General features: G+C 38.0%; 2 protein-coding genes across 5 annotated transcripts; one reads left to right on the top strand and one right to left on the bottom strand.

The window, feature by feature from the left end:
• Positions 1 to 25,279: 25,279 nt before the first annotated feature.
• On the bottom strand, positions 25,280 to 34,425 carry LOC115625574 (fructose-bisphosphate aldolase). Of its 4 annotated transcripts, XM_030520675.1 has the most exons (5): positions 34,246 to 34,425; positions 28,918 to 29,736; positions 28,652 to 28,851; positions 27,763 to 27,837; positions 25,280 to 26,504 (listed from the first exon to the last, which is right to left on the bottom strand). In XM_030520675.1, the coding sequence occupies exons 2-5, from the start codon at positions 29,714 to 29,716 to the stop codon at positions 26,415 to 26,417; spliced, it is 1,164 nt and encodes a 387-aa protein (XP_030376535.1). In that variant the 5' UTR covers positions 29,717 to 29,736; positions 34,246 to 34,425; the 3' UTR covers positions 25,280 to 26,414. The 4 variants fall into 4 exon arrangements, with proteins under 4 accessions (XP_030376535.1, XP_030376534.1, XP_030376532.1 ...); XM_030520674.1 differs by lacking the exon at positions 27,763 to 27,837 and having other exon boundaries at positions 34,246 to 34,422; XM_030520672.1 differs by lacking the exon at positions 25,280 to 26,504 and having other exon boundaries at positions 27,363 to 27,837; positions 34,246 to 34,422.
• Positions 34,426 to 37,748: 3,323 nt separating this feature from the next.
• Positions 37,749 to 63,941, top strand: LOC115625332 (dipeptidase 1). The gene is made up of 9 exons (XM_030520356.1): positions 37,749 to 37,984; positions 48,815 to 49,506; positions 50,869 to 50,938; positions 51,007 to 51,183; positions 51,251 to 51,335; positions 51,442 to 51,517; positions 51,797 to 51,935; positions 60,536 to 60,794; positions 63,690 to 63,941. Exons 2-8 carry the CDS (start codon positions 48,893 to 48,895, stop codon positions 60,641 to 60,643), a joined length of 1,269 nt encoding a protein of 422 aa, XP_030376216.1. The 5' UTR covers positions 37,749 to 37,984; positions 48,815 to 48,892; the 3' UTR covers positions 60,644 to 60,794; positions 63,690 to 63,941.
• The last annotated feature ends 8,148 nt before the right edge of the window (positions 63,942 to 72,089 follow it).

The raw sequence follows: 72,089 nt of genomic DNA, 5'->3' as shown, positions 1-72,089 counted from the left end.
TTAGACCAGTTGTGTCTGCCCTCCCATTAATGTCACGGTTCGCAGTGTACGGTTGGTATTGGGATAGGACGAGCGCACACGCCTGCAAGAAACCCTAGACTCTCGACTATAAATAAAGCAGTGGCAGTGTCGATAAAAATATTTCGATTTGATGTGAGAGTGAACGACGAAGTGTGTCTGTTTATTTATGAGCTGGTGCAGGCGGCGACGTCGACGTTGACGGCAATTAAAAATGAAAATGCAAAATTGTCACGTCATTGAAAAATATTTCAGACACGCTCGCAAAAACTTGACGGCGCTCGTCCAGACCTGAGGGTAGGGTAATAGAGAGGGCCAGGCAGCGGACAGACTGGGCTAAGTAATTGGCATTGCATAATTTTGAGCGAAAGAAAGATAATGAATTAATATGGCAAAGTGAAGGGCAGAGCTCTGGAAGTGAGAGAAATGAGCTACCAAGAGCGGGCAACTAAAAACGGAGATGCGGAGCGAGCGAGACATACTAGAGATTAGAATTCCAAGGGTCTGTCTGCTAAAGTAGAGAAGAGTAGTAAACAGAAAAATAATTGACCTTAGGGGCAAGCAATATGAATTGGCTGTACATTTCAATAAAGTGTCAGCGGACTGTCGGCTAATTATTGAATGCTTATCAAAAGCGAGGCAAGTACGTGTGCTTGTATATTTATTCTGGGAAGTATACATATACTTGTATATTTTGGTATAAATAAAGAAGAATAAACGAAACAATCGATTTATCTTTTTCCTACATAGTATGCAAATTTGTTATTATATTTTTTACTTACTCGTGTGTGCCTATTAAATGTATAATTTACTTTCATAAAACCAAAGTACAATCGACTGTCTGACTGAGCTAGCTGAAAAGCTATACCACAAATTCCACTGATAGGCTATTATTAAAAAATTCCACAGTCAACAAAAATACATATTTATATTCTGTTTGCTGCGGAAAAGTACAATAAAGATTTGCCATATATTCACACTAAAAATCAATAATAACATGTACCCATGGCGACAGTAATTTTATTGATATTTCAGATAGGACAATTAACAGGGCTGTAATGGACCACCAACAGCCCAGAGATAAATAAACGTGACCAGTGAATAGTGGCCACAACTATTTATCTGTATCTGAAAGAAAAATAATACATTTTATGGAAAATCATAAAAGTATGAGCATTGATCACAAAGTCGAGAAAAGCCGACTAAGTGCTTAAGTCACTAAGCGCAGTATACTTGTAAATGCAAGGATTACGAAAAAGGAAGACGGGCAAGTAATTAAAAATGAATGCTCCATAGAAAGGAGCACTTTTTAATTCCCTTCGCATGATTCCATTAAGTTTACCACTTAAAGTACTCGTAAAGGTCGAATTAAAAGACTTTTAATCAAGTATATGCTGACTGCGACTTCTAGGAAGCGTTTGATTTGCATGGAATATGGTTGACAAAAGTTAAATAATATGTTTTTTTTTTTTTGTTAAATTATCCTCCTGATTTATTGATGTTTTTTAAAATAGCAAAAGTTTTCTTTAAATTGAATCCAACTTGGCTAAGTTCACAAAAAAAACATCGTATTAATTCGCCAAAAAAGTCTGAGGCGTAGCGCTTTTCCTTGCTTGTGTTGTGCGTGCGCAACCAAAAAATAAAAGGAAAACTCTGTTGATAAACAAATTCTATTCCACGAGCTGAAACAATTTCCGCATGGCTAAGAACAACAGCGAGGGAAAACCGCGTGAAAAGTTGCCAGTTCTGGCAGGCAGTGAAAGTTAGCGAAAGCTTCCGAGTTTGGCATTGAAAGTCGGCGCCAAGCGATTTGTGCTAGATTTCATCAGATTAAGAAAAAGAATAGGGAGGGGAGGGCCGCGGGGATGGAGATGGGGCTACTGGATAACAGGTAGCAGGCAATTGTGTCAGTTAGTGTAGAATAGAAGTCAATATGACAATGGAATGCCAATCGATGTTGCAGCAGCGACAGCGACAGCAGCATGCCTTTGCTATTTATAGCAATCTTTTGAAATGGGAAATGCATTATAACTAATACTATACGAGTACTCGTACAACCAATGGGAGGAGGCGATAGAAGGCGAATAAGAAAGGAAGGTATGTGGCTAGCAAACAACAAGCACCGAGATTGAAAAACGAGATTTCTATACGACTGCATTGTGGTTTCCAGTTGGTGGTTGTCGGGGTGCTCGGGGGCTCTCCAATAACATCGTGACTATGTCAAACGCGCGACTTTCTTGCATATATTAGTCTGTCACGATTTAAGCGACAGCTTGGAATTTAATAAGAAGAACAAATTTATGCGTCGCGCTCGTCTGATTGATTTCAATTCAATTGCATATGTTGTCAAGCGCTTTAATTGTAGGCTTGCGCCGCCTGAACTTGAAGTTCTCGACTGCTTCCACAGCGGCAAGTGACATCCATTCGAATTATATATTCAGACAAGACTTATCAATTTTCCAAAATGTATTCTTTTGATCAATTCGCAAATTCGATGCTTAATAGTTCATTATCAATGGACATTCAAAATCTTCACTCTTAAAATTATTACTTTAGAAAAATATGTGAAATGTGCCATCGTTTTTAAACGAAAAATTCATCCGTTTTGTATTCTGGCAATAACCATTTAAAAATATACTTTCCAGTATTTTTACCCTTTCTTTACCCATGCTCGACTGATAGGAATAGATGAAGTAACGTTAGTTATAAGTTTGAAAAGCAACCATATGTTGACAACTATTAGCTATAATATCGATTTATCTATGCGTAAGATTAAAATCAAATCAAACGCTTCAATTTGATTATATAACATTTAATTTAATAAAAAAAAGTAACCCTGAATATTCGTACTAAACATACTAATTAATTAGTTAATTAATTTTCTTCTAGCATTAAACAATTTTATTTATAACAGTGATATTAATTACATTATTATAGTAAAAGATTAAATTTGTTTCGTATTACATTTTGTTAGCTGGAGAGAACATGCAGGGCTTGATGATTCGAGCCACGCCTACTTCTGCTTCTACTCCTTCACCGTGTTTGTAAAACAATAGAAACAACAGAAATGGAAATGAAGTATAAAACTGTAATCGCATATAAAGACTTTCATCGCCAACTATTGATACTACCAATTGAAAAAACGATGTAATTTTAAAACATGTATTTTTTTTATAATGGTATACAATTTATTTTTTTTAGTGCACGATAGCTTTCAATTAATTCTCATACTAATGCTGAATATATGCAAAACGTTTTAAGAGCAAAAAAATATAAATCAGCACACATCAATCAAAATTAAATGTCAGCCAAGCAGGCAGCCCAGTCAGACATTCAGTCACTCAGTCAGGGAGACACTCATTCACTCACTCACTCACAAACTTACACATTCCGTCTGTCTGTCTGTCTGCTAGCAACGACAAAGGTTCACAGCTTTGATTGAAGGCAAGTACAGTGAATAGTAAAGGTTTGTCAGTGTGTGAATGCATTTTTGAGATTACATTGACAATGACAATGAAAAACTGTCTAGCAGAGTACAATTCGCCGGCATATGTAACGGAAATGACGCACTGCTTGTATTTGTTGTTGTCATCGCTTTCACGTGTCACGCAAGTGATTTTGTAATGGCATTTTTTAGACGCACTCTGCGCCCAGAAAGTGCAGCTAGTCTCGCGCAATTACGCAAATGCTTTTCAATTAAATTCAATTGAAATGCTTTTTTGTTCTTAGCACTAGTTCCAGTTGCAAAGAGTGCGGTAATATGCTTTATTAACCGCAAATAATATCTGATCAAAACAATGCAAGATTAGCCCCACTTTTTTCTAGGTCATCTGATTATACAAGTATATGAGAACTTGAATGATCAATTTGTATAATGGGTAAAAGGATTTGTGCGAATGTATGTTACACACAGAAGGAGGCATGTCCGACCCCACAATTTATCCTACTCACTATGACAAGGCGAGTCAATGTAGCAGTCCGTCTGTCCATATGAAAGCAAGGATTTTAGAAAGATCTAACTTGGTACCCAGATTATCAGATTCTCCCGCTATTCGTGATTTTTCAGAGCTCCCATAATTCTAGAGATTTTTAATTCAAATTCACAATTACAAGCCGTTAGTGCTTATGTGCCCTAAGCTTAATTTTTGTCATGAGAGGTCAAATGTAAATGAAGTTATAGCCATAAGTGCAATCTCTGACCACGCTCTGCCTGCAGCTGTTGTTGTTGTTGCAGCTCTGACTGAGCTCTTTACTGCACACATACACGAACACATATTCATGCATAGACCTAATATTGATGTAAATGTATTCTATTAAAACTCGACCTATGTACGAGTTATATATTATTTTCAACTAATTTTATTTAATAAATTAAATATTGAAATATTATCAAAAATGTGTTTTTGTGGGAGTGGGTGAACCCTTCATTTAAGAGTTAAGACTCTAGTATTCCATTCATGTTTTATAACTAAAAGTACGACTGCGTTGTTCAAACTAAATTTTAGATTTAAGCAAAAGCCAAATAAAATGATTCATTAAATAAATCAGCAATTATTACACAAACTTAAAACTAAAAGAACTATCATTGTTTTGTTAATTATTATCAAATATTATCAGTTCTGAACTCTTTATCGTAGAGTCCAAAGAAACATTAGAAATACGACTTTCATAAATAAATAATTAAATAATTAATTAATAAACTAACATATTTGAAAACAAGAAAGGAATGCTAAAGTCGAGCAGGCTCAACTCTTAAATCGGGAAAAATGAACAAACTCGTCCTTTCTCGGGCTCAGGAGAATCTGTATACTAAGTTTAGTTATTCTAGCTCTTATACTTTCTGAGATCCTTGCGTTCATACAGACAGACAGACGGAAAGACGGACACTCGGTTCGTCATGCTGATCAAGAATATATATACTTTGTGGGGTCTGCCACGCCTCCTTCTGTGTGTTACATGTACACTCGCACAAAAGTAATATACCCTTGTACCCTTTGGGTACAGGGTATAAAAATATAAATGTATATATGTAAGATGGTGAGGGATAGAAGCAGCATCGTCATCAGTACTTGGTACTCATTTTGGTTTAAAGTAGTCAGTAGAAAATGTACTTAGTAGTTCGTTGTCAGCCGCCCTTTGAACGCAGTAGTCAGCTGTAAATTGAGAAGCAGGACTCAGCAGTCAATCGCAAAAGCAGAGAGATGCCGTTAGAGAAGTCAGCCGTCGAAGCAGAGTACATCAGCTGCATGAGCTTATATTCGCCGTCTACACAATTCTTTACATTCATTGATTATATTCCTAATTAAAACTATACTATATATCTTGGTATCGTTATCTTTAATAAACACTGTATGATACACAAGATCACATATACATATATACATATATTTTACACTGCAAAGAAATGTTAAAAATACGCCTTTAATAAATAAATAATTCAGCTAGTTAATTGAAAAAATATATATATATAGCAAAAGGCACACCTGCAGTCACAAAATAATAATGCTCTATCCTTAAAATCGGTGTAAAGTTTGAAGTAAGGGCAAGTGTTGGATAAGAATATTCACTGCACTGTTTTTATATAGAAAAAGTATTGGAAAAAGTCTTTAGTAGTTCAGCCTGATTGCCGCTGTTCATCTGTTTTCTAAATCACCTTGTTATCTACTTACGCTTATACGAAATATATCATTCCTTGACAGTGTGTAAGTTTTTTTCATGATTTATTTACGATGGTGGCCTAAATGGAGAGGGGCTGAGTAATGATTCTGTTTCCATATTCAACCAAAGAAATGATTGTAGCCGACTTAAAGAAAATAAGTGAAGGCAACCCATATTTATTTCCTGCCTGTGGAAAAAGCACGGAGCTTCAGCAATTTACATCGTTCTTGTATATATATATCTCTTCAATAATGCTGCTTGGTTGTCTGGATAGTTAACTGCAATTCCCTGAATTTCTTCTTATTTTAAACGAATCCCTTTCCTACAAATAAAATTAAGCAAGCCAGGCGCCTCATGAATGAATTGATGTGGAACAGCAGCTACTTTTAAACATTAGTTAAGAGGTTTTTTTCCTGTGCTGTTAAGTCTTAAACAGACTTGGCCGGTAGGATTAATTTCAGACGAGGTCATAAATGTGGGTTGGTAAGTATAATATAGTTGTACATAAGGCGATAGCAAGTAAGTAACCCTAGACAACAAGTAGTATGACGGCTAGAAGATATACTAAGCTACGAAACAGCGAAGGAAACAATAATGAGGTGATTGGAGGCGCAGGTATCAAGTTCTGCGAAATAATGAGAGGCGGCAAAAAAGTGCAATACGAAGAAATGACGGGCGGCATTTGTGTCATGCGACGAGATTTCGCTGCGAAGGAGAGACTATCCATCCACGATGTTAACACGAGCCAACGAAGTATAATGATATTCAAATAATATCTTCTTCTTTTGAGAAACTCCAAATATTTGTATTGTATTATACAATGCAACAACAACTTAACAACAAAACCTCACAGAAACAGTTCCATGCATCATTTGTGTTATGCTTTAAATTATTTTCCCATCACCCTATTTCTTTTGGTTATTTTAAATGTTATTGGATGGCTTATTCACTCATTAAAGCAAGGCAACAACATTGTCCGTTCAAGCTTCAAGTTTTTTCCTTCCTAAGCTAAAAGCTAACCAGCTGGAAACTTTTCAGTGGTATTTCAATGGCAGTGGCCCAAGACTAAAGCTGAGCCAAAGCAGATTTGCGAAACCCAAATCATCGTCATCAGCATCAAAAGGACTTAAGCTCCAAACTCATTTCGTTTTGTCAGCTTTGGGAGCAGTGCTTTCAAAACTGCGCATTTAATTGACGTCAACTAGCTCGGGCGCGTTCAGCTTCAGCATTTTAGCCTTCAGATTGCAATTCCATTCGTGGCTTGGGCCTCGGCTTTAGACCAAGCGACAAACAATTTCAATTAATTTCAAAAATCGTCTGAGCGCGAACCACATTCCCCTGACACCCACACACACAGACACACAAATACATACATACTCGTACTCGTACATATATACAAGTACTTACACAGACATAGTCAAAATAACTCGCTGGCAGTTCGCAGCTATAAATGCAATTGCATGGAGACGAAAGCGGGAGGAGAACCCAACACTTTTGTTGCCATTGTATCTGTAATGGAAAATCTAAATGGTGCAAATCTCTCATAATAACGCGCGGGTGCCTTTGTCCTCTGTGCTCACCAAACTTTAATTGCAAAGTTGCGACAGAAGCGACAGAGCCGGGAAGGTAAAGAGAGGCGAAGAGGCTTTGCCTGCTCTGTGTGGCTGATAATTATGCCGAATTATTTTGTCAGCTTCATGTGGAATAGCGCAGTTGAAATTTCGCAGAGGCCTTTAAGGGATGTTGTAGCTGCGGCAGTTACTCTGGGCTTTTGCACCGCCAATGAAAATGTCAAATCACTGCATGCTGGCCCCCACTTATTCCTGGAGGCTCTATAATGTGCTGAATATTTTGTTTTTCCTTTTACTTCTGTATGCCGTGCTTCATGGCTTTGTTATTGGGCCTAAAAAATGTTTATAACTTGGCATCCACATGCTATTTTAACGATGCGCTATAAAAATAAAGAACAACGTATGGGCAATGTGTCAATATTACGTATACGCCATGTAGGTCAATAAATGTATTGCTTGCTGTTTTTATTTGCGGCATTTACACTGAAGTAATGTCTTAGCATAGCAATCCATCGACCAAAAAGAACAAGCTATTGCCTAATGCGCCAAAAATTTAAAAACAAAAATAACAGTGTGCCGTAAATGTTAAGTCTTTAACTGTAATTCAGTTACATATTTTCCGCTTAGCGGGAACTGTTATATAGAAATATATATCTGTCACATTTCATCCATCTTCATAAAAATGTTGTTAAAAAGTGTCGAGCTTTGGTTTTGCAGTGCTTCCGAAGGAGTGCCCACATTTTCTAATTGTAATACTACACAATAAAACATGTCATATATTGTGGATCAGAAATGTCGCGTTTTTGTGATCTATTAACTGGACTATCCTAATTCTTAAGGAAAAAGAATTGATTATATTTTTTTAGTACTTGTCTCTCCCGCAGAAATCGCAACTACATAGTCCGAAATTTGCTCATGGAGGCTGTATTAAATGTTCTGCAATAGTTTCCAAAAAAGACTTTTCTAAAAGAAAATGGATTGTTTAGAACAGAATAGAACAAATTTGTTTGCAATTTAATGAAATTATTACAATTAATTTAAGTTTGTTTTTTGCGACAATTATGTTATGTTTTGCTTAAATTGATATTCTACAAAAAGGAAATTTATGTTTTTGTATAATAAGTATAATAATAATAAGTTTGCAAATGTTAATTTGTTGCTGTTTATTGTTCTACGTAAGCCTAAAGCTGTGTAAGCGTCAAGAAGAACACAATGGAAATACTTGAAAGTTTTCTGGAATTGTTCATCACATACCTTCCCTCGGATTCCAGTTAAAATTCTATTGCAAGCTTAATGTGTTGGTTTTTTGTATCAAGCCAGCTCTCACCTCTTTAAATCTCATTACAACTTGCAAGTGCAAAACGTTTTTCTAGGGGCGGCTGGTGCGAAAGTAAATGGCATTCATTGCATAGCTCATTAGAAATTATTTGTGCATATAATTAACGCGCACACACAACTACTTGTAAATATACAAACTCAGAGAGAGCTGTCACATACCCCCAAGGCGATTGCGGCAACACTCTGGCCTATTAAACCATCTGAGCAGCTGTAGAAACTAACGCGATTGCAACGCTTTAACGCTTCTCGTGCACGAGTATGCTTGTGTTTTTGTTTCTTATGGCATTCCAGCAACTGCACAGATTTCTCTCGTCGCGACTCGGTCTTACACCAACGGCTCCACTCCCTCACTCAACACTCTCTACTCACAGCTCACATCACGCACTCAGATACAGATTGTATTTCAAAGGCATTTTAATTGCACGACAGAAGCAGCAGCAGCTGGGGCTTGAATTGCAGGCGAATGCAGCTGGGAATGCCTGAAAGGCTGGTGCATGAGTGCTGTGTGTTGAGATGAATGGAGAAATGTCAAGGAATTAAGAATGTTCTGAGGAAGGCCCACGGGCGCTTTTGTAGAGTGAAAGTCGCATAATAATTATGCACACTCATTGGAAGTTTGAAGTAATTCGCCGGGTTCGTTCAACTGCGCTCGCTCTTCATACTACAAGTAGTTTTCGTCTGATGAATAGCTCGCGCGACCTTAGCCCCAACGTTAAGCGAACAATGCACACAATTCTCAAAGATAATAAAATGTTAAAAGTTTGTTAGTTGAATTGGTTCCCCAAATTGGGAAAATGAACTTATCCGAGTGCCTTGAAATGGCAGAAGAGCCAAGAAGCTGCTGTAAAGCTAATTCTGTTTCTTGTTTAATACAGCTACATACAGTTGTATTTATATATTTAGTTAAGCTGTCTCTCAGCTATCGAACTGTTTTAGCTCCCAAAGTAGGGGGCTTAAAAAATCATTTTGTTCCATAAACAAAAACAACGAGACGTGCTCAGAATGCTATATCAAATCAGATTAGACGGTACGATACCGAATTTTATTTTTGTACTCTTAAGTATTCAAGGTACGCACTTCAGGCTTATCCTGTTTACTGATCTCGTTCACGATTCTTACAGTTTCGGTATGCCTATGTATTTTAATTTTGAATATAAGCGATCGGAAAGATCAATGGATACCAGCAAGCGCAGAGGCTTACAACTAGCATTAGGTCTGTGACACTGGGGAAAAGTAAATTTGAGTTAATTTTATAGACTTTCTCCTACATTTTCAACTGCCAAAGTCAATTTGGAAAACCCAACCCATTTATTAAGTAATTGTACAATATTCATTGCACACGAAAGCCTGGGTTCTTCTACATTTCTTTTAATATGGTGGTTGTTTTTTTTTTATACTATCCTGGGTTCTTATACATTTGTTGTGATATGGTAAAAGTTTTCTTTATACTATTCGTTCTTTTTCAAACTCTATACATATTGGGCTAAGTTCAGCTTTACATCTGTCTTCTCTTATCCAAATTGCAAACTACCATACTGTATACAATATTTAACAAAATACAATAATATAGCCAGATATGTATACAATCCCAAGAGGGGGAGCACATATCCTGATTGGCTAACAGCATCTACCATATAAAGTTTGGTAAATTCAAATAACTTCGTTTTTTTCCCTCCACAAGAACCAATATTATAAATAATGTACGACACAATCTTGGCTGTTCTGAACGGCATTTCTTTATTCATGCTATTCGCCTGTGGGATGAAATTATAACTACTGCTTAAAAATAACTAACTAACTATATAAAATGTTTGAAGTAATAAAAAATATATTAAATGCAACCCTCAATTTTATAAAATTGGTTAAGTAGGTTATTCAAATCGTCTTAAATGTTTTTCTATGAAAATTTGTTTGTTTTTGTGATAAATAATAAATAAATAAATAAAAATATAACAATGCTTACCAATTGTTAAGGTAACATTGCAACCTTAACAAAACACAAATTATATTAATATTAAAAAAAGGCATTCCATAATTTAAGCCCATTACTAAAGATGATATGTTGTCTTTATGGTTTAAAGACTACATGCCTCCTCTGTCCTAAAATGTGAGTGTTTGTTCGTGTTTGTGGGTGAAACCTTCCTTACCTGATTGTGGTAAACCTTTCTTCAATTTATATGCTTGTTTATATGTTGAAAATATCCTATGTTCCTTACCCTGTGTCTCTAGATAGGTTTATTTGTGTGCACATTAATGATGTCTATACCCTTTTCCTCTTTTTATTTTTTAAGATCATTAGAAACGATAGGATTGCTTAATTAATATAGTTGTTGGTCGCTTGATGAATATATTTGCTCACAACCTTAAAACCGTGGTAATTCGCTACAGTCTTAATCACTTAATTCGATAATATTTTGAGTTGTTATTAAAGTGCTTGCCGTTTTTATAAATTACAATTATGTGTTGTTTTCTTGTTGCTTCTCCCACGAGTTCAATTCGGCGGCGTGTTTTATAAATAATGCCAATCCGTATGCCATTTATTTGCCCAGCCAATTATGGCAGTAAATGTGTACAAATAAGATAAATGAATTTGTCAAATTTGTATTTTGACGCTCGTTTAAAAAGCCGCCCGCTAATCGCATGACTTGGCATGAAGTGGGGAATGATTCCCAACATCGTGGCCGTGGTCGTTGTCAATCTGACGCCGTCATCGTCGTTGTCATTGTCATCGATGCCGTTGCTGTTTCTTGTTTGTTGAACTCCAAAGTGCTTCAATTAATTACCAACTTCAGTTGTGATTGCGTTTTATGTAATTTTTGCATGCTGCCTTTCACGGCCCAATGACATTGGCCTTGGCTTGCTTCGACTTCCTTCTACAGTAGAATATGTGTACATTTTGGGACCAAGATGAGTTTTATTCAAAAACGTTGTTGTAGCAGAGCAATTATCATAAATAAGCACACCTAATTGCACACTTCAAGTGAATCATAAAACGTTGTATTGACAAACCATTAGGGTTGCAGCGACAAGCGATTCTATTACTTCTAGGTGTTAAGTCACTTGTTAAGTAAGTCAGCATGCAAAAACTTATCTAATCTTCCAGTTGCATCATACATTGTTTTAATAATATGTTAGAAAGACCTCGAGCTCTTGGGATACTAACCGATAACATAAACAAATATCCAGACATGAAATGTCACTTAATGAGCAGCAATTTTGAAATTATTGATATAGATTATTGATCTAGACGGAAGAAGCCCTGAGACATACGTATTTTAATTACAGTAATAATTGGTAGGCATTGAATATAATTACTTCACAAATACAGTTTCTTTTGATATAACATAATAATATTTCACACCTTTCCTTCTAAAAGATAGCTACGAAATATATCTATTATCAAATATTTTACTCAGACATGAGAAATATTAAAAGCATTGAAATGAACACAATTTCCGCGCCTTTCTAGCAGTTGAGCATTCAATCAACATTAAGTACATCTATCGCATGCCTCGTTTCATTTAAACATTTCCTCAATTAGCTGTTGATGCTCCATTTACAGTTTGGGAGGAACTGCACATTACGCATACGCAGTGTACGCAACAGCTTAGCGACTACGCTGCGGCGGCAACAGTTTCATGTGCTGCACGTTCTTAAATTTGGCACACGGCCAATGCAGCAGCAAGAACGAAATGCAATTGAGCGCACACACACACCCACACGCACACGCACACAGACAGAAACAGAAACAGACAGACACTGGGAACATCAATCCGAGCTGACTCCACGCCCCGAAATGAAATTACATTCCATTAAAAAATCATGCCATGGTGCACAAATCAACTCAATGAACATAAATTGCCGCAGAGGAGGCGGGTGGACTACTCAGGGATGTGCGGGGCGAGTGGTCCAGTGGCTGAGGCGACGTCGCGCTCTGCTGCTGGCGGCACTCACAAACACTGGTATATCGATCGATCGACCTTCACATTGGCCGCTACGACGGCCGACAAAAGCAGCATTGTACAATTTGTAAGCGCACATGGTCCGCAATGCCAAATCATGCACACATGTCCACATATACAGAGACGGACGCATATGCACTCGGAAAAAAGAGGATACAACATCACAGTCGAACTCTTTAGTCGAACAAGTTAGCCCGTTTTCCCATATTTTAGTGCTTTGGTCAACATCTCAAACTTTCTTATGACGTATGCTGCAAAAGCTGCAAGATTGCCCGAAACAGATGAACTTAAAGGGCTCTCCCTTTGTCTATTCAGCACGACTGCAAAATATTAGCTTAAGACCAACCTCTAATTGGGACCTATACTATAATTGGTATATCGCATAGAAAAAATTAATCCAATAAAACAATAAATAAAAAAGATCAGCTCGAATATCCTTATAGCTCATTATTTTCTTTTTATGCCAGCTTAAGTCTTTTATTACGCCTTCAAGGATACTCCTTTATCTTTGCACTTTTTGCGAACTTGTGTAACACCATTATTGCCTTATTTGTATGTCTGTCCATTGAAACAGACAATAGCAAAAGACAGAACAATAGCTTTTCACATTTTGGCCCTATGCCTGATAGCCATCCCTACTTTTACTATTTTAGTGCTCTTTTGGCACCTACAGTACATATTGCTAGTCATTATTTGTTCACAGTTTAAGCAATATTTGCTGCTTTGGAGTCCTTACTGTACACAAATCATAGGCATAACGACGAAACATATCAATGATATTGGAAAGGTATATAAATAAATTAGGTACGCGGAACGTTAGAGTGGCCCAGCACAATTCTAGATTTTCATTCTGGTTCCCTTTATAGCCGGCCCTGATAAGTGTAAGGGTACATTGGTTTTGCTGTACAGGCTTGTAACAGCCATGACTAAGAATAGTACAAGTATACTAAATTTTTTATAGGAACATGTATGTTATTTATGTATTTTAGAGCATCAAAGAAAGGCTATTTTGGAGATCGGAAAGGTCAAATACTCTGTGCATATGTGTAGAATAATTATGCGTGCATGTGTGTGTCTGTGTATGTCTCGTGTGCCTGAGCAAAGCAGTAACAACAACAACAACTGCGGACATTACTTGGTCTTATGTGCATATATGGCTATAATTTCCTGGTAAATCGGCTTGTCATGATGAAACTTGGTATTTGGACTTATAATAACTAAATGGAGGTATTTGCCAAGTTTGACTTCCAAATTCCAAGAGTAACGGGTAACGATTTGCGGTGGAGAGGGGGGAGGGAGGGAAATTCCAAAATATACATTTTCTGCGTATTCACATAAGACATCTTGGACTAAAATTTGGGGTCCCTAGGTCTTATAGTCTCCGAGATATAGGCGATTATACGAATGGAAAATCGGGAAAACCCCCATAGGGGGGAAGTGGGGGGGAAAATCAAAAAAATAAAACAAACTCGTATAGAATACACACATAACGCATCTTTGTGCAAAATTTGGTGTCTCTATCTCTTATAGTCTCTGAGATCCAGGTGTTCATACGGACGGACAGACGGACAGACAGACAGACAGGGCTAGATCGACTCGTCTCGTCATGCTGATCAAGAATATATATACTTTGTGGGGTCTGCCACGCCTCCTTCTGCCTGTTACATTTTTCAGCTCCCGCAAACCTAATATACTCTTGTACATTTCATGTACAGAGTATAAAAAGCACAAACTGCAAAATTGTTGTATTCCATTTATTTTACTAGATGCTCTATTTATTAAAAAAAAGTTGTCGCAGGATAAAAGGCGAATTCAAAATTGTTTTCGAGATTAGAGTTAGCATACTGGTACTTATCAAATATACTTTTATTTATAATTTAAAAATACCAAGGCACTATGGTCGATATCACCTTTTTGGGTCATAAGCCCCAAAAAGAAAGCTATCGTCTGCAAAATTGGCACAGATAATACTGATGTTATAAGAAATAAATTGTAAAAAATGTGGGTGGATTGGACCACGCCCACTCCTACCTCCCATATGACTTTATGAGTGTTATAAACTAACTATTTGTTTTGTTTTTAATTATAATAGTAGTTCTAATAATTACAATATTATAAATATATACATATGCAGATTTTCCCCCTCCCGTCTCTTCACCCGTTACTGAACTTACTCTCCACATTTCAAAAGCTACAAATTGGTTCATTTTTAGAAAAGATATTTGCGATGCAATTTCACTCCACTACTTCTACTTCTTTTTGCATCTGCTATGTGCGCAAATAACTCAGTGCCAGAAGTTTAGCTGGGTACAGGGTATTTCACTGTCTGTCTTTCTCGACTGCAGCGTTTTCCATCAAGACTCAAAATTACCATCAACTTCAACAATCATGTTGAAAGCAAACCAATTCGAGTTTTCTTTTTAAATCTTTCTTTAATATAATAATATAAGTGGGGAAGACTTTTGCTTATTCCGATATCAACATAGTATTCGATTCACCTAAGGTTTTTACATTAATCTAAAATAATAGGAATTATTAAATTTTATACCCCGAGCAGTATTATACATATTTGTCTTTTACTTTTAAATGAAACCAATTTTTTTGGCATTTAAGTAAATATTACGAACAAATTTGCGCCAATTTCAGCAAAGAAAGCAGCTGATTATACTCTCAAAGGCCGCCAAAAATGTAAGATTGCCGTTAAATTTAACTTAATATGTATACTTTAGGAAAATTACCACCTTTACGAATTTTATTGCCATCAAATGTTGAGCGTTATGCCCCAAAAACGGCGATTTCGGCCTTATTGCAAGGGAAGGAAACTTGAAATTTGAATGAGTTTCTAAGCCAATAACGCAGTCATTAAAATTAGGGAACCTAGCCAACCGTGATAGGCAAAGGTATAGTTTGCAAACAATAAAGATGGACACCTAGTCGATTGAGTTTTTTCGTTACTTTGAAAACTAATAGTATTTTTTAGATTGCTCACGAGCTATTTCATGAGTTTATTTGCGGACTTGGCCAGTCATTTCAGAGCTGCTCCCTCTCTTATTATACTGTTTTACTATACTTGTTTCCCATTAATTCAAAGAATTACTTAAAAAGTTATTCCCCACATACGTGTATATTATTTATAATAAATAATTATATATAGATCAATGCATATTTCGAAACCCCTTGTGCAAGTCCAGGCGATGTCCTTATATTTGATAGCAGGCTGATAGCCACAGAATGAAATATTGGAATATTATTTTTGTTTATTTATAGCTCCTTTTTCTAGTAAAAGTAAGAAAGAGACACGCTCAAACACTGTAGCTCAGTTTTTCTCCATGTTTTTCCCCATTCCACTATTTCACCGACTGCCTTAATGCATTGGGGAGGTCGCCATACTGTCAGATTGCCAGACTCTGGGACTGTCGAGCCGCGCTGCTGACCATGTTGTTGTCTATTTTGGTCCGTTGATGGCGGTGTCAGTCTCATGCGCTTCGTTTGTTATTAGACCCTCGAGTAGCATTTGCGGCTAATTAGAAAACGCACACATACAAGCATGCGGCCAAACACACACCGCCACACACAAACGCACACTCACATGCACAGGCAGGCGCACAGTTGAGCGATTCGTAATTACAGTTGGCAATGCATTGGACCAAGGGGCAAGGAGGGAATGCAATTGTCATAATAATAGCCTGCCATGTCACATAACCTGGCCGATGTGCGTGCACTTAATTTGTAAAATGATTCGCTCATCGATTTTGGCTTAAGGCGTTCAATTGGCAGCAGAAATTGCTCTAAAATATAGTGTGTGCCGCGTTATATGAGTAAAGCTCGTGGGGGGCCACCAGGCTATTTAAATTATGCAAACCCCAATCAACTGCAACTGCCAGGACGCATCTAACCCACTTGCTTGCTCCCCCGCTCTTTCAGGGCTCGACGGCGTGTCAATTTCCGCCTGAACACGTTGGCATTGGCAATGGCGCAACATTTACGTGCAACTTCCTCTTTGACGCCACATGACGTGTCGTTGATATTAGTGCACACATCGTTGTGTGTGTTGACGAGGGTGAGATTCTACGTACACGAGCTACAAAGTGCTCAGAGAGGTGCTAAGGATGCTGATTTTTGAAAGCAATAAAAAGTTAAATGTATGGAATGCAGGCATTAGGATCAATGAAAAGGAACACAGTTGCGTACTGGAGAGTCGAGAACAACACAGAGATATTCAAAGACAAGAAAATCCCAAATAATGTCCAAAGTAAATTAAAATTTTGACAACAGCTTGAAATCTTAATTTACAGTACAGGTCTTTTTTTAAACCAGGCTTGTAGTTTTAGTTTAATTTGTTTTCCTGCATTAGGTGCCGGCGTCTAAAGTCAAGAAATCCGGAAGGAAAAAGAGAGTTGTTCTTATTAAGCCAGCCAACTGCTATTTTCAATAAACGCTGATAGCTGATTGATGTTTCAACACCAAATAGTGAATGTTTCAAATAAACATGCTCAATACAAAATGTATTGTAAATGAGAAAATGTTGAATGTTAATTGTCAAGTGAATGCAGTTCCCTTTTTGAAACCAGACACAAATATATAAAAACGTCAAAAATCATAAATCATAGATCATAAATATTAGGTCGCTAAACCCCAAGACAGACCATAAATATTGTAAGCATCTGGTATCGGTTAGAGCGATGTCATATGCAAGTTAAAGGAAGACACAATCAATAGGAAATACGGTCCACATACTTGTACAAATAACAGAAGGAGATATGGACTTAATGTAAAATAGAAGGAACTGCAGAAAGAGAAACTGGATGTAAAGAAAAAGGAAATAAGTGCTAAATGATCTGAAGTAAAAATGGTTTATAAATTAAGCAACATTTTCAATAATAAGTTTATTTTGAACTCAAACATTTATTAAGGCCTTAATAGTGCAAGAAATGAACAAGACTGTAGGAAAGAAATATAATTCGACAAAAAAGTGGGATCATTATTAATTGCCTGATTTCTAAGTTACATTTGTTGGATAATGTATATACTCGCTTATTTAATTAAAAATCTGCTAAAGAAGAGAATTTAAGATGGTTTGAGAAACCCAGAACGCCAGTTAGGTTGTAAATCAAAGAGCAAGAAATTAAATGACTATATTAATTTCTAAGGCCTCTTTAAAAGTCTGAACTTTACGTTCAAATCTACGCCTGCATAATCGTGGCTAAATGAATTCGAAAGAATGAATATAATTTTTAAACATTTTATATTTTATTCACAAGTTACAAATTTGTATTTATTCGGAAGCTTCAAGTTTGCAAATTTAAAATACTTAAACCGCAAGATAGTAGCATTGTATTCTCATTCTCATTGCCATTGCCATTGTCAATTATGCTGTTCCGCACAAGAATATCATGTTGTGGAAATTCAAGGGGAAACAACATTTTACATTTTGATGCAACTAGGCCGATTACTCTTCACCCCACCCACGCTTCTGTCTGTGCCTGTGCATGGCAGGGACGCGTAATCAGCAACGTGGCAGTAAAATTCACGCCAGCATCACACCACAGGATGCACAGAAGGATACAACAACGTGTGCGAAAGCGACAAAAAGCAAGAAGCAAGAAGCAGCCAGCAAGAAGCAGCCAGCAAGCAGCAAGCAGCAGGGTGCAGTTTAGAGGCGTTACAGACAATGGCAAAGTCAGGAGATGCACACTGGCAATGCCTTTTGTCCAGGACCCAAGCTCGGCTGCCTGCCTGGTGCAACGTGATGATGTTTACATGCTATGCAAATACAATTAATTCCACTTTGTGGGCAATCCTTGTGCAGCAGAGGGCGAACGCTAGATACGGCCCGGACACGAGCGAGGCTGCCTATCACTGCCTGGCTCCTACTCCGGCTCCGGCTCCATCTCCGTCTCCGGCGCCAGAGCATGCGGCTTGATGCATGGTGCCAGGCCAACGGAAACATTGACAATGCCACGCGCACTGATATGGCAGCGAAGGGAGACTACCCAGCCACACGAACTAATTTAAATAAAGCGCTCCTGCCTTTGCCAGTCCTTTGTATGCACAGAACATATTGCAGGCCCCGCCAACGTGATACAAATATTACAGTAGAAGCTGATTAATCAGACAAAAGCCGAATTGTAGTCAGTCCACTGATTAGTGGTAGCTGGAAAAGTCATTATTGATGACATGTATGGATGGCATTTTTGAAGTCAATTGCTGTGCACTTTGTTGCTCTATAGCCTTTTCTAATCAATCTCCATTTTTAATATAATGATGATAGCTTGCCGGACTGACTAATAAACCTTCACCCAACGGGTCAGTGATTCTCCACCTTTAGCCTTTACCTTTTAATTATATTTTATCTTTTATTATTTAAGTATTTTAATTGTTATTTTAATTTAATTATACTTTATCTTGTATTGCTGTTTTTTTCTCCTTTTCTTTTTTTGTTAGGTTTAATAACGTCTCTGACCACTCTCAGCTGTGAATCGGGGCATATTAGAGATGGGCACGGGCCGACTATTTTCGGCCCGACACGACACGGCCACGAAATTAACTTTTAGAAACACGCACGCGCACGCACGACGAAAATTTTTCTTAACACGGCCCAACACGAACTTTTTATATATTAAATATAAAAATTTAAAAAAAAAATATATATATAAACATTACAAATTTTTATTCAGAAAGATTATCTTATCAATATTTGAGCTAAGAAGCCGAGTACGTCGCTCATTTAAAATATGTCCAGAAGTGGAAAAAACTCGTTCGCTTGTTGCAGAGCTGACAGAGATATTGATATCTATATGCCTTGATAATTGCCTTAGCATTTTAAATTTTGTTGCTTTTTTCCAGAATGTTAGCACACAAATTCCTGGATCAACAACACTACTTATATAGTCATCTATTTCAATATCCATTCTTGACCTGTCCAATTTAATTTTTTTTTTTTAATTATTAGTGTCCAAAAATTCAGAAAAGTCGTGTTGACTATTGGGTGCTTCGTTTTCTGATTTAAGTGTTAAATCGTTATTTAAGCTATCATTTATTTCAGCTAGCATCGATTTTAGTGTTCTTTCGTGTTTCCTCGTGCGTGTTTTGTCGTGCCTTTTTGGCTCAACACGAACACGCACGGCCACGCACGAAATCGGAATTTACAACACGAACACGCGGGCCCACGCGTGGCACGAAGTGCCACGACAAAAAACACGACTCGTGCCCAACTCTAGAGCATATTGACGCTGGCGAAACAATAACATGAGTTGTATCTAGTATCTAGATTAGAAAAAACCTCGATGGTAGCTTTGCTGATGTAACTAATTATGTTACTGATATTGGTTATACTCATTGATTCTGACCGTTAATATTGTTAACTATGTTACTATGCTGCTGCCGTGTACAAAAAGGTCCCGATTGATGGTGTTACCTTGGCTCTGCTAACTAACTATGTTACTGATAATGTTATTGGTTACACTCATTGATGCTGTCCGTTTATATTGTTAACTATGTTACTATCCTGATGCCGTGTACAAAATGGTCCTTGGCTCGGCTTGGTGTGGTCCTGTGCTCAGATATGTCTGATTATGCTGATGTACTTGTAACTAATTATGTTACTGTTATTGGTTGCACTCATTGATTCTGTCCGTTTATATTGTTAATTATGTTACTATGCTGCTGCCGTGTACAAAAAGGTCCTGATTGATGCCGTTACCTTGGCTCGGCTAACTAACTATGTTACTCATAATGTTATTGGTTGCACTCATTGATTCTGTCCGTTTATATTGTTAACTATGTTACTATCCTGATGCCGTGTACAAAATGGTCCTTGGCTCGGCTTGGTGTGGTCCTGTGCTCAGATATGTCTGATTATGCTGATGTACTTGTAACTAATTATGTTACTGTTATTGGTTGCACTCATTGATTCTGTCCGTTTATATTGTTAATTATGTTACTATGTTGATGCCGAGTACAAAAAGGTCCCGATTGATGCCGTTACCTTGGCTCGGCTAACTAACTATGTTACTGATAATGTTATTGGTTGCACTCATTGATTCTGTCCGTTTATATTGTTAACTATGTTACTATCCTGATGCCGTGTACAGAAAAGTCCTTGGCTCGGCTTGGTGTGGTCCTGTGCTCAGATATGTCTGATTATGCTGATGTACTTGTAACTAATTATGTTACTGTTATTGGTTGCACTCATTGATTCTGTCCGTTTATATTGTTAATTATGTTACTATGTTGATGCCGAGTACAAAAAGGTCCCGATTGATGCCGTTACCTTGGCTCGGCTAACTAACTATGTTACTGATAATGTTATTGGTTGCACTCATTGATTCTGTCCGTTTATATTGTTAACTATGTTACTATCCTGATGCCGTGTACAAAATGGTCCTTGGCTCGGCTTGGTGTGGTCCTGTGCTCAGATATGTCTGATTATGCTGATGTACTTGTAACTAATTATGTTACTGTTATTGATTGCACTCATTGATTCTGTCCGTTTATATTGTTAACTATGTTACTATCCTGATGCCGTGTACAAAAAGGTCCCGGTTGGCTCGGCTAACTAACTATGTTAGGTTAGGTTAGGTTAGGTTGAAATGGCGGGGGTGATGATAATCATCCCTCCACTTAGGCATAGGAGGCCCATTGTGATACCATGTAATCCCTAGTTTTGTTGGTGAGCCTTCAGGCACCCTGTGGTATTCAAAAAATTTGCTAAGTCCACGAGCTCCACATCTTTTAATTCCGAGAGGTCACTTAAGAAAGGTTTCCCTAAGGTGCATAGCCTGCGCCTGCTAAGTGCCGGGCAGTGGCAGAGGAGGTGCTCCACACTTTCCTGCTCCTCCTCATCTCTGCAGCTTCTGCAGAAGTCGTTGAACGGAATGTTCAGTCTTGATGCATGTATGCCAATCGGACAGTGGCCCGTGAGGGCCCCCACCACCATGAAGATATCTGTCCTTCTTAGCCTTACAAGTTTTAACGTCCTTTTTGTATCAAGGGATGGCCAGGTAAGCCTGGCACAAACGCATGTGTTTGTGCTCTCCCAGCGCTGCTGTGCCATGAAATGCGCATGATTGCGTGTCATGAGCCGAAAGGTTGCTAACGGCATTCCCATGCCTTCCCTGTCGGGAAGAATGCTTGCGTTTGTTCCCTCCCTTGCCATCTCGTCTGCAATGCAGTTTCCCTCAATATTCTGGTGTCCTGGCACCCATATGAGGGTGGTACTGGCCTGCTGGGCCATCTCGTTGAGAGATTTGGGGCAGTCAGTAATAATTTTTGAGTTGTCCACATTGGATTCCAACGCTTTGAGCGCCGCTTGGCTGTCCGAAAAAATAAAAATCGGTCTGTTTTTTCTGAAAGTAGCGAATATTAGACAAAGACATTTGGAAACCGGACACATTTCAAACGTTTTCCAATAAACAATATAGTATATTGGAGGAAGTCATTATCTATTGCTATTTCAATTTTCTGAAACTGAGCCTTCTCGGAATAATTGAACATTGCAAAGGGGTTGTGGAATTGGAAAAGAGGAGAGGTCAGGTCAAGGTTAATTCATTTCTGCTTGCAATCATCTGCAGCCGACTCGTGTGAGATATTCGATAAAGTCCTGTGTAATAATTAATTTCCTATATGCGCACTAACCAACTATCTAATTTATAAATAGGAGGCCATTCATAAATGAAAAAGCTTTCAAATGCTACAAGGAAGAGTGTCAAAGGCTCCCCCTTTTATTGAAATACAGACGCATTAAAGCCTTTGGGGGCTGGGGACGAGTCCGGGCAAATCGAAATTTTGTGCCGGCCGTCAATTATAAAGCATAATGCATTTGTGACATTCATTGCCAATTATGGCCAGAAAATATAACCGTTTAATACTGTTTGCAAATTCATGTTCATGCTGAGCGTTCAGAGTGAAAATTTCCACAAATTAGGGTTACATAACAATGGCTCGTAAATGCAATTCCATAATTTACAAAGTGCGCCTGAAACAAAATAAAAATCGCTCGAAATGCCCAATGCAGTAAATCAAGCGAGTAGCAACAACAACACCAACCACAATAAAGCCATTAAAAATATTAAACAATCGCTCCACAGCTGCATATGTTCTGGCTTTGTGGGCGAGGTCGTCACAATTGTCGTCGCCCTGTCTGAACATTTTGCATGTTATTTGGTTCTTATTAAAGGAACTTTGCACTCAATCGAGATCAAAATCGGGGGACCGAGGCGTCGCGGCACCGGCCACAGAAACGGCACGCACCGGCTTTATCGAACTCAGATCATTGCACAGATAACGTTGCCTGTTTACATTTGCATTTTCGATGAAGGAAACTGTAAATTGAAATCGCACGGAATGTGCCGATAAACAAAAGCAACAACTCCCCGCTCGCCCGTCTACCAGAGGGAGTTGAAGGGCGAGGTGACGGAGCTGGTCTGCTCAGATGTTTGGACTTGAACTCTGCCTGACACGCAATGTAAATATATACATACATAGGCCTCATGGAACCGAAACTTTTGGCCGAAACGAAGGGGGCTCTGGCTGTTATCGCAGCCAACTGGCACACGCAGCTATATACATACCTACACGAGGCATTCGCATTCGAGTACAATGCAAACATTTCATTAAATTGATTTCAAATTGATTGGAAAATAAGAGAAGAACGTGCGTCTCATTGCGGAGGAAGTAAAATATGTTGGAATAACATTTACCACATCAGATAATGGCTGATTGGATGCTAAATATTACGAATTAGTTACGCAAATAAAGATACATGCGAGCTTTAAATATTGAAGACAGATCTAAATAGAACGAGGTTCAACGACATTTTTAAATGTAGTATCAAAAACATTCAAAGAAACTAATATACAAGTTTTTAAAAAAAGACACAGAACAAATTAATTAAAAAACGGAGAAATCTGCGTTTAACCGAAACTCCTTTTCACATTGTCTTACAACAACAACTTTGGTCCGTAAAAGGTCCGGAAAATAACACCATACTAAAGCATGAAATATCAGTATCACAAGAACGCTCTCAATATCCAAAGGCCATCCTGATATAAAATTCTAACTATAACTATATACTTAATAGCCAGTGACCTGACTGTGATCTCGACATTATATCTGGGGTCTATCGTGAAGTGGTGATTAAAACAAACCGACGGACGGCTATCGCGATTTGTATGCATAGGCTTATGGTATTAATTAATTTTAAGTATTGGTGTCGATGCATTTATAAAGAGTTATATAAAAAGTCCCCAGATTGTAGACATTTTATATTGCCGGAATTATTGTGTTTCATTTAGATAGAAAATGATTTTGTAATGCTCGAGGAGTTTGCGATAATTTATAATTTTCAAAATACATAAATCAAATTTTAAGCAAGTTCCATAAAGTAAAAATATCTTTGCCTTAATCAAGCATTTTTTTAGCTATCAAGAAGCTTGAACAAGCAGAACAATTCTTGCCCCAAGTTTCCAGAGTAACATTTTACTTTAATTGAAATGCAAGTATTTTATGATTTCACCTTTTTAAATAAATCGAATTTATTAACTCTCGAGCGTTGTTTTTTTTTTGTTCTTTCAGCTGTAATTACCATGTGTGGTCCCACATTGGCGTCCTGCAATTAAAAGTATGCGTTTTTTGAAGATTTTAAGAACTCTTTTCGTCAATCCGGCAAAGTTTGTTGACAAAGGGGTAAACATCCTTGGGTTAAGCTATAACACTGCAAATTGCGGAAATAAATAAAACGTAAGAGAATTTCTTGAATATATAAGTAATAAAATCTCTTAAGATTTATGGATTGATGAAAGATGAGAAAAAGTTGGTAGAACTTATCGATTTTCTGAAAATATATATTTTTCTACTTAGGATGAGGAAACAGTTTTAAAAAGTTAGTACTATTTCGTCTTATATAATCGAAACTAGAAATTTTAATGCTTTGATGCATTACATTATGTTTGTGTTCATGTTGAAGTATTTTTGTAACTTAGAGGACTGGCAACGAAATTGTACCCCACCTGGTTGAAGATTTTCCATTCACTTTTTTCTCCCTAACTAATCTTATTAGCTTTTGATTAAAAAAGAGCACTTTTGGGTATCTTTCCTTAGTTTGTTAGTTCGGGGAATAGCTGGCCGGACTGTAAATAAAATCCCCATTTTTGTACACTTGCTAGTTCATTTTGGAGGTTCTCTTATCTTTTAAGTTGAAATTAAAACGAATTTTGCACTATGTGCCCAAATTTGTTGAAATAATTACTAAATAAATGAAAGCATACACGTATTATACATATCGTGCAAATATAACGTACATAAGTACAACAAGTATAAATATTTTGCAAATATAGCTTTAAAATGCAGCCAACGGAGGCCATTTATGCGCTCTGGAATATTATATACTTGTAAGTACAGATGAAGCTAAAATATACAAGTTCACAGTTCCAGTTCACTCAAAACTGTAGCGCTGGCCATTGTCCAAGCAGTGCGTAGCGCAGCTGGGGACATTTTGAAGGCAACCCTGGAGGTATGCTTCAGTTTTTCTGAAACACTCACTATGTTCGTTTTTTGGAATCAAACACAATTGATCGTTTTGCTCGTCTTCAGTTTCGCTTTATTGAATGCTCTTCGTTCAACATCCTTGATTGTACAGGGAATTCAATGAAACATGCTGTTTGTTGTTGTTGTTATTGTTCAATTTGCTCAGAGGAAATCTTTTGAATGACAATGTATAGTAAACGTCTCGGGTTGCATTTGAACTATAAAACTTGTTTGTATTGTTGTTTCGATAAGTAATTCATTTTCATTTAATTAACAACGATATGCAGAAATATAAAGTTGATCAACACATAGTTTAAATATATAATATATGTGTATGTATATACATCAATATATAAGAGTGGATCTATTCTGTTGCTTCGCTATATAAGCACTCCCTTCTTCATATGCTCGTATTTAGTAATGCAAGACATGCCTGAGTTAACGAAAATGTAATTGAGAAGGATTTAACCACAATAAGCATTATAACAATATGTTGGTTTAGTTAGCAGAGCTGTCTGCAAGTTAAAGCATTACAACTACTTCCTACAGTTTTGTGTGTACTACAGTTTTGGAGTCACAACTAACTTTTCCCATTTTACTTTTACTCTTCTTTTTTTTTCAAGTAATAACAATGTTTACCTTTAATAAAATGTATGTATATGTATATCAGCTTCAATAATTTGTAAGTATTTGTCATAGATTTTGTGTTGTTTGTTTGTTGTATTGCGTTTGTTTATTTGCGTCATTTTGGTTGCTTATAATTATAATCATAATCATAATTTGTAATAATAATAATAATAATAATAATTATAAAAAAAGATTGCGTTTCGTATTACTTCTCTTGTTTTGTGTACAAACGTTTGCAGAAAGTTTAAATATATGTATATATAAAAATTGATAAAGAGACAACTTCAATGTTCAAAGCAAATCTGTTGTTGTTGCTGCTTTTGTGCCCACTGATGTTATTTTTCATGTTCTTGTTGTTGATGTTGTTGTTGTTCTTGTTGTTCTTGATTGTTGTTCAATTAGTGTGCTACTCGATTTACGACATACTGGCACATCGAAACATTGAAATATGTATTTTCAGTAATAATAATATAATTTGCATAACTTCAACACATTGTGCTTAGAACTAAAAAAAATTTGCGTCTCAATAAACATAATTTCATTTGTTTGTTTCTTAATTTTTTTTTTTTTGGTTATTTTTCACATGCTTTTTAGCGATTTGCTTGCTTGTAACTTAGATAATAAATAATCAAAACTGCCAAGTTCAAATTGGCAATATTATTAATTGTTTTTTTTATAATTTTTTTATTGTGTATTATTATGCTCCTGCGGGCGCCTAATAGGCGTGGTTGGCAATAAACAGGGAGCCGGCGCCGCCACCAGCGCTTCCGGGCACGTACTTTCCAACAGCAGCCTCGCCGTTAGCCTGCGGGGAACAGGAAATTGCCGGGGAAGAGAAAAAGAAGAAAAGAAAACGTATTAATTGTGTTACATGGAAAAGTCTGCCTAATTAAAACAGATTGATGTTCATGACTATAATAATATTAAATCTGATGGCTGACTTAAAATTTAACCCACGCAACTTCGCAAATATTTCCCGAAATGTTTCCCTTTTTTTCTTGATGTTTAACCTTTGCCCACGCGTTGTTTGTTGGGCCTCGATTTTGTGCGCGGGCTAGGCTGCCGTTGCTGCCTGCGGGCATTCAGCAAAGTTTTCCTTTTCACCCATTCACACAGATACACTCCCACCCACCCACACACAGAAAGTTTTGCTGTGCTTTTTCTGAAAATTAAATTTTTGAGTCTTTCGAGCGTACATTCATTCGATTACGCGTAATTGCCCTCCAACCGTAGCTCACGAAGGGTCGGAAAGGATCTTTATTTTACATGCAGAGGCCGATACACAAAAGTCTGAAAGTCCGGCAGCACACTATCCATTATTTAACGCCCACGTGTGTGTGTCTGTGTGTGGGTGAGAAATTACAAGCTGCCTCAGTATTTACCGCGTTTGCATGTTTGTGACGCAATGCCTTAAATACTTCTCAGGCAGGTCTGCCTAAATAAATTAAATTTAGTAGGTGTCTAGACTTGAAGCAAAAAGTATTTAAATAAAAAAGTGCAATTTAGTGTTAAGCATTTTAAAATTAGAACTTAAATGCAATACTCTTACTTTTTTATATATACTATATATATTTATGAATATCTATTCATTTAGTTGGCTGTTCCGTAAACAAATGCCATTAAATGAAACATTACTTTATATTTAAATGTTTTCGCGACTATCTTTCTTTTTGAATTACATAATTTATTTATTCTTGAAAATTGTCTCTCATTTTTGTAACCAGAGTGAGTTCTGAATTTCAAGGGTCCAGAAAGAGTTACAATCAGTACAGTATTTTCGTTCTAAATTTAAGTGTATAAAGTAAGTGTATAAAATAGAATAAAAGTGTTAAGGAAGATTTTAGGCAATGAGCTTGCATCCGTCTTTATTGGCGGCCAATTGCAGCAGTTCTTGGTGTTGGTGTTGTTGTTGTTGTGTGTGTGGAATGTTTCGGTGCAGTTGGGGGTTTCTTGCAGTGCATAACACATTCTTCTTAGGCCAATTGGTAATTGATATTGCACGGGAACAGTCGGCCGCGAGTCTTGCAGAAGCTCTTGCATTATTAGTACTTGTGGCCTGCAACAAACAGGCTTTTTGATGCCGCAAACGAGGGAATCGAGCCGGCCACGTATTTGCCTTGGCAAGCGAGCGAATTAGCCTGTTTATGCATTTGGTAGCGGAACGAGAAAGGGGCAAGGATTGGTTTGGGATTAATAAAAGAGCGTGCGTAAAAAAGCAAGTATTGAACTAAAGTCAAGCATGAAATGATTAAGAAGTTAGTGTCAGATGTGAGGTGCATTGATTAGTTCTAATAGTTAATCGCGAATAAAATACACTTGCAAGGCATTGAAGTTGCAACCAAAGTTGAGTTTGTGATCAGCAATGCTTAAATGTTTTCCAATTGCAAGTTTTATGTAAAAAAAGTCGAATAATAATAAGCATGGAAGAGTGATGCCAAAGTCTACATCCACTGGTGAACATTAATTGTTAAAGCAAGCAAATTGTGTGTATTATAATGATGGGCGAAATGGCTGATTACCGACTTGTTTAGCATGCAGGCTCTCAAGACGTCTCCAATAGTGGCTTGAAGGACTTGATAGAACTCTTGTGTTTTCTGTTAGTGATCACATGCTCCATTTAGTAATAGTCCGGTTGTTTCTCATTAGAAGCAGGACCTTCAACGGAGCCTGGAACATATTTGCCAATGCTTGCCAAGCCGTGCGCCTATTGGATTGGGTCTAATGATTAATGATTCGGGCGTTGAGAATTGGGAAATGTATGGGATTATGGGATTAATATGGATTTAGTAAATTTGGATTGTGTGTAGTTTTATGTGTAGAGTAGTCTCTGATTTACCAAAAACATACGCTATTAGCCGAAATGTCACACCCAAACAACATAGCTCTGGGGCCCAGAAACTTAACCTAAGTCCCACTTATGACTAGCCATCAATAGCATTAACATCAACTTACCTTGGCGCGCTTGATCAACTCGTTCTGGCCGGAGCCAATGTTGTCCTTCTTGCCGCCCCAGGCGCGCAAGACGGAGGCCTGCAGGGCACGACCGTACGAGAAGGTCAGGGCCCATGGCTTGCACAGAGGAACTTTGTTGATGGCGCTCAGGTTGACGGAGGCCTCCTCCTCAGACTGACCACCGGACAGGAAAGTAATACCTGCATAGAGAGTTCAAGTGTTAGCTTCGTTCATATACAAGTATATGGAACAATCGATAAACGTACCGGGAACAGCGGCGGGCACAGTGCGACGCAGGGCCAAGACGGTGGCCAGGCCGATTTCCTCGGGGGTGTTCTTCTTGTTGCTGTTCTGGCCAGCAGTCACCATGTTGGGCTTCAGCAGAGTACCCTCCAAGTAGACATGGTGGTCATTCAGAGCCTTGTAGACGGCAGCTAAGACGGTCTCAGTGACCTTCTGGGCGCGGTCCAAATCGTGATCACCATCAGGCAGAACCTCAGGCTCCACAATCGGGACAATGCGCTGCGACTGGCAGATGGAAGCATAGCGAGCGAGCACATTGGCGTTCTCCAAGATCGACTGGTAGGATGGGGTGTTCTTGCCAATCTTCAGGACGCAACGCCACTTGGCGAAATCGCAGCCGTCCTTCTTGTACTGGGCGCAGCGGGCGGCCAAATCATCCAAACCCTGAGTGGTGCACTCATCCTCAGAGCCCATCAGTGGCACAACACCCTTGTCGACCTTGATGCCGGGAATGATGCCCCTCTTCTTCAGCACATCAACGAAGGGAGTGCCATCGTCGGTCTTCTGGTACAGGGTCTCGTGGAACAGAATCACACCCGAAATGTTCTCAGCGAGCTTGGGGTCCGAGGTGAACAACAGCTGACGGTAGGCGCGACGGTTCTCCTCAGTGTTCTCCACACCGATGTCCTGCAGACGCTTGCCCATGGTCGAGACGGACTCATCGGCGGCGAGAATGCCCTTGCCTGGGGCCACAATAGCCTTGGCAATGCAGGCCAGCTCCTCCTGAAGCTCCTTGCTGGGGTAGTTGAAGTATGTAGTCATTTTGAGATTCGAGTGTGGTTCTGCAAAAGTGAGAAAGTCGCCAAATTAGCGTATTGCTTAAAACGTTACAATTTTGTTTGGCTTTGGGGCCAAAAGAAAATCTATGATAGAATCATAAAGACGGCGAATTTTTATTTTCAATTTTGTGTTTAGACAAACTGAGCAAAGTTTTTTGATATGGCATCACATTTCTCCACAAATAATAACACATTTTGATAAAATATTAAATTGGAAACACGTAAAGATTTCACTTAAGACAAATCCCTTGAATACTTAAAATATTTGTGTACGGACTATAGGAGTTTCACACAATTCTTTCAAGCTTTGAGAACGATCCGATAAAAGAGTTGAAGTGAAGTTAATGTAGAAATAGTATACATACATATGTATGTAGTATTCATTAAATAATCTCTTGTTCTTGTTTTGCAGAAAATTTTGATTTGAATTAAAAGAGTATGTACATATATTTTGTGGGCGAGTGTAAAAACCCACACAGCTGTTTTTCTCCCGTTTGGGAGAGGCCAGAGCAAGAGAGCGTAGTAGAGTGCGACAGCTTTGGCAACATTGGCGTACACACACAAAATGTTGCTGGCTACAATGTTGCTAAGGCAAATAAAATGTATAGGAAGTTCTGCAAATACCCATATACATATATGTATGTATGTATAAGTATTTAGATAGCTTATCGTTGGGTTTTTATTTTACAATTGATATTGTAACCATTAATTTTAGTTTCCATATATCACTCGCACAATCACATAAGCTATTAGGCTTAAGCTGCAGCAATAAGAGTGGTTGACAGCAGCTCTATAAAAATTATCGGCACAGGAAATTATTAATGGTGCTCTTTTAATCAGTTATTTAGCCTTTAACACCGAGCACGTTGATAAGCACTTTGCACTGCCATTGTATTATCAATTTACAAGCCTTGTACCTTTTAGTTTTTCTTGCAAATAACTATTTTTAATTAAACTCTGGACTCTTCACTGTGCACAACCAATCTCGTCAACGTTTTTCTGCTAACTGAGCTGCTCACACAATTTCCGCTGCCTAAATGAGTCGCGGGCGGTGTGCTGCGGCGGCTGATGTAACTGAACCGGAGGGTTTTGAAAGTTGATGTCTGCGAGGGAGAGACGAGGGGGAAGTGCGTTTTGTGTGACGTAGACTTTCACTTTCACTAATGACGCCGACGTCGATGTGACTGAGGTGTAGGCGTGGGCAGAGGCCGAGGCCGAGGAAGAGGTCGAGGCACGCAACACGGCGCATGTCAAAAGTTTTCTATATGCATGTATAAGTATATCACTCGCGGGCTGACATTGAACAAGGTCAGCGAGTCGGCAGATGCTCGGCAACATGTTGAGCAACATTCGTTGGCACTCATGAAATTCGTGAGCAACACCAACCTATGAAAACCGAAAGTCGAAAGCTATAGCTTAAAAGCCCAGCAATGAGGAAATGCGTGATATATATATTGAAATATCTTTGGAGACAACTACTGGTTGGATATTCGGGCAGCACTGTTGACTTGTTTGACATTGAACACAGCACACGCAATATGTTTTGAGAGACATTTTGGAAGGTGACTTGTGGGAAAGAGAGCGAAAACTAGTGTGCACGGGGTGGGGGTGGGGGTGGACGACAACAGCTGATACAGCTACATACTATATGTATATATGTATATACTATATGTATGTGACCTTTATTCTTGAAATATACATATATTTAGGTATTTATATGATTATTAACATTATTACGTATTATTCACTCTATTCACACACACACACACCTATTCGTGCCGGCAACCAATTGAAGACTGAACCATTCTCCAAAATACGTCGTCTATATAAGTAATCAAGAGCGAGCAAGTTGGGCACACGGCGTTCGAAAATAATAACAACAACAACAACAACGACTACGCTATCAAAAATATGTATAAAAATAAAACACACCCATCCACACAGGCAGCTATACGAGTATGTGTGTGTGTCAAAGCGACAAGCCAAAGTCAACCAAAACAAGCTGATAAAGGGGGGGAAATAAAAACAAAAACCAAATTGTACAAATAAGCATATTTCGAAAATTGTAGAACCTGGTTCCAAACAAGTTTCTATGATATTCTAACGCTCGCTGTTGCTATGGCAGGCACATCATCTGGTTTTCAATCTGATCTGGAAAAATTATTCGTTTTCGTACACAACGGCTCGCTAGGTAACGAAAAGCGAACGAGCCCCCAACTTTTTGGTTACAAAGTCCACACAACAACATCGCAATGGAATTTTGTTTTCCACTCTACCACCCATTGTGAGTTGTGGGTCGGGCCTTTAAGTCACCAATAGGTCGAGAATACAGTAAACGGCGTCAAATCGTAGAGAAATAGGAGTGAGGCTGGCGGAGCTTACGTCAGGCAAGTACTTAAAGGAATTAGTGGGTAGCTAATAAAAATAGGGAACGAGGATGAGAATCCACCTATTGCAGAGGACTGGCAGGTTCATATTATAGTACGATATTGGGGAAAACATGCTTTAGTGCAGGACATATTTAGGCTAAACAGGAGGTGCTACCAGATGTTTCTATAAATATTTATTAGGGTGAGACTAAGAGTTGAATAGAAGTCGAAAGGGAAATAGATTCATAAATGAATTATTGTTTGTTTAAGCGTTGCTGGCCATTTGAGTTGAGGAACAATTTTTCAATAACAATATTTTTCTCAATTGTCATTTTCATGGTATTTATACAAAACACGTTTCAGAATTCGATGCAGCTTGATAGAAAGAGCAATTCAAAGTCTTGAAGCTAACCAAATCACGAGCAATTCAAACAGGTTGATCATAATGGGACATTAATATGTATTTCCCAACACAGGACCGGAAATGTTCAAAGAAAGACTCTTATTATAACTTTAAATTAGTGAGACTTTCACACTACTTGTATTTCCGATTAATAATATGTGTACTTTCATGTGTAATGTTCTAGTAAAATTTATTCTTTCCAAAGGTTTCGGAAATATTTTCAATTATGTACAACACCTAAAAAAGACTACAAGTAGATACAAGAAATAACTGGAGCAGCGAAGAATTATATTTCGTGATATTGAATTTATTTATTTATTTTGGATTAACCGTTCACCTCAGAAAATAAAAAAAGGAGTAATACAAATTTTAAGGCGACTTAAACAATGGAATAGAAGATGAAATCTAAGCACAGTAGTATTTCAGTTGAAATAATTGATTTTAAATTTTCAAAACCACAAATTGTACCCTTAAGTCATCGTGTCTTGCAGTTTTGTCTATAATTCTGAATCCATATGGGTATAACTAGAGAAATGCCTCAAAAGAAACCTGTCTGACTCGTCTTGAACTTATGAAGGTCGCTTAAATTGTTTCAGGCAGCTGTGCAAGAACCGGTCTTTATAAGAAACAAGGACATGTTTTGTTTTTGCCCCAAGGTCGCTCGCCGCTTCCTTTTATATGTATCTCACATATTTTGATTCAGTTTTAAAGTGAAGTAATTGCGATCTTTTGATCCCTATTCATTGTGTAAAGAGGAATAAATGAACATTAATTTAAGAAATGTACATTGAAATAAAACGAGCTGAGGGAAAAGACGTCAACAAACTCGAGAATTTCTTGTAATGCAACAGCGATGACGAAAGCAATGAAAGTGTGAAACTGACTCAAGCGATGGGAGAAGCCAATAAGAAGATGCAGACACACATAGATACACACACACACACATACACACACGCTTGTATAGAATTTGCATCTATTTATAAATAATAAAAAGTGGCCAGAGACGACGATGAAGACGACGACTACAAATTGCAGCTGAACGGCTGCCAAGAAAAACCAAAATAGTGGAAAATCATGGATGGGTGTGTGTGCGCGTGTCTCTACGTGTGTGTGTGTGTGTGTGTGTGGGGGGGGGGGGGGGGGCTGCAGGGTGCGGTTAATGGTGGCATAAGCCGGCAGAAAAACTACTTTCAAGTGCGCTCAGCTGCGCGACTTTTGATCAGACGCGAACGTCATTCGATAGCCGAGATATGGCGCTGACGCTGACATCGACGCGGACGTCGGGACTGCCTCTTATCAGTGCAATGAGTCTTGGTGCACAGGTCAGCAGAGTCGCGATAAGAGCAATGTACGGCGGAGGGGAGGGGGTAACAAGTTCCAGAACTATTCATAGACTTAGTACTGTTGTCACAAACACTTCAGCAACATAAAAACTTTCCAGTTGTCTAATTAGTGGCATACACACAAGCACACAATCATAATTTACAGTTACACACTGCAAGTCGTTGTAGAGAAAATTCTGTAACTTTGGTTAGAGGCGATTACGAAACCAACGGCAACAGGCCCACGAATGTTACGATAACTTTTGCTGCTTTTGAGAAGTGTATTAGAAGGAAGATTTTTTTCGTTTATTGCCGCTTACAATTTATTTAAGATTTATCACGAGGTTTAATTATTCACACACACATAAGTATACACACACACTAACACTCATTCAGTTTGCTGGACTAGCCGACTCACCGAATTGGAAACTGAATCCGCGAAATTAGCTTTTGGCTGTTCTGCTGCTGTTTGCTGCTCTGCTTTCGACTGCGTCTGCTGCTGCACTGGAGTAAGACAACGACGCTTTTTATTCTAGCTGCGCGCGGTCGACGATGTGAAATTCCAAAGCGAAATAATAGAGTATGAAAGCAGCCGAAAAAGTGGGCAATCCAAACGTCAAAAGGTTGTTTGGAGGTCGTCTGTGTTGATAAAGCCACAGCGTTGTTGTTTGTTGCTAAATCATGCCACACTTTTGGTATTTTTACAAAGCTTTTCCCGTCGGCAAGCTTTAAAGACATACCAAACTGACGGTTGTGAAAAAAAGCTGCCTGCTATGGCAGCACCTTAATAGTTTGCGCAGAACTGCTTGCTTAAATGTAAGCTGTAAGCTTGTTGTACACAGAGAAGAGCTTTTAAAAAATGTGTGCTTCGTCTGTGATTTTATATTGAATCTCAAATGGAAACGTTTTTTGCTTCTTTAGATTTTTTTTTTGGTACTTAGGTATAGTATTAAATTTCGTCTCTTCAGCTAACACTATTTATAATTATTATTATTATATTTACTTTGACTTGTGCTCAACCCGATGGATAGACAGAAGGCTGTGTTAAAGGTTCAGGCTCGCAAGCATTTTTTAAATGGTACGCCTTTTTCAGGTCGCTTAGTTTTTTGGAGTCCATTATCAAAATAGCGCCACCTTGTGGCATATTACTGTCCTGCAAAAGTTGAGAATTTTTGATATAAACAGCTGATTGTTTTTGTCTTCATTATAGCATTTCAGATCAATATTGTTATACTTATTACTAAATTGGGAGGAGCTACATACATACATATGCAGATAGAGAAATCTCACTTATTCCCCAACTATATATTTTCCTCCTATGAAGTCAGTCAATAAATAAATAAATAATATATAATAAATAATGCCTGAGTCAGATATTTTTGGTATACTGGTTCGATCCATCAGATACTTTTAAGCGAGATAAGGTATATTCTATTTTTAAAGATACAATTTTTTTTATTTTATTCCAATTTAAATGTATGTTGTTATATTATACGTGTAGGAAGCCGTCAAAGTAATAGCTTCTTGCGATTAATTCAAAAAAGTGTTGTCATAGGTTCGCTGGATATCGCTTTTAGATATAAAGAAAAAGTAAGTAACTAGTAATAAATAAAGATAATACATGTGTAATATGTCTCTGAGCAATAAAGAGTTTTGCAAAGGTTAGTTTGTAATTGAAGGTTAGTGTAAAATGGAGTCTCCCAAGCCATCTAATATGTGTCTAGTAGAACAAATACCAGTATGAAACCCTTCCATCAAGGAATTAACAACTATGGAAGAAAAAGGTAGCATACAGAAAACATTTAAACTTCTTAAACGGTGTAATTATTGTAGTGCTGACAGAATAATTTTAATTACCTCTGCCAATTGCAAATCGAGTCAAATGCTAAAGTTTTGCGGACCCGTCCTTTATATGCCCCGCACCTTCTTCAAAATAGGTCTTGAATCTTTATTGTTAAATCATTTTCTTTTAAATAAGAATCCTACAGGCATAAATTTTTTTAATTTTTTGTAAAAACGTATATCTTCTTCAAATATGTATGTAAATCGGGTTTGTGTCTATGGTCGTGCGTATAGTATGGACTTGAACCAAGACAGCAAAGCGGCAGTTGCTGGCACAGAATGTAGAAAACAACTTCCCTTTGAGCCGACCTGTCCCAATGAAGGACATACTTGTATAAGCAATAAGTGGGAATATTCGTTAGAATTAAGGAAGTGCGGAAGTTGTCAACATAAACTTATCCTTTGTCGGGCCTTGCTCTAGCCCTAATACTTGTTGAGATACTTGCGCTCACACAGACGGATAGAGAGACATGGCTAGAAGATATAACCATTCTACTCGCATTTAGTTAATATTAAGTCGACTAGTAAAGGCTGACTGTCGACATATTCGTTGACAAGTTCCCGCTCCGCAAAGCAATTTGGTTGACATCCGGGCAGCTATGTGGAGTCAGATGTGTCAGTAGCCATACAACCAAAAATTACTAAAGAAAATAAACAACAAATAAACAACTTATGTCAAAAAAAAGGGATCTCCGATTTGTTGGAGGAAAGTTTTCTTAGCCAGCCCATGAAAGCAGCGCCAGTGCTTCAAAAGACTTCTGCAAATATAAGCTCATCATTTGAATCTTTCCAGAAGAAGTGGACAATATTTTCTTCTTAGTCTGCAAGCACTTGAGTAATGAAGACGATATCTGCTGCTCGGCGTCCTATATCTACGACAGCCAGCTTGTCCTGTACTTTATAAGATATTTACATTTATATCGAAAGCCGCATCGCACTAAGTCGCTTTTTGGTTGCAAATAAATTTAAATATTTCATTATAACATTTAAACTATTGGGTACAGCGGATAATAGGTTTTGGCTCTTTTGTTGTTCTATGATTAGGGTGAGAAGAAATTTGAAAATGGTCAAAAAAGTGCTTAAGAAAATAGCTAGAGCTGGAAGCACAGGAAGAGAGAAATGAAATAAAAAAATCGTATCAATAGGAAATAAACTCGTGCTGCTCCGAAACTGTTTATTGGTCGTCAAAAGTAGTAATAAATAGTGACTGCCCCTGCACCCCAAAAACAATAAGAAGCTCAACACGAAGCTCCTTAAGGCATCCCTGACCTCCTGCAATGTATAAAAGGCTTGAGCAACGAAACAACAGCTGTTTGAAAATTTCGCCTTTGGTAGAGCGAGTGAATAAATTTCCCACTTTTTTCGAGTCAATTCAATGGCAACAGAGAGGGGCCATTTTTTGGTCATTTTTCTCTTTGCCTCGCTGAAAACACTCTTCGACCAGGTGGTAGCACAAGTGGCAGTGGAGGACAATAAAGTTTGTCTGAAAATATAATAAACAAAATCTTATTATATTATACCTATTATTTCATTCACATTTCCCTGCTGAACAATAATTCGACATTAGCAGCACAAGCATTAGCAGCTACTCTTAAATCCCAATGCTAGTGCTCTCTTTAGATTCCTGCCCAGCAAATTCAAATTTGTTCGTTCGTGCTCGCTCGCCTTTCGTTTCGCCCTGGCTTCGTAGGCCACAATGGCCACATGGCTGACTGGCAAGAGAGGCAAGAGGCAGGAGCAGAGTAGGGAGGACGGAAGAGGGCAGGCAATGCCAACAACAACGACACTGTTCACTCTACTCTGCTCGCATTTGTCGCCGTCAGTTTGAATTCGTGCGTCGACCGGTTGAGTTGTGTGCCAAGCGCGCGGCGTTCAACGTTCCACACGTGTTGCGTCTTCTTCGTCGTCGTCGTCGTCGTCGTCTTGTTCATCGTCATCGACGGGTCTCGTGTCGCCGTCGCCGTCGCCATCGCCTCGTCTAATCAGCAGCGGGCCATTGCAAGCACACAGACACGCAAACAGGCGTCTACGCATTACGTATACGCCTTGCTGTCATTGTCCTTAAGTGTCAGAGTGCGACGCGTCCGCGTTTCGTGTTACACTTAAAGCGCTGAAGTTTCAAAGCCCTGCCAATAAATTCCAAATACAGCTACAAAATAAATGCCAAGCAAAAATATGTGAAATTTAAGTGGAGTGGATGAAAACAGATAAAGAAAAAAAGGGAAAAAAAGAATTGAATAAAAGTGTGCCATTTTAAAGCGCCAACGCTACAAATGCTTGGCATGCGAGAATGTTAAGTAATTTGCTCTTTTTGGGTAAGTTTTCGTGCAAATGGCCAATCAAGTGTATATCTCTGTACAAAATACTTTTATCGACACAAACAAGTTGCTGTCTAAATGAATTAACAAGCCCGTGCGTTCCGGCTTGATTGTCAAAACCCTAGGCATAGCCATAGTTTGGATACATGGACTTAAAGCTTCAACAGTCTCTAGAGTATTGGCAAAATGTAAAAATATCCGAGCGTTCAGGGCTTGTTCAGAACATATACGTGGTTCTGTTGTGGTGATTAAATAAAATTGTAATTTCTAAAATCAATAAGCAATATTTAGAAATCCCTTATTTTTTAAGTTAAAATGGTATTCTGAACAATTAATTTTCTTAATAGTTTCGATTTATGACTTGGTTTATGAGTTGTGGCAATTTTTCAAATCTTCAAGTACCTCTTAAAATTAGTTTTTTTCTCATTGCCATTAAATATTTTTTAAACTCTGTTAAATATACGTAGCTAAGATATAACAAAGCCTTTGAAAAGCTAAAAAATGCATAAGTCGTATGTGTTAACATTTTCTTTTCTAAAATTTTGTTTGTTTTTGGAACGATTGAGTAGAAAGATTTTTGTATTTCTTTTTCTAATAAAAATATAATTCAAGATAAATTTGCAATTGCAAGATTTGTTGATAAATTGATTGTTGATTTATTATGTTTATTTAAGAAAAATCTATTCCGTAACACATTGTTTTCTTTTAAATGTTTCTAAAACATCAATAAAGTTCATTTATTCGTTTTGTGACAAATGCGATCAACTGTATTAAAAATCCGGTTCGAATTCGATCGATATAACACAGAGACAATGTTCATATTCCAAGTGGAATTTTGGGTGGTAGTGCACGTCTTTTTCGCTTTAGTCATTCGATTTATGAGAGCTTGACTGCGGATACTTGTACTTATCAGACCCGTAAAACGAAAATGATAATAAGAGACAAATACCAGAAATTATTGACTGCGCCCGACTTGGCAATGCGTGGCAGCCATTTCTTTGCATATATGCAGATTTTTGGCAACAGCTATCGTAATATTGAGAAATTGATGGGTGCTCGTAGCCATGCCACGCCCGCTTGCCCGCCCGCCTGGCACCCACTTCATTAATATGCGACAGGCAACATGCGAAACGCTGTGTGCATGCGTTGTGCACTAAAGGAAGCAGAGTGTAGTGGGGAAGAGGATAGCACTTCTGCCCTTCCTCACACACGCACACACGCACATACACAGACACAGACACAATGACAATTTGGCGTTGTCTCCTGTGCGCTTTTGTCTGTGTAACGCCCTTCCTGTTGCCGCCAACTTGTCTGCATTTAATGAAATGAGTATCCTATGGCCTGGCTGACTGGCTGGCTGTCTGATGTCTTCCTGTCTGCCTGCCTTGCTGCCTGCCTGCCTGCCTGCTAGGCTGCCTAGCTGCTCCTTGCTGTTGATGATAATGTTGATTTTTGCCTTCCGCAACAATTTGCTTTGAACTTTGAACGCACACACCCACAAGCACCCACCACTCGTTTACTCGTTTCAGGCCTTTTGTTGTTCGGGTCTTGAAACGCTTGTTACCTTTCGCTTAACACATACAAGCACACACACACACACATACACACACACATTCATGCAGAAGAGTCCACATGCATGCACACATTTTTTGGTCAAGAGCTTATGAGTGCTGGTCAAGTGGTTGGCTGTGTCAGTGTCGAGCCCTGCTATTTTGTTTAATTTGAATTTTGCGGCTGCTCACATATGCAAGTGTGTTTACAGGTCCTTGGTGTGAGAGTGTGTGTGTGTGTACGTGTCAGTGTTTCGAATATTCATTTCTGTTGATTTGTGGCTGCCAGGCTCTCGGGCATGCTCGTGTTCATGTTGATGTTGATTACTTTTTAGGCAGACATTTTTGGCCAAAAAACTTAGCCTAATTGAGCACCGTCGGCCGAAATTTTTGTTCGAAACTTTTTCACTTGGACCTTTTGGAAAGTTTTCTCTCAACTTTCATTCATTGCGAGCTTCTACCTTGTCTGCCATTGCTTTCAGCTAAACGTCTAAATTATGCATACACCGCAACAAGCACCAACAACGGCCAAAACAGCAACAAATCGAATAACAAATCAAAAAAGAGGAAGAAAGCAAATCAACATGAAGATGTTGTAAAATAATTTCAATTCGTTTTTATGCTGCCTACTGCTGCTTACACAGGCATATGCCTTTAGGCCCGCTTCCACTTCCACACACACACACACACACACACACTCACACACATACTCACACACACCCTCACCCATTCACCCACCCGATCGTCGCACGGCAGCCCCAAAAAGCGGGCTATGCTTTATTCGAATGTTTGCGCTCGTGTCGTGTTGTGTGCCGCATTTGTTGTACTGTTCACTGGCAAGAGAAAGTGGAATGGAATCAAATGAAATGAAATGAAATAAGTATAAAGCATAACACAAATACAAGTATACAGATATACGTACGGCAGCAACAACATCAGCAACAAGAACAACAGGAGCAACAGACGTCGTGTACATTGTTTAAGGTTGCCAAAATTATTTTTGCTTCCCTTTTTTTGCCTTTTTACTCTGCCAATGCCTTGTGCTCTTTTATTTATTTTTTTTGGGGGGCTACATTAAATTAATTTATGCAATATGAAAACTTTTCCTTTTGTTATGATTGTTATTGGAATTGCATGACCCAATTCGATGTGTTTGCAGGGGGATCTGGGGTACCCGAAAGGGGTTTAATTGTAATGGAAGCACCAGCTGCCTCAACATTTCTTGCTCGTCGGTTGGCAATGAAAATTACTCGGCTCAGATTCTCATTATTTATTTATTTATATCGCTATTATTATTATGTCTAACACATATAAAGGGGGTCAGTCTAAATATGTCGCTAAGAAGCTAGCACAGATATGGGGAAAGTATTTCATTATCCATGACCACCCACAATTGTGAAGACATAAAAAATGCATTGTGTTAGAATACAAGTAATGCTCTTTTGATCAAAGGCAGAAATATTAATGGAATGGTTATTTAAAAGCAATGGGAAATCGGTGATATATGCAGACTCAATTTCTTCCTCTCGCCCAATATAACGATGTAAAAATAATATGTCAATTTATTCATTAATTAAATGCATAGAAAAGCCATCAAACATACATATCTCGAACCATTTTGTGGCTCGTTTGACCAACTATGGCACTATTCACAGCTTGAAGTTGTCAAGGCCGTTGTTAGTGGCCATATGGAAATGATTAAGTTGATCGAAAATAAGTACTTAACAGGGTCATAACTGGTCGAATTATGGGTAGATTACAAGCTTTCGAGCTTTCTAAGTAACAATGAAGCTGCTGTGTACCACTTCTGTATTACAAGCACTTAATCATTAAATGTGTTTTCACAGTTCAAACTTAGTGTAACAGGACTGGTAGTGCACGATATCGAAAATATTTGCACCCCTTTAAAGTCAGAGAAAGAACGAATTCAATTCATAAAGGGAAGTGGCAACGCAAGCTGTCAAGAGTATTCTGAAGGGCTTCTAGTGTAGTCCACCTTACTGAATTCCAAGGCACATTATTAAGAATTACGAAAAGAAAATTTTGTGCGCAAAATACGGAGATGGTCTACCAATAAGTCACAAGGAGGACAAAAGGAGGCAGAAATATTAAATGACGTGAAATTACGAGTCCATTTTAAAATGACATTAAAGTAAGAAGTCCTTTGAGGCAAACAGAATCACTGTCAATATTTATTTGATATTTTTAGCAATAGAGACAAAGAACTACAAGCAACTCCTTTTCAGCTATACGAGTACATCCAGACAAATTTACTCTTTATACTTATCCCTAAGTAGTCATGGACTAAGCATGCGTAGGCAACTAATTTTTTATTATGTAGCCAGCTTTATAGGATCTTCCTATACTGATTAGGAAAACCCAAACACAGTTGTGCCAGCAGGAGGTTGGAGTGCATGATATTTAGATAAGGAGATATAGTGTTCACTGTACAGTAGGGTAGCATTAGCATGCAAGATGTCCCAGCATTTCTAACTGTAGATTGAAATAATTGAGCTTGTATAGAATGTGACTATCTAAACTTCCTGCAGACGTCTAGTTGATATTGATTCTCTTCAATGTTCGCTAAATTATATTCCAAAATATCGAATTCGAGCTCAGGAAATTATGAATTCCATTCGATTATACATATGTATGTCACAGCAAGTTTTTTTTCTGCAGAGCCTTTTCTTGCTTGATCATAAATTTAGTTTATTCTCATATTAAAACATTGATATTAATAAATCAAATTCAGAAAATTCAACAGGCTAAAACAGGGTAAAACGTTTGCTGAACAACTGACTGCCTGTTTGCGTTGGGAAACCAACACGCACCATCACCTGCGCCTCAGCTAGGGCTGTAGTTTTAAACACATCTGTAGGATGTGACAGGAGGAGCGTGGCAGGGCGTCGCTGTGCCGCTCCAGAAAATGGCTATCCAACAGACTAAGTATGTGACACTTCTTGGAAAAGTGCCGCAGAAAATTGACGTTTTGCCACACAGCTCGCATTCAGTGGAATTTAGAGCTGAGTGAATGAGTGTCCTGAATGGAAATGGTAGGGGAGTGTGGGGGAGTGATGGCTGTTGTAAATAAAGTAAAGTAAGGGCACATGAATGCATTTTGATTGTCTGCTGAAGTTTACGGCACGTTTCCTTCGCCTTTTTCGCTGCACTGTCGAGCAAATGGAAATGAATGCAATGCGAAAAGACGACAAACCGAAGCCATGGGAGCGCCGCAACTTCCTTTAATGGTGCGCTAATGTAGAAAAGAAAAGTATTTTTATTTATTTCCAGCTACTTTGTATGGAAATTCCTTTGCCTCGCTCCATGACTTGCTATTTTATTTTTATTTTTTTGCTCTGCAAACGTCGCATTTCCTTGCTGCAATTTCGTCGCAACGCTTTTTATATGTCGGCTTGCCAGTAACTGGTATGTCTTTTACGCTGAAACCCAGCTCTAGTTATACCCTACAGTTACCAAATCGGCCTATTAATTTTATAAAAATAAATTTGTCGCATTTTTCAATATGTTCATAGTATTTCTTTCTGTCGGCATTATTCAAACAATCGTTGGAGTCGAGACGGAATCACCAATCTGAGGAATACAAATTCGAGTAATTTTTACTCTTTTTTGGCAAAAAGGTAATGGTCTTAACACCGATTTCAAATATGCATCATACAGTAATTTTAGGAACGAATCGTGAAACTTTCTCGATAAGATGTGAGTCTCTAGAGAAGGTCGATTGATCACAGCAAAGGCCATAACACTCTCAATACATTTGACAGTTTTTCTTTTATAATTCGAAACATTTACAATTGGAAGGAATATATGGAAGGGCAATGCATGGTCGAGTGGGCCGAGCCCCGTTTTCTATCTTCTTTTGAGGCCATGCAAAATAATGTTTTATGTTGCAATAAATGTACGATTCATATGACTGCCGTTCATCCCTTGCTGCCACTCAGCCACACACATACACACACACACACACACACACACGCAGTGTGGTACGCAGCTATCCTTGCGCCCATTTTGACTCTCTCTCTCTATGTGTGTGTGTGTGTGTGTAACTGCTGTTCTGACAAGCAGTAAAATTTATATACTTATTTGCTTGGGAGGCCACGCGCTCATTGTTGAAATGCATTTTTGGCACAGAGTGTTTTAAGGATAAATTGAAGCCGCTCGTGCTGTGGCCAATATTTTAAATGAAAAGCCAACACACACACACACACATACATAGCTTGAAATTTAATTAAAGATCAAATGCCACTGCTTTTCTTTGGGGGTCTTGATGCTCTGTTTCATAAATTTTTAATGAAGCGCCAAACGTTTTCGATTTCACAGGCGCCACCGATGTTGGTGACATGCTTGTGATCCTTGTCGGTCCTTGTGTTGTTGCTTAACCCAGCACCCTACGCTTGGCTGCTCATTTAGTGACGCGTCGTCGGCTTAGGTTCCTGTTTCTTGTTTGCTGTTGTTCCTGTTGTTGTTGTTGTTGTTGTTGCCATTTGGGTATTAATAATTCGTGCGTTTCGTTTGTGTCACGTTTTGCATGTCAAAACGCTGTTGTCCTTGCTGCCAATGCTGCCAATGCTGCCGCTCCTTTCGACAGTCGTTTCTGTTTTTTGCATAATTTTTGTTACAACACAAAATGTGCAGAAGAAAATTAAAGAGATGCCGAAACAAGCAATACTAAGCAAAGAAACAAGAAAAACAGAAAGCCAAGGCACAGAGGACTCTGAATCCAGAGAAATGTGAAGCATAAAATTGCGTAGATATGGGAAGCATGGCAAGGACACGAGGAGCATGGAGACTGAAGTCAGATAAGATGCGATACGAATACAACGTGTAGCTTGGCATGTTTTCATTTTGTTCGCAAGCAGCAGAGCGTGCAAATCTACAAGGGACTCGATTGCCCCTACACCCAGATGGAACAGCAGATAGACGGTCTCCGATAAGATGCATATTGCTAGTTTGACATGAAGTTCGCTACATTGGCAATAAATCTATTGGACGTCCTTTAAAATGTTGCCTGATTGGAACACGTATCGAGCACTGATTGTAACTGCATACAAGTATCATAAAATGAAAGGAAATCCATACTCGATTGAGAAGCAAACAAGATTATTGCTTGGCATCCATCTTCATTTTGTTGGTGGTTGTAAAAAGCAAATGAGATGAGAGGCGAAAGGACGTACATTAATCAAAAACAAATACTTACATATATTCTCTAATTTGTTCAGTAGCGCTAAAAGGGCATAAATAAACATTTGCATCTTCTGGAAGAGTATCTAATTTTTAGAATGCGCTTCCTTATTTATCTGCTTGTCATTAAATCCCATTAATTCTTTTATTCGATATGAACGCTGCGGAATCAAAATGACGAAAATGTCACATCATCAAGAGGAGACATATTTTCGAATATTTTGCAAAATTTCCAAGAAATTGAGTCTAATTTTGATGTATTCATAATTTTTTGCTTAAAACCCCTGATAAGAAAATGGATTATGGATAAAGATATTGTGATAGTATATCGTTTAATGTAACAACCAAGATTTTGAGAAAATCATTCGATCTGCTTCTTTATGTTCTATACTTGATAAGCCCCTGACCCTTCGGACTATATTTTATTGAAAAACAAGTAAAAAAGCTAAAGTCGGGTGTCCCGACTTTAAAATACTCTGTACATATGTTTACAATAATTATAGAAAAAAAATAAGAAAATTTAAAAAAATTTGATCGATTTTACCTTTCTCGGTATTCGAACTCACGTAAAGGGTATATAATTGCACATATACAAAGCAATTGCGTCTATGTGAGTGTATGTATGTTTATGTGCGTCTATTTGTGTCTGTGTTGGCATTTTCGCAGTCAACTAAACAGCAACATCAACAACAGCCGTGGGCAGCGCTGCAGCAGCAAATATATTTATGGCTATAACTTCTTGTTAAATTGGTCTATCATAGTGAAACTTGACACACGGACACATAATAACCAACTGGTGGTATTTCCAAAATATACATTTTCTGCGTATTCACACAAGGCATCTGGGACTAAAATTTGGTGTTCCTAGGTGTTATAGTCTCCGAGATATAGGCGATTATACGAATGGAAAATCGGGAAAACCCCCATAGGGGGGAAGTGGGGGGGAAAATCAAAAAAATAAAACAAACTCGTATAGCGTACACACATAAGGCATCTTTGTGCAAAATTTGGTGTCTCTAGCTCTTATAGTCTCTGAGATCTAGGTGATCATACGGACGGACGGACGGACGGACGGACAGACGGACAGACAGACAGGGCTAAATCGATTCGTCTTGTCATGCTGATCAAGAATATATATACTTTGTGGGGTCTACCACGCCTCCTTCTGCCTGTTACATTTTTCAGCTCCCGCAAACCTAATATACTCTTGTACATTTCATGTACAGAGTATAATTACCAAAAATTTTAAATAATGAAGAGTTTGATTGCGCCAGTTCTATGAGAAAGGCTCCTTCTATAAACTTAGCAATGTCGATCAAAAAATGTATTCATTGTGAAATGTAATATTGCACTACTTTAGAAAGTCTGTATATGTATATATTTAACCACAGAAGCAAAACACTTCCAAACTCTATCATTTGAAAGTGGCATATCTCAAGGTTCATGGTGTCCTTTCTTTTTCTGGCAATATATAGTTTCTATGTGCTGTTCATTATTTAAGTTATGTCCTCGATTGGACAGTTATTTAAATATGTGAGAACTCGTGACTTCGACCAGGCGTCTTACTCTAATTTATCTAATATTAATAGAAAAAACTTACCTTTTAAATATCAAAAGTTCATGTTTTTCAAATATGTTTGAGAAAGTGTCGAATTGAAAACTTTGTTAGCAACAAGCCAACTACGCTGTCTTTAGAAAGAAATGTTTCGAAGCGTAACTCTACGAAGTTTCTAGAACAATGGGCCACATTGTTTTCAATTCAGGCATCCACATTATTCACATTATGCATAATAACTGTAGGGAATTGCATGTAAAGTGTAGGCTCTTCCATTCTACGTACAAACTTAAAGTTTTGTTACGCTTAGCCGTACTTTGCGACGCTTCAGCGCTTGCCTCATGCATTGCAAAACTATTAAAGTAGTTAAGTTTAGTTTTGTGCTTTTGCCAAAAACTTTAATTTGAGTTTTCGGCAAAAAGAAACTGTAAAGAAATCCGTGCCAAAAATATCTATACACCCACGCAGAGACACACACAAACACACACCCATATCCGCCAACATACACAAACATACAAACACACAAATCGCTGGCTCTAAGCAGGACCCAGTCAGCATTCGGGTTAGTTTTCTGTATCGTGGGAGCTAAACGCAGCCATCGACATTACACTGGACAAAAATGTTACAAATCTTATAAGCAGCATTAATATAATTTATATGTACCTGCATACTTGTATGTATGTACTGTATTATGTCCTTTTCTTGCAGACAGTTGTGAAATAATTTTATAATTGAAAGCACAGATTTTAAGAGGCATACTTTGGGGGTTTACTGCGACTCTGACACTATAACTCATAAGGAAAGTTCAATTGTCGGTATTAAATTTTCCAATTTTCGATTTCAGATTTTGAACCTACTGGCAATATCTGTGATTAGTTCTTTTTTTTTAATGTACATACAATTTATTAAACCAGTATTCTGCTACCAATATGGTAGCTTAAGCTAGTTGAAATTTCATGATTAGTTTTTAGCTTAAAAATAAACTGTTTAAAAATGAATGTCAATAATAATTCAATCGCTTGATTACTACCTTAATTCACATCCACATTCACATTCACAAATGAGCATCAGTACGATTGAATACTTATTGTAATTTGATTGCATCTTTTATTTATTCATTATCCTTTTTAGAGGGCACAATGACTTTTATTAATCTGTTGGAAGATTTCTGCTTATTTCAAACAACTATCTTCAAGAGCAAAACTTTGAAAATTAAATTCAATCCTGCCATCCAATTAGCGATGTTTTAAACTTAAAGCAAAAATATTCCCCAAGCTCATTATAGAGATTATGATAATTATTGCATGGTCTCTGTGGATATGACCTTTACCCAAAAAGGAAATATATGTGTGGTGGTGTATGTATTTTTTAGGCCCGGAATAACTGAAGGAGTGCATGACTTAAGGCTTCAGTTTCAATGTTTTCGTTTGCTTGCATGATTAAATTTTCCTTTTTTTGTAATACCTTTTAATCAACAGCTTGTGCAAATGCATGTAATGGTCTGAAGGAAGCATTTTTGACACCTTAATTTATATAAACACTTAATAAAGAGACAATTCGATCTAGCTTCTTTCGTTCATTTGAATAAACACCTGAATATTCTGTCCACAAAGCTACATAGACAAATAAACACACAACGCAGCTGTATATAAGTATAATGGGCCGTTATTTATATTTTAAATTGAATGTAAGTCGGTTAATTGTAAGAAACGGTTTGGCGTCTCAGTATTCTTTTTCTGTGTGTTTCCGGTGAATCGTTTTTTGGGTTCGGACTCCTTCCTTGTCTCTATTGTTTTCAATTTAGTGTTTTGCAAAAGGCTCAGAGCATTCCGATCCTCCACCCTACATTAATTCGAATATATGGTAATTTGTTTATCTGAGTGTAGTTGGAGTGTAAATTTCATTTCAACATTTGGAAGAAACTCTCACAATTTTCTACCTGGCTATGTACTGGATACTCGTATACATTTGGAAAAACTTTGGACTTCCACAACAGAAAGCAAAGCTGCATGTGAAACTATTGGTGGCACTGAACTTTTGCGCCAGAGTCAAACTATTTGCATATTTCTGTTCTCGAGCTGACGCTCTGGTGCTCTGGCGCTCTGGCGCTCTCCTGCTCTGCTTTTGCCAGCTCTCTTACCAAATGCCGTCGGTTTGAGCAGAAAGTTTGCTATAAATAATTTTGCATTTTTATTGTGCATTTTATTCATTTTGTGTGCGATTTCGATTTGAAGTTGGCTCTGAAATAAATATGAAAACTTTTATTTTTGTTGGTCCGTCCGAGCAACTAGGATGCGTGAAGGTGGGGGACGGCAGGATGTACTGCCTGCAGAGAAGTTCGTGCTGCCGGGGGCGTCATATTTATGGCATTTGTTTGCCAGCAACTTTCAATAGCTCAATCACGCAATCTGCCATCGGGGCGTACGACTAAACAAACACACGTCGCACGCCATTGCCTTAAAAAGTTACGTGCAAGTCTAAACCGTACTATATAGTCCTCTTTGATTTTCTATATATTTGCAGTTACAACCGCAACACGACCTACAAACACCATCAATGTGAGTGCTGCGCCTTTCGTGTTCTTCTTCTAGCTTGGGGGCAATGAAATCGCGGAAGCTGCCAAAAGGCTTCGTGCTTTGTGGCTTGAACTGCTTGACGTTTGTCTATTTTCCGCTGGTGCTGCCCATACTGAAATGCTCGGCCGGCTCGACCGACTTCGACTATCGCATGCAGCGCGTGAAGAATGTCCTGAAGGAGGTGCCACTGATAGACGGCCACAACGACTTGCCCTGGAACATACGCAAATTTCTCAAGAATCAGCTGAAAGACTTTCGCTTTGGCAGCGATCTGCGCGAGCTAGCGCCCTGGTCGACCAGCGCCTGGAGCCACACGGACCTGCGACGTCTCAAGGAGGGCATGGTGTCGGCACAGTTTTGGTCCGCCTACGCACCCTGCTCGTCCCAGCACCTGGACGCCGTGCAGCTCACTCTGGAGCAAATCGATCTGATCAGACGCCTCGTTCAGCTGTATCCCCATCACATGACGCTCGTGACGACAGCGTCGGGCATCGAACAAGTTCATCGCACCGGCAAGATAGCCAGTCTTATAGGGGTCGAGGGTGGCCATGCCATTGGCACCAGCCTCAGTGTGCTGCGCATGTTCTATCAACTGGGCGCCCGGTACCTCACCCTCACGCACACCTGCAATACACCCTGGTAAGTGGATCGAAGCTCATTGCGTTTAGTCATAGAAGGGGGTGCTTGTTTCAAGCGACAGGTAGTTCCTGTAGTAAGGAGAGAGTTGAGTAACAGAACTAACGTAATCCAAATATGATAATCATATTTAAAATCAATTGCTATAGCTGTCCCTAGTTGATTAGAGCTAAAAAATATTCGATTCAAATGGTTCATTTGATCTCATTGGTAAATAGTTAAAGCAATTATTTAGTTATAACCCAGCAGCATTCATTTGCGCCGCAACCCAAAATCATTTTTCCATGCATCACAATTATAAGTATTTACTCTTCCGCATCATTCACGAATATATATGTATGTAGTAGTGTGTCTAAAATATACGTACACACACATATGGAACATATCAGGATGCAGGGGATTCAAACATAGCGCTTTGATCTATTTTGGGAATTATTAATGTAATCGACTCCCAACAATAAGAAAAAATTATGTTTACCTCCAAACACAAAGTATTGCTCTGTATTCTCGAAATAGGAGTACTTTATACAGGCCATTTGCCAAGATATACGCATTTTAAATACATTAAGGAGCTAGCTTCAATATAGACTGCATTTCATGTAATTAATCAATAACCTATCTAAGTAACTTCTGAAATCTATACTTGAACTTTTGTAACTTAAGACTGCCTTGCTTGGTGCATGGCAGTGGAGCCCAGGGGAGGTGCTCATCGCTTTCCCTCTCTGTTTCACCTCCGCAACATCTGCAGAAATCGTTTAAAGCTAGTGTGTTAATGTATGTGTATTCTACGGAGGTTAAAGCTGCAATTTTTTATGGATTCACACGTAATTTAATTCAAAATGGGTCTTAAAATTTAAATTATTCACTAAGTTTTTAAGCTGAATCGGTTTAAAGTTTTACATTTAATTAATAAATTTCTACCATTCAGCTTTAAATTTCAGTCAACAATGTATATATTTAAATGCAACTTGTTTTATTTGATGAGAAAAAATCCAAATCTATCACAGATTTATGCAATTTTAATTCAACCTCCTAGTTACACAACCAAAAGTATCAAAGTAATGGAAATGTGTTTACAATTGCGAAGGCTGGCTCGCATAGTTTGCTTTAACATTTTCAAAAATATTTAATAAAAGTATTAAAACAACATTTAACAGGTAGTATCATTTGATTGTTTTTTGAATCGAGTGTATAGAAATTTCAACAATTAACAAGCTACTGTAAGGAGTAATATTTAAGGTTGACATTTAAGGAGGGTTCGTGAAAAGTTATAAATGAAAGCATCTTCTTTTCAACATCAATTCAAACTTTTAATGAAACAACACCAAATCATTTGTTCACAATTCATTTCATTCGATTCCACAGGGCCGACTGCTGCAAAGTTGACGAACCGGGAAAATATCCCCACATAGGAGGCCTCTCCAAGTTCGGCAAGGTGAGCATTACAGGACCGCGTTGTCAGGACTCTCGCTGAGATAAGAAAATGTTTGTTGTTTTTTGAAGCTGGTGGTGCAGGAAATGAATCGCCTGGGCATGATTGTCGATCTGTCGCATGTCTCTGTGCCAACAATGCTGGATGCTCTGGGCTCGTCACGGGCGCCCGTCATCTTCTCCCACTCCTCGGCGCATGCCATTTGTAATAGTTCCAGAAATGTGCCTGATCATGTGCTGCAGCGTATTGTAAGTACTCGGAGGGAAGAGAACCCATTAGAAATGCATTAATCCTTCAACGTTCACTTGGTTGCAGGCCATAAATGGTGGTCTCGTCATGGTTGCCTTTTACCCGCATTTCGTCAGCTGCTCGAGTCAGGCGACGCTGCAGGATGTCGTTGGTAAGTCATTAAAGTAATTAATTTTCAGTTGCTACAGCTTCCTTCCCCTGCACCACTTACCGTTCAACTCATCTCATTGCATTTTATTCGACTTCCTATGTTGCAGCGCATATCAACCACATACGTGAAGTGGCCGGCATCGATCATGTGGGCATTGGGGCTGGCTACGATGGCGTCAACTTGTAAGTAGCACTTTCAGACCTTGACTGGACGAGTAATGATGGCAGACATGGCTTCTGGTTACTCAATGCCGCACTGCCTTACTGCCTCACTGCCTTACTGCCTTACTGCCTCCATGCTTCTTGTTTGCTTGGTGCACACAAACGAAAAGTGAAGAGCAAACAAAATTTTAGCAAAATGAAATGAAATTTCATTTAATTTGCCAAATTATTGCATTCTACGTTCTAGAATATGTACTCAGAGTTTACTTTTTTCGTTTGCTATGGTTTGTGCTTTTGCAGAGTGCCCAAAGGACTGGAGGATGTTTCCAAATATCCTTACCTTTTTGCCGCCCTACTCGAGTCTGATAAATGGTCGGAGGAGGACATTGGGAAGTTGGCTGGCAAGAATCTAATACGTGTATTTAAGGATGTCGAAGCGGTAAGTAGTTGCTATTGTGCCATAGTGCGCCCGAAAGTGTGCAATGTTTGTTTTGTTTACCTTGGCATTGGCATCCATCTCCCATCTCCCATCGCCCATCCCCCACCCTGCCCCACCACTTTCAATTCCATTTTTCTATTGTTGCATGTCCCAGACGTGGCAGGTTCGACGTTTAAAATTCGTTGCGTTGTGGCAGCGCAACATTTTTCAAAAAGCTTTGCTCCTCTCAGTGTTTACCTGTGCGGCAAGGAGCCACGCACGCCAACAACAGGATTAGGCAGTCAGTGCTGCCACAAAACTAAGGCAACACACATCCCCATTTTTCACAACTGAAAAAAGCAAACAAAGCGGCTGCACATGTCCGAGCAATGAGCATGTGGTTGCTTTATCCACTTCTCCACTTGAGTCACTGGCGGCGGGGCAGTGTCCTGCAAGTGTGTGTGTGTGTGTGTGTGTGTGCCACATAGATGACTGCCTCGAAGCCTGGAGCTGGTCCCAGTTCAGCAGTAAGCCAGCCCGCCATAGCACGCTGCATTTTGTTGCTTGCCAGCTGGCTTGTTATTGCAGTTGGAAAATTCCTTTCAAAGGATAAAAGGAATAATGTGGCTTTTCAATGGAATTTGCACATGCTTGGTGCCGCAAAGAAGCAGGCCAAGCAGCCAACGACTAGCGTCGACGTCTTGGCGTCGAAAAGACTCAAGTTGTGAAATAATTTTAAAAGGATTTTCAAATGGTTATTCTGATATTTATACATGGACAGTGGACCTACAGCACCAGCACCAGCAGTAGCCGCAGCAGCAACAGTAGTTCTGGCTTAAAAAAGAGCTGGCCGGCACTATAGACAGCCCCCATCATCAACGGCAGTTTGTTTGCGGATGCGGTCAACTTGTTTGCTGTCTGGTTGCCTGCTCACTGCTGTTGCCATAGCAGAGTGTCCTGCTCACAGAAGCAACTTCGGCTTAAAGCAGTTTACAATTTAAATCAATATGCAGCGGTTGCTTAGCTGCTGGGGAAGCGTCGCTGAATGACTCTATTGACCATGAATGACTGCCCCTGAATGGGTGGAGAAGCATGTGAAAGGGTAAGTGCTTAAGAAGTTTCCTGGGAAGTTTCCCGAGTGCTAAGATAAGCGTAGCTTAGCAAATGTCTTAAGTGCTCCCAACACCAAGCAGGACGCTTGAGTGGTCAACAATATCAGCAGAAAGCAAATGACTGATGCCAACTAACACAGTTCCTCAGCATTATCTACTTCATTGCAGCTACATGGAGTGTTAAAGTTGAAAAGAACTCACAAATACTGCAACATGAGATAGGCAAGTTCTTCCTTTAAGAATGCGGCCTAAAGCTTCCATGCTATTACTTGACTGTTTCTCTGATAAGAGTGTGGCCTAGAACTTCCATGCGATTGCTTTAATGTTTCCAAGTACATTAGATACAGTAGGTAAGCTGGCCAAGCAAACAATTGCGACAATCATTACAAAAATGGTCCATTACGAGTCGATTAGTTAATTGAATCTAAAAAGCGTTGCTTATTGATTACTTATTTTGGATTTATATTCTATTATAATTTATACTATATGTTTTATAAGTCAATTTACAAAATATATGAAGAAGTATAAAAACATAGGATAACTTTTTAATCCCAAAAATCAAATGACTGAGTAGTATTAACCTATTAAGAAGCATTTTTGCAGTTTTTTGCTAGCAGGTAATTTATTTTAAACAGCTTTTTTAATTAAATACAATTATTTATATTCCCCACATAATCAGTGATTATTTTATTTATATATTTAACCCAGCATTGAGGTTATGAATAAGGGTAAATTTTTTGTTATTATTATTATTTTAGTGCTATGGAAACTTATTAACTTCTTCTTTATTGTGAAACTAATAATGCAAGTTGGCATCAGTTTGCTTTAGTCAGGATTTAGTTTCTCCTTCTCTGTTAGCCACTAAATTGCTTTAGTTGCAAAAAATTTAATCTAAATTGCAGCCTCATTGTGCGTTTGCCAAGTGGAAGCCATAGCGCGATTTTAACATAATAACAAATATAAATCATACGCCCCTGCACGCTGCGCATATATTTTATTGCTTTTGCTCATTATGGAAACCTCCATACTAACTTTGAGATGGTAAGAGAAAGGCAGAGGGTTCGGGGCGGGGGACCAACCACAACTTGTTCTTCAATTTCGCCACTACTTCAAGTTTTGCATGGGGGATTTGCGTGAATGCGTGCGCGTGATCGTGGAAATTACAATAAAATTCGTAAGTCCCGATTCACAAAAAAAACGATGTAACGAAAATTAAAGCCACAAGAGTTCCGAAGTGCTTTGTAACAAATTGTAGACCATCACAGAAAGCAGGAATTAAAAAAAAAAACGGTTTCCAAAAAAAATTTGAGAATATTTTGGTTCATCTTTTATCAAAAAAACTCGCAAAATGTAAAAAAAAAAGAATATTAAAATGGGTATTCACAGTCAGGACTAGGCAACATTAAAAAGTTTTTGCATTTCAATAAAATTATACACATAATTTGTTCTTAATAAAAATGAAGTACTACTACTGAAGTAAGGCAGGCAGTATATATAAACACAAATTTTCAAAAGATACGGGTTATATAATGCTGGATAATGTAATGCAATTCGAAATTCGCGAAGGTTCCATTAAATTGGTTTCGTCAATGTGTGTGATCGTGACGAATGCATATTTGTCACGCGCACATCTCTATTTCGCAATGCCGCAGCATTTTTAATTTAGCGCTTGTCTTTCAAGCGGCCCGCCAACCAACTTTAATAATTTTCGCTTTTTTGCTCTCTATGCCTTATCAGCCGTCGTCCAAACATTGTAATTAGTTTTGCGAAAGAACGAAAGAGGCCAGCACAGTCCACTTCAGTTCTTTCTTCCGCACATACTATGTATATATGTATGTAGTATATACTTATGTATTTATGTACATGTGGTCAAGAATATGCAGCCCCCATTGAAGCTAGAAACTCTTACGGCATACTCGTGTGGTGGGCAAAAAAAGTGTAGCATGCTTTTGCGCGCAGCTGATTAAAATCGCGCTCCCTATTTTTTTTTTTTTAATTTAAACTCGCACTCAGCGCGCATTCATTTTAATATGAATATACACATATACATTCATGCATATGTACATAATTTATAGCAAAGACAAAGCGCAAGTGTACGACTTCACATAAATATGTATTACAGCATTTTTTGCTCTGCTTATGATTGCATAATTTTTATTAAAAAAAAATCGTATTTTAAGGTCTTTTTTCATTAAAAATGCTTCTTTTTTCCTTTCTTTTGATGAGGTGGTGCGGAAGTAATTAAAAATATTCACACTGTCTGTTTGTCCGATGTAATATAACCAAGCCGTTTATCTTTTGTTTGTCAAGGCAGCCACAAAACGAGGAAAATGAAAAAAGCTCGGAAAATGGATGCCGGGAATGCTTCAAGCATTTCTTTCTTCATTTGTGGAATTTACGTTTTTAAATGTTTTCAGAATCCACTATTAATAGTTCCATTAATTGCCGAAATGCATTAATTAATTGCTATGTGTTTGGCGTACATTTATTCTTTGCTTCAAAATGGACAAAGTCGAAAATAAGATTAAATAGTTGGAAGGGTTGGATTATTTAATTTTTGAGCCTATTGATTTGGATATATTTTTAGTATGTTAATATTATTCCAAAACAGTGTGATGGTGGGAAAACTTTAAAGGGCCAAGCCACTGCTACATAACTAAGCTAAGGGCAATTAACGTGTGAGGGCTTGATAGTCTTTAGTAAAAGATATACTTGTATGCCCTTATTTTGCTTTCGGGAAGTCATACTTCAAAGCTATGTTAAACAAATAATTTCATTTTCTTTTACTTTTATTGAAATATTTGAACAAAATTTGTTCGAAAAGCACAGCAAAGCATGAACTAGCCAGAAGGGCTCTCTCATTAATATTTAGAAATCAAAGTATAAGAAGATTCCATTGGGCACGATTGGCTATTAAGCGTACAAAACAACAACAAAAAATTCTTGTTCTGTTCCCAGCCTACTTTTGTATTTTTTAATGAGTGTAACGTAAAAGTCGCTCAAGCCAGACTCTATACACCACTGTCCTTGAACTTAAACCAACTTTATTGCCCTAACCGTTTCCTTTAAAGCTTGATATTATTATTTCGTTAATGTTGAGGCCCTATAAAGAAACTCATAATACTGGATTTGGTTTCGATATCGTAATGCGCTAAAGTGTTGTTATTCTTAATGTTGTTATTACACCAACTTATCCGACGGTAGCCATATAATATATACAATAAAATTACATTTAGTTCTTAGTACTATTCACCAATCCTCTTATCAATTTGTTGGTGCTAATACAAGTATAGTGCTACAGTCAATTTTGTAAATGCCCCTGAACTATCATTTAAAAAATATATTGTTCAGATTTTCGGCAGACCTATTCGTCATTAAACTCTTTTATTCAGGAAGCTTTAAGCTACAATTTTATTTAGACTATTTTCTTTTACTGACATATTAAATGTTCGACGTGCCTAAAATGCAAATTTCCATATTGTACAAAAAAAAAAAAAAAAAAAAAAGTGACTTATGTAAATCCTCATATAACATGCATATCAGTCGGCCAAATCGCAGTGCTATTTAAGCCACTGAGCGCAAATCTCTCGTAAAATGTGTACATTATAGCATACTTATTAGCGTCGCGCCTCTTCGCTCCCCCTTGGATGACTCGATTCGCAATTAAATAATGACAAAAAGCGGGTCAAATGTTCAATTATTAGGCGCTTAATGCTTTTTGGCACCAAGAGTATTTTGTAGAGTAGGTCACCAGAGACCCAAAAGGCAGGCGAATTGACCAAGAGAGAGGAGGAAAGAGGCTTGGGGATTTCACTTGGTAGTTGTTGTTACTGTTTCTATAGAGGCGGCCATTGCTAAGATAATTAAGCACGTCATAGAAATTAGGCAAAAGGCCAGTTTAATGATTGCCATCGGACCGCTCCACCAACACACATATATCTCCATATATACCCTTTCATGGTGGCCACAACTGTGCGATTGTCAAATGAACAAGCGAGCGAGCAACGGCTTTTAATGGCGAACATGTTTGTGTGCGTAATGTCTGAACGGCGCCTTTTAAATGCGCCTCAACAACAACCACAAATAGCAGGGCAGGCAGCCAGCAAAGTGTTGCTGTGTAGCACAATCCATGAACATGATAATTTTCTTGACGCCAGTTTTTATCTTCACAAAAGCAGCAGCACATGTATCTCTGCTGTTTGCACTTGTGTGTGTCTGTGTCTGTGTGCGAGAGCGCGTGTGTAAATGTATCTTTTATTTTAGCCTTTTATATCTAACGTTCGCCTGCTCGCATTTGGAGAGACACATAGCGATAGTGCCAAAGCAATAGCCCACATCCATACACTCGAAGAAAAGTGGGCAATGCCTTCGTGTTGTCGTCAAAAGAAAATGGGCATGATTAGCAGAAAATGCTCCCATCTTATCTTCCTATGGAATCTAAATTATGTTTAAATGCTTTTTACAACCTTTTTTTCGTGTGTGTTTACTAGATGAGATTATTTCGGTAAAAATACTTCCATTGCAATTATATTATTGTGTAGAGATACGTTTTAATCTGCACATTATTATTTCTTTTCCTGATAATACTTTGAACTAACTAGTTGCGAGAAATGTTGTCTACAGCTTTAAAGCTATTGTTGAAGATACTCGGAAATTGCTTTCAAAATTTAAATTTTGAAATTTTATCGAATCCTTTGAGAAGAGGATATGGGTAAATGGAAGTAACAGTATTTCTTAATCCGCTACATGCACTTTTACTATATTGTTCAATGTCTATCAAAATATCTGGAAAAGAAAATAAGACAATGTTCCTTCTTTTCTCCCAGTGTAGACCTAGCCATAGCCCGAGGTTGTTTTCCGTCATTGTCGTTGTCAGACGTTGGCAGACTCGTCGCTGTCGCCTCGGCAAATGACAGCAATTTGTGCGAGACAAATTCATTTAAATATCTTTTGCTCAATGGGCCCCGGCTCCAAACCCTAAACCCAAGATGAGCCCAAAAAATTGTCTGTTCGCAGAGAGTGTTTCCTGCCTCTCTGTGTTAGTATTAGTGTGTGTGTATGTGTGTGTGTGTGTGTGTGTGTGTGAGTCGGTGAGTGTGTGTGTGTGTGTGCGTTGTATGTTGTGCGTTGACCTTCCGTGTCGCTGACTGCTGTGCACAATTGATTTGACTTCCATAAATGTGGGGAGCTCTTAAAGAGGCTTTTGCTTTGAACTTTTCACTTTGTACTAGAAGTGCAAATGTAACTGTGCTTTTGGTTTCATTTAGCACTCAAAGGAACGAAAGGACGGGCAACTCAAAGGCCGGAAAAGTGAAATGCCTGAAGCAAAAATTATGCACGTCGTCTCTTCAATGCGCCAAACGGAAAAGTTGTTATGAGGCGGGAAGGCGGCGGGCCAAACGTCAAAGTGCAATGACTGGCTGGGCTGCCTGCCTAGCTGACGTTTTATTGTTGTTTGAGTTGTGTTTTTGTTGTTGTCCTTGCTGTTATTGCTGTTATTGTTGTTGGCTGTGGCAGCGCACATAAAGCCCCATAAAAGAGTCGTAAATTCGATTGTATTGCAAACAAAACATAGGAAATGGGACGGCCTGACGAGCAGACGAGTAGGCTGCTGGGTGGGGCGGGTGCAGCGTGTGGAGCGGGTGGGCGGAGTGGGCGCAGTGGGTGAAGGCATGAATGCGTTGCTGCTTGACGCAGCTGTGTGGCCTCAAAAGGTGTTTGGTGCTGAAAAGCAAATTTTTTGTTGTTTCGTTTGTTGTACTTTTCAATTTTTTTTTCTAGTTGAATGTGCTTCTAACTTTCGACAAAGCACGCGCCGAGCTGCCCAAAAGCTAGAATGAACATTGTTGGGACTTACAGTGGTATTTCAAGCACTCACATGTGTGTTTAATGTGGGGCATAGAAAACCTGGACAATGATTTGGGATAAGTCTGGGCTTAAGCTATCAAAACATCATCTGTTCCACAATACGACCATCATTCGATTAACTCAACTGTAGTCAACAAATCGTTCCAAAAGGGGTATTTTGTATATTGAAGCAAAAAGTTATAATCCCACCCCAATCACACCACAAATTTTTAATAATTTAAGCCTGTCACCACCTAACATATTTAGTTGAAAAGAACACAGTTAATCATTTCTCCCTGGTGTATAAATGGCTTATTATTTTTTATACAGCATGCTTAAAGGATATCACGGTACAATAGTTTGGTGCGAATGTGTGTAATACGCAGAAGGAGGCATAATAGGCCTCACGAAGTATATTTATACATATGTTGATGGCCAGTATACCAACATACGTATGAGACCTTTAAACACCAATCTTTGTATTCAAGTTCTCAAAACAGGATATCGCAGAAGGTTTTGATTTGTCCAGTGCACTCTAATCGTCCGCTATTACTGATTTTCAGAACTCTCGTAATTCCATGCAAATATGTCCAATTTGATTCATATAGCCATAAATATTTTTCATTCAATTTTCATACATTTATTTTTAATATGCCAGCCTAAAGTTAAAACCTTAAAACTAACACAAGTCGTTATGTTAGCAATGGCTTCCAGGACCTTCAGTTATACTTATTTTTATACTGAAATTGCTCCTTCATCCAAAAATGTACTTTTGAGATTATTTATTAAAATAATTTAATGTGCGATGTTCAGTTGAGTTTTTTTTCCCCTTCAAAAAATAAATTGTTTTTTTTTCAGAAGTGCTCCATACATGTTTGTAAGAATGTCCTTTAACTTACTGTTCTCGACAGCAGAAAAACTTAATTATAGAATGAACGCTACTGTAGCCAAATTATTATGATACATAGAGACAAGTTTAAAGAAATGTAAGAATAATGGTAATTGTAATGAAACTATCCCTAGTGAGGGCTTGTAGCCTACATGTCTATACAAAAATAGCATACAAGTATAATTGTATTAAAAGAACAAAAAAGAAAAGTTGTGTATCTTTTCAAATGAAAGGCCTATACGAATATTTCCCCAAGAGCTTTTCTAAAATGATCACTTCAATTGCTGTCTCTTTCGCTCAGATTCGTGTATGTAGTGTCGATTTAAAGATATTTCAATTGTAAATTGATATGTTAGCCTAACTTCTTACCTATTTCCACAATTTAGAAAAAATTGTCATGCGAAAATAATTATGCAAACAAGCTGCACCATTTCTTTACGTAAAATATACGAGTTTAAAGAAACCTTTACAATGCTGAGGCAGTAATCCAAAAGAACCACAAATAATGTGTTCAGATCATACAAGAATGAATAAAATAAAATGGTGTATTTAAGATGCAATATTTAAATAAAAACAAATAACATTGAAGACTGGAAACTGAAAAATGCATAATCGATGGAATTAATTGACACTTCATATCCGTGTTTTTTTTTTATAATGTAAGTCCCTTAAGCCCCGAACGACCAATAGATGCCTAACTAACATTGAGTTGAATTAACATTCCCACAATTATACCTAAATGCTTAAATGCATTTTTTGGCTTGTCATTTCAGGTGCGAGATCAAATGGACCTTTTGCGAGTGCCACCCATTGATCAGTCAATTCCAGCCGAAGACATTATGGGCAGATCCTACTGTCGCTTTCAAGGACCAAGAACGTGATAATTTCTCCAAACAATATGAAAAGCTTAAACACCCACACACCCATACTTACCTACACATGCGGCCGCATATGTCAGATCAGCAACAACAACAACAGCAAAAACAACAACTGGAGCACCAGCAGATGCAACAACAGGAAATTATGTGAAACGTACGTGTTGTAAAGTGAAACTTGTTTTAGGTTAATTGACAAAGTTTTTTGTCGTTCGTTTTTGAAGTATTTGGTTTTGTTGTTGGCGCGTCTGTTTGTAAATGTCTGTGAGACTTTTGCCATGCACGAAGTTGCAGCACAGCTGCTGCAAACTCACACATTTACAAAATGGGACAGACTCATACATATGGCAGAATCTGGCTACATTTTCAATCGCTCAGACTCCACTCAACAGGACGCGTCCCGCAGCTGCTGCCCTTCCCTTCCCTGACAGACTTGTTCCCTTCTCGCGCAAAATGCAACTTTGTGCACAGCTGGCAGGGCACATAGTCAAATACAAAGTGGCAAATGGGACGCCATACTTCACACAAATACACACACACACACACACCCATGCGCCCACCCACACACACACACACACACACACACACACACCCACACATGCTCATACAGATATAGTTACCATAGCTGAGCCAACATTGTGTAAATATCATTGCCATGTTTATTTTTATCTTTAGCTCTAAGTAAGGCAACGTTAGGATGAGCAGAGAGAGGCGCAGAGAAAACCAAAAAGTGGGCGTCGCAGACGCGACAAAGAACAAGAAGAACTTAAATAAAAAGAAATGCGCACAAATACGAAAAGAAAAACATTACAAAAAAAAGTAAACAAACAGTTATCTAGCATAACTAAACAAAACAAATAGCAAAAGTAAAGCACTGTTAGCCACAAATTAATAAACAAAATAAGGTGCGGCGACCACAACAAATGAAAAATTGTTGCGACATTGCACGAATTTGTATTTGTTAGTTACAATTTTTGGAAAATATTATAATAGAAAATAAATTACGAATACTATATAAGAAGCTGAAATTTGTATTTGGTATTTTTCTTTAAACTTCGAGCTCATTAACCGACTAACGAGAATGAGCAGCAAATAAAGGGCGTCGTTCCTGGAAAAGCAGTGAAAACTTGTGTCAAAGCTATGGTATGGCTTATTTTATATTAAAAAGGTCATATCAGTACTTAAGGAGCACTGCAATACTTATTATTTAATGTAAAAATCGCAAAGAAATACGTTTTTATATTCAACAATTATTTGAGAGCTGGCACATTTTTTCAAAGGCAGTGGATTTCTAAGGCTAACGATATTCTTTCGCCTTATATGATTCTTCAACTTAATTTTAAATTACTTTTTGCAAGCGAAAGAGATCAGTGGGATATTAAGAAAGACGCAACATTCTCAGTCCATTGAGAGATATGAGAACAGTTCTCTCGTTGTAAAAACGATAAATTAAATGCATAAATATAGTACATATGTACTTGTACACTAAATGACTTTAAATTGATATTGAAAAAGATGTATTCAAACTCAATGTCAAGTGCTGCATAAAAATATTTTTCAATTGAGACAAGTCAGATTTTGTGGATTCTACCAACAGTATTTCATCACCTTGTGATGAATAAATGTCTGGTAGCTGTAAAATCGATTTCCCATCAGGCTTAAATCTTAATCTGGGAGTGGGAAAGGAACAATATGTGAATATGCATTTAGTACTGGCAGCAAGTTATTTTGTATTTTTACTTAAAATATGAATTAAAGCTCGAGCTGTTAGGGCTATCAGGTTACTTATATGTTTTTCATGTTTACAAATCAATGTTTACTTTTTTAAATTCTTTAAATTAATTAATGTATGCAGTAGCCAATAATGACGTCCCTTATTTGTCGCTAATTAGCTAATAACTGTAATTATGGGTTATTTGATTCAGGCGTTATAATTGCGTTATTTATGAAATACACGTTTTTTCGTTTAATTAGTTAACCAAGGTTGGAAATTTAATTAGCTTAGCATTTTTATGGCAATTTGACGAACGCACCAATTTGAATCGTTTTGTAAAATATAATACCATAATATTTTTCAATCACAGTATTTAAATAAAGTGAAAAATATTCTATAATTAATAAATCCATACAAATGTCAACCCGCCAAAATTGAAAATAAGTTCACACCACAAAAGGAGAGTAAAACTAATAAACGATCTAATGGAAAAGCATTGTATAGCAAATATGAGAAAGAACAAACGACAAAGGAGCATCAAAATATATAAATATGTATGACAAACATACAAATAAACACAAATGGTATATAGACACACCGACGCACACACACACAAACTCATATACGCACATTTTTTAATTTAGTCCTGAAATTTACATAACAAAAGCACAAAAATGTTTGGCTTGTTTATTAGAAAGGCACAAAGTGCATTTGGCAAATTGAATCGATTCAGTTGAATACATTATACACACAAAGTGGATATATACTACATTTTTGTTTGCGCCATATGCGAGGCCTGACTAATGGGCATTTAAGCAAATAAACCGTTTTTGTTTTCTTGTTTATCGTTAAAAATGCAAGCAGATTTACGGTTTAAAACGAAGCGAAACAAATGAAACCAATGTGAGGGGGAATGGCCAGATAAAGCGAAGTTGAAACAAAAAGACACATGTGATCAAAAATTAAATTAAAAATATATACATATACATATACTGTACTACATACTATACTACTATAACGATAACTTATTATATTAGTTTAAACGAATGAAACCATTTATAGTTATACAAAATGGCGGCAGAGGAAACAGAAAACACCTACACGGAATAGCGGAAGGAAGCCAGAATAAAAGTAAACTAAGAGATGTTTAAACAATTTTTACTAGCAGTTGTTTAACTGTTAACAAACTGAATAAGCAAAGCAAAACACTATTATTTATTGGTTTAACAATAATGCTAACGATAATGATTATGGTAATATAAATAATGTAACAACTAACTGTACTCATATAGCAAATTGCAAAGTATACTTTATGCTGATGTTTATGACGTATTCCAGACACTTTTGATGGACAGTTCCGATAAGAACAGCCCCGAAGTTACAATGTAAATATTTGTATGGACATGATAAAGATAAACTGTACGAAAAGCTATGTATACATACTATATGTAAGACATAAAGTAAAATTAACATAAAACGTTGGATAATAACCGAAGAAGAATTTCGTGTATGTACATGAGAGACGATGTTTGTGGAGAGAGCAAGCAGAGGAGCAGAAAGTGAAATAAAAATAAATTAATAAAAACAAAATTGTCTTGTTTATATGTGTTCTTTTCATTACACAAGCAGGTTACTCATGCTTCATTTGTGGACATAATTCAGAAGGTACAAGTATAAGCCAAATATAGAATGTCTAAATGCTGAAAATAGCATCAATATGTTAAACCTTTTCAGATTTTCATGTTGTTGTTTACTTCCAAAATGTCTGCTACTCGAAAAACAACTGCAAAATAGGCGATCCGGTTATAAACATGTTTTTAATTTCCATTCAAATTGTTCAGATTTTCATGAAAACAAAGGTAAGCAATTCATAGCTGACAATTCCATAAATTTTCTGATTTCCTTATAGAAATTACGGTGGCTGAAGAAGTACACTACTAAGGCTATAATATAAAATTAAAATTAATAAAATACATGTTTCTGGTCTAACTAATCGAATGGCAGTTAAGGAACAACCAAGACCACATGGCGAAGCATTTGATGACATCGATAGTTAGGTGACGTCCTTTGAACTCAGGAAGACTTCAAATTTTTAAAAAATGTATTATAATGAAAAATTCTGAACTAAAATGATGAACTAGCTCTGATGAAAAGGAGGATAAAAAATGTATGTCATTCCCCATACTAATGGCGAAAGCAGTATGAACTAAACCTGACATTATTATTATTTATACTGCAGAAGAAGGAAAGAAATAACGCTTAACGTTTAGTTTGTTAATAGAGCTTGCGTCATACTTGACACACTTCTGTAATGCAAATTGTATTTCCTTGCTAAAAAACCACAACTAGGTGCAAAGTTTGAATATCCATAATAAAATGTAATGCTTTGAAGTTTTGCGGTATTTTAAAGTTTCTCTAAATCACTTACCAAGACCCGGGAGCATAAACATCAGCACTGTGATAGCATCAAGCCATAAAGTTGAGCTTGTTTAAGGGCAACTTTCAATTTAAGCCCATCGTCAAATTGTTCTTTACTGAATGTTTGCTGATAATGGCCGTAGACAAAATCATAGCTTATCTACATTTCTCACACCAAACTAAACCGAACAAAGCCGCACCACACCCAGAACACCGAACAACAGCAGCAGAAACAATAACCAATAATTTCCCTTTTCACAAAAAGTCAAGCTTCTAACTTCTTACTTTGTGAGGAACTGTGCATGTGTGTGTGTGTGTGTGTGTGTTTTTGTTTAAACATATAGGGATTTTGCTTAAGTTGCGTGTGGGGCATAAAGACTTCTACAACAGCCATCAACACTCGCACATTTTCCGGCTCCACCATCCTTACTGCTGTTGTTATTGCTATTGCTATTGGTGATGGTGTTGGTGGTGTTGGCGTTGTTGTTGTTATTGTTCTGATTGCACTCGAAACATACTCAACAAACACTTCAGTCACACTTCCTCCAGCTGACGCTTTTACTTTCCGCTTGTCTGTCGCAACATCAGAGGGTCGGATACCCCCTGCTGTCCCTGTTTCCCTGTCCATTGCTGTTAGCGTTGATCCATGCGCAACGCTCGCTTGTCAATTTGTTAAGAGAGAAAGGATTGCAGCTCCTGGGGTTCGGGTTTTTGGCTGGTAAGTACCAAACGACCCATACAACGTTTGTTTATCTCTGTGCATTTTGATTTTATTTATTTTAAAAAGGAACATTTTATTTCATTTTATTTTATTTCCACAGACACAGTCACATACACACATACACACACACAACTCTCGGGCCCCTCGCAGTGCGATAAAGTCCCCGCAACGTCCGGATGATTTTATTTTGGCCGTATTGCTCGTGTGAGGAGCATTGCAGTAAAAGTGGCTGCTAGCTGCTATCGCACACAAAGTTCCCGCCACCCTTCATCCGAGTCCTTCCACTCAGTGTAATTTATGTTTGCAGTGTGGCCAAAGTTCAAACATTGAAAAATCATGAAATTTATCTTATTTCGGGTGCATTGTGTGCGTGTTCGGCTTAAAGAGAAGGTCAAGTAGCGAGCATTTTCCTACCCATTCTGATAACAAGTGTGTACGAGTATTTTTTCCACGAACTATGCGTCAAACGGAATAAGCATGTATTTTACATAAAATTTCAATTAAATGAAATAAAAGTTTCCCATTGATGGTTGAAGGTTGGCCTTGGGCCCGACAGTTGGAAATAGCATTGGGTGGATGGGCGGCGAGGGGTGGGGCTCCACATTTCCTAAATCATTTTGCAGGCAGTTAAAATGAAACTGCCAGCAGCAACTTTTGTTAAACATTTGTTACCAGCAGCCCAAACATTCAGAGCAATCAGTTAGAGCGCCAAAATAATAAAAGTAATAAAAGGCACAGCGAGATCGAAGCAAAACTAAAGCCAAAAATGGCAGCACACGCACACATAAATAACAAACGAACAACAACTACATACTACAACAATGGCGAAAGCAGAAAAATGAAAAAAGACGCTGCAGAAAACCTAGAAATAATAAATAAATAAACATAAAAAACGAACGAGCGCGCAAAAGCTTTGAACGCAAACCAAAAAATAAATAAATGACAATAGAAAACGAAACTAAAATACTCTTGAGCAAGCTTTTCAATTCACCTTTTTTTGGTTGCTGGTAATGTTCAAATTTATGTGTAGCTTTCACAAAAAATTATATATCTATTGCGATTCGGCTATAGTTGTTTGATGTGTTGAACTATCAAGAAGAAGTCCGATTTCACTGAGACTCGAAAGTGATTTAAAGTGTTTGCAGACTGAGTTCCACACTTAGTCAACAGCAATATAATCATGAGTTTGCTGAGGCTACTAACGAGCGATATAGATATTAATAAATCCATTTAAATCCTCACTTACCATCGAATGATGGTGGAAAAGTTTTCAAAAGTTAGTCCAGTGACTACATTTGCAGATCTTTTATTGTTTAACGTAAAAAAGTGTTCATAATTTTTGCTGACGATCCACAACACGTAAACTTTCATGTGACGAATGAACTAGAGGACCAAGAAGCCAAAGTTTGTTTACTAAGTACTATTGAACTAGTTAAGTTTAGTTTGTGAGCTAAGAACTTAAAAAAAGTCGTTCATATCAAATATTTAAATACTGCTCTAAGTATGAAATTTTGTTTTGAACTCTTGAGGTCAGTTTTTGGTTTTGCTTTTAGATTTCATAAAAGGTTACATTTTTCCTAACAATCGCTTTATTATCAAAGCAAATCGAAGAATTTTTTCTTTTATTCAACGCAACAAATTTAGACGACAAAGGCAAAGCACCATTTTTGTGAAGGGCATACAAATAAGGAAACTAAACATTTTCGTTTAGTTTCCACTGACATTTCTGGCAGTGCTTCCCCATGGCTGGGGACACGCCCTCGTCCCATCGCCACTTGCTGCCCACCGCAACAATGTAACGCTGGCTGCTGTTCTTCTTACTGCTGCTGTGAGACTTTTAGCGCTCATTTCATCGTCCCTCGTCCCTCGACCATCGGCTATAGACCATCGAGCATCGACCATCGAGCACCGAGAATCGAGCAATGTCGACCAGCGGCCGTAAAGTGCCACCAAAAAGGATTGCTGCGAGCTATAAATTTTTGTATTTTATTGTCCAATTTCTTTTTATTATATTTTCGGTTATTTTTTCGCGCTTTGCTGTTGCTTATACTTCATATACTGTTACGCTTTTTGTTTCCCATTTTTGTTGCTTTCTTCTGGTTAAAGTTTCCTTTGGCACTTTGTGCCACATGCTGCGCATTGTGTGACTGTTTCGTTTGCTGTTTCTGTTTCTCTTTCTCTTTCTGTTGCTGGTCGCCATCATTTCATTGTCGTTTGTTGTGAAAATTGTTTTAAAAAAACATTTTCTTCATATACCAAAAAATGGGAGCACAACAAAAGTTGAATTATTAAATGGCGACCCACAAGAATGGCAACAACAGGCAACCGAATGACCAGAGCCATACTATATTCTTGTTGTTCAACGTCTTTTTGTGTTTCCTTCTGTGTGTTTTTGTCTCCTTCTCCTTCAGTTATATTTATGTGTGTGTGCGTGTTTTAACAATTAAGAAATTCTTTAAATATTCAGCATGTTACACGTTGTGCTGCACAACTCTTTTCATTCGCCTAGCCCTACTGAGCCACCCATCTCCTTTCTCCTGAATTCTCATCTTTTTTCGCTTTCTTGTCGCATTTTGTGTATGTAAGAAGATTGCTGTCCCTCAATGGTGTTCTTGGCCTTGAGCAGTCACGAATCAAGAAGCTGCGCCAGAGGCCTTAAATAGCTAGATGCAAGTAAAACAAGCAGAGTCAGGGCTTCTTCATCTAAAAGGCCAGGCTCTGCTTTTCATTAGGGTAGCATTTCTTTGCCATGCTGAGGCTTAAAGGGTGCCTGAAAGAACTCTTTGACTCGCTTCGAACTAGTTATTTTTCTAGACCCAAGCGACTTCTGCAGTTATTAGTAAGAGTGGAATAATAAAGTAAGTAAACGCAACTTTAGTTTTCTCTTCAATGCAACAACTTAAAGGGTAGAAATAAAATATTCAGGATATTGCTGACAATACGCGTACATTTAATACTGATTCCTGCATAAAGAAATGGTGACATAGAAAGGAATTAAGACTAAACACCTAGTTTAAGTTGTATTTGTATTTAACTATAAGTTTTATTTAAGTTATAAATATAAATCGTGCACTCTTCAATTCACTACATTTTTATCTGGAAAACAGGGCTCGTAGAAATAATATAATTACTGGTTTTCTCTTAAAAATGAAATGGTATCCTGACACATTTATGTAAAAGGGAAATTGAAGTGACACTTCAACTAGCTTAACATTTAAATTTTATTTTATTCTTTATATATTTTTTTCTTTTCATTATTTAAACAGCCATAGATTTCGGAATTGAACCAGAGTTGCAGGGCAAGTAAATATTGGATACTAAATCCTGTGAACTTCGAGCTACTAAGGCTCGTGGTAGCGTCGAGTGTGAAGACCGCAGCTTCTCTGTGTGATTGTGCTAATGTTCCGGCACATATATAAGTATTAAATAAATTGATTTAAAATTATGTTGTTTATTTTAGAAATTAATGAAATAAAATGTGTGGAAGTTGGGCCTCCATTTGTCGCTTGTTTTTCTACCAATTATATGACAGCCGGAGATCAAAGCCACAAATGAAATAATGCAAGCGTTTGTTCTATCTCCGATTGCTGATGAAGTGCAATAACAACAAATACAACACCAAAATATGAGGCATCGCTCCACTTTGGTTTGAGTCTTTTTATTTTGGCGGGTCCAACACTGCGAATGCGTAATGTTGCAAACATTTTAATGAGCGTTTGCATAACAATCACGGTTTTTCGCAGTCTGTTGGCCGCAACCACTGGGAGGATTTCAGTGCTAGCAGCGACTGTTAATTCAGCATCGTATGTGCGTGTATGTGTACGAGAGTTACTGTAACATGCAATTATATTTAATGATGATGTTTATTGTATAATGCACCCAACCATCTGCAGACTCCTACACATAGAAAGCACTTGGCAGCTCAGTTTATTATGATATTATCATGATTTTTTATTTCTCGCATATGGTACGCACTCAGCTTTCAAAGCCATTTAAGTTTACAGAAATTGATTTTGTATTAACTAAATTGAATTATTTATGATAAGCTCTGGCGTTTTATGCGTAGAGGTATATGCATGTAAAGACTTGACTTAATATGCCAGCTGTGCGTATTACTTAGAATTTCAGTCAAACAAGCATTTTTGGCTAAGCCCCAGCTGCGCACAGGATTTTCGAAGCTGACAAACTCGTGGACACTGTTCTTAAACAAATTTGATAGGCTTTTGAAATATGCAATTATAGAATGGGGAACAGATTATGTCCGAAATTTAAACAGCCTTCAAAACAATAAGCTCAATTTCAAGAAGTCAGCTGTGAACGCCTTCTTAAAGTGCTCCATTTCTATTGAGTATTTTAATCTGCTGGTCAAGGATACATCTTTGTATTAAAGAATTAAAATCAACTTCCTCATTTAAATAAAATTTAGTTAAAAGACAAATTTTCTTTCTTTAATACTTTCAATAAAGTAAATGTGCGAGTAATCTATCAATTAGTTAATAATAATGTTCGTTTCTGTATAAATGACTCTGTTTAAATAAGCGCGATACCGACCGCACTAAAATTCTGTAAAAGTGGCTCACAACATAATAATAATAAAAATAAAAAAAACCATAATAGTATATAATATCGCCTGTAATAGTTTGCGAAAATTTTTTGTTGTCTGTCTTTGATTCAAGAAAAATGATAGCTACTTCGAATTTACAGAGTGTGGAGTGAGGGTTTTCGACTATCTATCGACGTTCTAGACTAACTTCGGCTAGCGCAAGGCCCTAACAGTGGAGTTGCATTTGCAATAGCAAAGCACTGCATTGAGAGTAAAAGAGAGCTGCTAAATTAAGTTAAGTGTTTACTATTAAAAAAAGTGATACAAAGTTAAGGCAACTCATAATTAATTTACTTAGTTGCCGCTTCCAAATAGTGTCGTATCCAATCATTTCAAAAATACACAATTACATATGAACAATTTCAAAAGGGAAAACTAATTTAATAAAGGCATGGTATTGCCCCTGTAAATAAATATGGAGGAACGGAATACACATTAAAACTAAATAAATGTAACTAAATAAATTTAACTAAATATTTTAAGGAGTTGTAAACAAAACAAAAATAGGGTGCATGGGACTATAGGGAAGATAACATAAATACTTTCTCTAACGGATCAAGGATACACTTACTCCCATTTGTGGTTACGCGTTTAGCGTTTTAGGAAATAACGTGTTCAACTGGCCAACAAACTGAACTCAAAAGTTGTTGCCTACTTTGCGGCGGGGCTGCAAAAAGCAAAAAGCTCCGTGCCTTCGGCAGGTAGCTCGTTGTTTGTTGTTGAGATGTTGTTCTTGTTGTTGTTGGAGTTGCTGTGAAAACCACAAGGCAATTACCACTAAGAATTACAAATCCCTGCCGCAGCATCTTAAAAATGTCCAAATACAAAGTTTAAGCAATGTCGAGCACTTACCGCACATGTGCTTGGATATGTGAGTGATTGTGTGTGTGTGTGAATGTGCGTAAGCTGCTCGGCAGGCAGTGCTGCCTGAAATGAATCCAATTATGTGCTTAATCACTGAGAAGGCATAAAGGCGACAGTCTCGCTGTTGTTGTTGCTCGTGCTGGTGGTGGCCAAAACGTTTTTATCACGCGCCCAACACAAAGACAGGGCATGTTGACAACGTCGAGATTGAAGCTGAAGCTGGAACAGAATCTGACGTTGGCGTGTCAATGTGACAAGTGCCGAAGACACACGCCCAGGCACACTTAAGGACACACATATGCCGCAACGATATGGCATGTGCGCTTTAAAAGGCCGCCTCCCCTCTCTGTCACTCACACTCTCTGTTTGCAAAACATATGGCACGGCTTAAGGCACACAAGCATTCTGCACTTGCTGCTTGAACTGAGTCTGAGCCTGTGCCTGAGCTGGAACCCCAGCCTGAGCTTTTAAGCATTAAATACTTTAACACACAAGCGCTGTTAAAATTTATTCATGGTGGCTATTTTAATGCTGCAGCCGTTGGGGTCAACTTGACATGCAAATGTTTGTGCCGGCTTTTTTTTTTGCTCTTTTGCTCCTGCTGTTTGTTAAGCATGCTTTTGAAGAGCCATTGAATATGTTGCCCATCATGCTTTTACTCGCACCCTCACACTTACCTACTCCTTCCCCTCTTATCCCATTTTCATTCTGATTTTTCACACTCATTTAGCTGCAGTCAATGTTGTGTTGCCTTTTTTGTCTGTGTTGGTGCCTGTGATCCAATCATGGCTTAAATGGCGAGTAAAGTGCACAATCGGCCATGGATTTCATGACTTGAATGGATCGAAGGGAACATGCTGGACTGCTTCTATAAAGCTTTCATTAGTAGTTGGCAAGACACCCACACACACACACATATACATGTATAAACGGGCACGCGTTTGTTTCAATGAATCTCACTCGTTGACATTTTGTCGAAAACGGCAATTTAACACTTTTACGGCTCAGTTCATTTTGAAGTACGTATGGTACATACAAGTATATACACGTATGTATAGTACATATATATTGGGGAATGTGTGCCGAAGTGGGGTGGAGATAAAGGCTCGCACCAAGCGGCTGTTGTGAAAGC

Source organism: Scaptodrosophila lebanonensis, unplaced genomic scaffold (assembly GCF_003285725.1).
Source record: "Scaptodrosophila lebanonensis strain 11010-0011.00,11010-0021.00 unplaced genomic scaffold, SlebRS2 tig00000072-arrow-pilon, whole genome shotgun sequence".
Classification (NCBI taxonomy): Eukaryota; Metazoa; Arthropoda; class Insecta; order Diptera; family Drosophilidae; genus Scaptodrosophila; species Scaptodrosophila lebanonensis.
Note: the sequence above shows the minus strand (reverse complement) of the source record. Positions and strands in the feature narration are given on the sequence as shown.

Bases quoted from the DNA above. Each gene is read 5' to 3' on its own strand.
- LOC115625332 (XM_030520356.1), top strand. From the start codon at position 48,893: ATGAAATCGCGGAAGCTGCCAAAAGGCTTCGTGCTTTGTGGCTTGAAC. The intron at 50,939-51,006 runs GTGAGCATTACA...TGTTTTTTGAAG, and splicing joins GCCTCTCCAAGTTCGGCAAG to CTGGTGGTGCAGGAAATGAA. The intron at 51,184-51,250 runs GTAAGTACTCGG...ACTTGGTTGCAG, and splicing joins ATCATGTGCTGCAGCGTATT to GCCATAAATGGTGGTCTCGT.
- LOC115625574 (XM_030520675.1), bottom strand. From the start codon at position 29,716: ATGACTACATACTTCAACTACCCCAGCAAGGAGCTTCAGGAGGAGCTG. The intron at 28,852-28,917 runs GTACGTTTATCG...CTCTCTATGCAG, and splicing joins TGTGCCCGCCGCTGTTCCCG to GTATTACTTTCCTGTCCGGT. The intron at 26,505-27,762 runs GTTGCAGGCCAC...TGTTCCCCGCAG, and splicing joins CGGCATCAAAAAGCCTGTTT to GCTAACGGCGAGGCTGCTGT.